The sequence below is a fragment of the Plecotus auritus genome, assembly GCF_963455305.1.
Source record: "Plecotus auritus genome assembly, chromosome: 2".
Classification (NCBI taxonomy): Eukaryota; Metazoa; Chordata; class Mammalia; order Chiroptera; family Vespertilionidae; genus Plecotus; species Plecotus auritus.
In genome coordinates this window covers 190,468,531-190,540,619 of record NC_137771.1, presented here as the reverse complement: position 1 = coordinate 190,540,619, position 72,089 = coordinate 190,468,531, and the positions used below count along the sequence as shown (strand labels likewise).

The window sequence follows — 72,089 nt, the reverse complement described above, 5'->3', positions numbered from 1 at the left end:
AATGTGTGCGTGTGTGTGTGTGTGTGTGTGTGTGTGTTAATTGCATACCTATCATTTTGTATTGAAATATGTGTTATAGTGAGGATCAGAATTTGCCTGTCAGGTGCATGACTTTGGATAGATGATCAAGATACTAAAAGGTCACCATTATGGGCTATTTTTTGACAGCATTGAGCACATCTTTTATCTTAGCTCCTAAATGCAATACTATAGTTTTATATTAAATTTAGAGGCCTGATGCACGAAATTCATACAAGAGTAGACCTTCCTTCTCCTGGCTGCCAGCACCAGCTTCCTCCAGCTGCCAGCATCCGGGACCCGGGATTCCCTTGCAGAGGGAAGCTCTGCTCACCTGCTGCAGTCTGCCAGTTGGTGGCCTGGGCCTTCCTCTTTCAAGGGATCATGGAGCACCCCGATTGATCGCTCCACTGGCCGGTGGCCTAGGCCTCCCTCTGCAGGGCGATCATGGGGTGATGGCAGGGCCCCCAACCAATCACTCGCACTTGCCTTGGCTGGCCTGGCACCAGTGGGTGTCAGAGTGTGGTCCCGGATGGTTGTCTGGATGGTCGTTCTGCTGTATGGCCATTCAGTTGATTTGCATATTATGCTTTTATTATACAGGATTTTAATGTTGGGATAATTGCAAATTCACATATAATTGTGTACCCTTTGGCCAGTTTCCCCCGGTGATAACATTGCTCAATATCACAATATCACAACTAGGATCTTGATACTGATACAGTCAACATACAGATCAATTTCATTACCAGGAGGATCCCTCATGTTGCCTTTTATGTCCATATTCAACTCCTTCCTGCCTCCCTTCCAGGTCCTGAGCTATAATCTGTTCTTCTTTTTATAATTTTGTTATTTCAAGAATGTTACATAAGCGAAATCATAAAATATGTAACCTTTGCGATAGGCTTTTTCACTAAGCATAATTCTCTGGAAATTTATTCAAGTTGTTGCACGTTTCAATAGCTTGTTTCTTTTTATCAATGGCTAAAAGTCCATGGTACAGTTATAGTCCAGTTTGTTTAACCAGTTACTTGTTGAAGAATACCTGGGTTTTTTCTAGTTTGGGGTTATTATGAATAAAACTGCTATGAACATTCATGTAGAGATTTGCATTAAACGGAGCCCAGGATTTTGTTTTATTCAGGTACAATGAGGTCACAGGTCAGGAGACATTGACTTTGAAAAGACAGAATATTGCTAACAGTTCCCAAGGCCAGGAAGGCACACTGTGATTGCATGCAGGGTCACACAAGAGAACACTAAGGTCAATTGCAGGCAGAGAGAGAGAGCAGGGCAACTGCAGGAAGGCCTTTATCATATTTTTCAAGGGAAGGAATGGGCAACAGTGTAAGCAGGCCAACCAGGTTAGGATTGCCTACTTTGAAAAATTTCAGTGGGCTCAGGGGGCAGAGGTCCACCTGATGTCTGGTTCTGGGTTAATTAGGGTGGAAAATAGTGTCTCAGAAACCTAAGGCAGGCTGGCAGGAGGGGGATTTGGTTTTCAGATTGAGTCATTGGCATTTGAAAGGCTGGCTCCTGGGCGAGTGCTTTGCTAATTCTAGGAATCCAGGAACCATTAACCAACCATGGGAGGGGCAGTCTATCCCTAGTCTGCAAGCCCCAGATGTGAGAACAGCAGATATAGAAACTAGAAAACAGTGTTAATATACAATTTCTGTGTGAACTTAATTTTTCATTTCTCTGGGTTAAATGCCCAGGGCTACAATTGCTGGATCTTAGGATACTTGCATGTTTTGGTTTATATGAAACTGACAAACTATTTTCCAGAGATATCAAATAATTTTACATTCCCAACAGAAATGTAGGGGTGATACAATCACTCCAGACCTGTAGATTTAAAGAAGTGTAGTGTTATTTGTGTCAATAACATTTCAGGCTTTTATGTGTCACAATAATGTGTTTTTATTGAGTGAGTGCAATCTGCTGCACACTGAGCTGGGAACTTAAGAAAGATCAAAGGTGACTGGAAGATGATTGCTCCAGGAGCCTTCATCCCCTAGTGGAAGCAAACCTTTGACTTTGAAAAGACAGAATATTGCTCACAGTTCCCAAGGCCAGGAAGGCACACTGTGATTGCATGGAAGGCTAAAAATAGGTGCTGCATGGGAGTTCAACCAATGCACAGTGTAGGTGAAGTGCAAGGAGACATTGATACTGGGGGTGTCAATGGGAGGCCTGACATAAGTAGGCATTTCTGAGCAGTTCTTGAAGAGTGAATATAATTGAAACATAAAAAAACACCCCCCCAAAACAACAACAACAACAACAACAACAACAACAAAACAAGTAGGAAAGGCATCCAGCATTATAAATATTCTGTGTTCTGGGAGCACCAGAGGTGCTCTGATGGGATTAGAGCACTAGGGTGTGGAGGGATGAATCCAGCAGTTAAAGTGAGAAACAGACTTGAATAAAGATCATGAGCAAACACAGATGACCTATGAACAAGCTGGACCTTGGATAGCTAATGGGGAGCCATTGAAGTTGGAGAGGATGGATACCTGCATTTTAAGATATTGACAAAGTTATATTGAAAAGTTGTGAGGTCAAAGTGAAGAGATTTGAGGAGCAGCTATGTATTAGGACAGGTGAGATGAGAGATGCTGAGAGCATGAGCTCATTGTGTCATTTTCATTTTTTAAAAGTCAACAAATAACACATGTTTCTTACAAGCAAGTCAGACAATAATGAGAAAAAAAGGGAAAAAGATCACCCATAATCTCCTTACACAGAAATAACCAAAGGAACATTTGGTTGTATTTTTTAAAGATTTGTTTGTAATCTATATTTGTATCTATATGCATATATATGTAATTTTGAGCAGATATAACTCATTCTATGCATAATGTTTATATTTTGTCTACTATATATTATGCCACCTTTTTAAACTTTACAAATGTACTTATTCAGGATTGCTTGAAATTATTTCCATTGTATAAAAATACCACAACTTAATTAACCCATCCCCACTGATGGATATGTAGATGGTTTGGTTTAATTTTGTTTGCTTTTTGCTTTTTCTACCAGTATTCTTTTTATTCAAACATTTTGCAGATTTGAAATCAAATATAAGATTCAGGATCTGTGGTTTTCCTCTTTTGCCCTTACCCATGGAAGGAGTGGGACCTCCAGATAAGGCATCCTGACCCCTTTCTACTGGCATCACTTGTATTGGCCTTGCTCGATCCCTCAATTTCTGAAAATAGCATGGCTTAGGTTGAATTAGAAACCAATAAGCTTGTGATTTTCTAGCTGGTACAGGTCTATTCAAGGTCATTTGTGCTATGGTGAGTTCCCAAAACTGGACTGTGCATTCTTTTTAAAAATAAAAGTGCAAAATATCAATCATACAAGATTATGATTCAGTAGGTCTGGAGTGGAGTCAGGAAACTCTATACTGTATTCCTTACTCTTGCCCAGGACATTTTGTTATACAGCGAAGGTGCAAAACATGATTCTGGACCTCTCTTTCCACCCTTTTACTGGCACAACTCCCTCCACTGGCTACGAGTTTGCTAACATAGTGTGAGAATACATGCTAAGTGATGGCTTGATGTGCTCCTTCATGGGAGGTTTGGTGTCTTCATCTGAAAGGGAACCAGACTCTTAATGACCACTGACAGGTTGAAGGCTGAGAAAGTTTAGAAAATGGGAATTTTGATAAAAACCTGGGACTGGGCTTCAGTGGATATCTTGCTAGGTGTTGATCTTCTGTTTTCCAAAATTACATACTGATTTCTCTAACGGGGTGATGAAACCTTTGACATCCCTACCAGGAAGCAGATAAAAATGGACATCTGGGTATGCATAAGTATCTCTTTTCTGAGTCCAGGTTTGACATGGGTGGGGTTTTGATACTGTCATTTTGAAATACGACATAATAGAAACATCTCCAAGTAAGGGTAAAAGGTCACAGACAGAAAGGCTCAGGTTGCTGAGGACAGGTTTTGCTTACTGGTATCTTTTTTGGGGGGCAAGGCTCTCAGATACTGTACAAAAAATGCCCCACTGATCACACGAGCAAGTCTGCAGAAGTGGGGTCTCTGCATCATGCAGAGAGGCTGTTCTACCACTGAACACGGGACAGAGTCCCAGAGTGTGTGCCTTCTCCCCCTGGCTGGCTTTGTTGGTCATCCCTGACAGCTCAGAGTAGAGATGAGTGCTCCTCACTTATGACTATTGCCCATGCTCCCATTAGGGTGAAGGTTTTCTGTAGACATTTCTGTAACCAGTCTTTGCCCTATATCCCCATCTCTACTTTCCTTCTTGGGTCTCTATAAAATGACCTATGTTTGTTTTCTAATTCTAGCTTTAGTTGTCTAGAAAAATATCTTCTCCTCTATGGCTTAGAACCAGCTCCAATCTTTTGTCAGTTCCATGACAGGGATTGACATTTTCTTCTACGTGCAAAGGAGCGAACAAAGCTTGCAGCTCCAGCTACATGCTTCTTCATAAGCCTCAAGCAAATTGCTGGGCACAGGTTAATTTACCCAGTCTTCAAAGAAAAATGTTAGCATTTTCCCAACACGTATTTACACCTGGAAAGCATCACATTAAAATAAAATGGCTAGTCACACTTTAAAGAATGGAGAAGGATCTACAGCATCAATATTCATCTTGCAAAACCTGTGTGTCAATAATATGGCGTAAGAAATGAAGTTATTGCAAAAAAGGATGTTGTTGCAAGAGGGGATCGATATGTCCTGTTTGGGAAATCAACACTGTGACTTCACCTCATCATTTATAATGTATTAGCTAAAAGGTCTAGTGTCTCAGTCAGGAAACACGCCTTAAATTCTCTGCATGAACATTAGCAACATTCATTTATTACCTACTGTATTCTGCTTGAGTCACTCTCATTGAATTCCACAATATCTCTGGAAGGAAAGTCCTACCACCCTCCATTTACAGATGGCATCTTCTCAAAAAGAACCTCCAGTCAAGGTCAACACTAATCAGATGTTTCTTGGGATCTCTGTATTTGCCCACCCAGCAGCATGGAGTCCCTGTGGTTGACTCCTTCACACAGCCCCAGGTTTCTTAACTCTTGTGGTCAGTGTGGCTGCAGCAATATTGCTCTCTCTTAGCCTTTTCTTTCTCTCTACTTTGTGTGAGATTAGCTGGCAATATCTGAAGCAGGTCAATCAGTTCCCAAAGACCTGATTATAATGACAGTTATTGGTGGTTGTTGGAGAAGTGAATGAGAGAAAGGAAGAAAGAAGGAAAGAAAGAAAGAAAGAAAGAAAGAAAGAAAGAAAGAAAGAAAGAAAGAAAGAAAGAAAGGAAGGAAGGAAGGAAGGAAGGAAGGAAGGAAGGAAGGAAGGAAGGAAGGAAGAAAGAAAAGGTAATGAGGGACAAATTGAGAGATGTGTGTTTGCAGAGTAAAACTGAATTAATCCACACCAGGATGGTCATGTGTTCAGCACCCAACCTGTTGTATTTTAGGAGGTCAAATACTCTTTTCAACTAAATCAAACATATAGAGAGACATCTTCATAGCATTTTGAAGGTATGTAAAAACAAAGTATACAAAAAATAAATAAATTTACTTTTATTCCTTCCATCCAGAGAGACCAGCACTTAATGTTTTTGCAGAGAGAGGGTATGGGGAAGGAGACCAGGTAGAAAGATAGAAATATTTTATAAAATAGAGATCATAGTATATATATATATATTATCTTGTGTTGTTGTTTTAGTTATGAGTGTTTTCTTATGGCATTATCCTTTGAAAACATGTTTTTAAAAACCCAATAACATTCCACTATATGAGCAAGATTAATTGAATGATTACCCTTTTGGGAACATTTACATTATTTCAGAACTTCTTTTCTCATACATGGTAATTCAGTGGACATCCTTGAATATGTATTCTCAATCACCCTTTCTTTTTGTTTTGTTAACCCTCACCCTAGGATATTTTTCCATTGATTTTTTAGAGAGAGTGAGTGGAAGGCAGGGAGAAAGACAGAGAGAGAGAACATTGATGTAAGAGAGACACACACATCTGCATGCACCCCGACCAAGGCCAGGAATGAGCCTGCAGAGGTACATGCCCTTGGCCAGAATCAAACCTGTGACCCTTCAGTCTGCAGGCTGATGCTCTATCCACTAAGCCAAGCCAGCTAAGGCTTCTCATTCACCTTTTGAACTATTTCCTTATGATAGAATCTAAGGCTTATAATTATGCCTTTTTTTCATTGACTCTTGTATGTTATCAAATTGCTTTGGATTAATAAGTACTTCTAGCAATAGTATCAGCAGTGTTAAAAAATGACTTACATACTACTTTTTAAAAATGTACAAGTGTAAAAACCATTATATAATAGTTTTAAATTTTATTTCTTTAATTACTGAGGCTGAACATTGTCCAAATGTTTATTAGCAGTTATGTCTTTTTTTTTAATATCTGTTCATGTCTCCAATCATTTTCCTAATTAATTTTTCTCCTGCTGATTCTTTGGATGTCAGTTTTTTGGGGCCAATTTATAATTTGTATTTAATTTTATTTAATATGTTTAAGGTATATTAAAAAGTTAAAAGTAAAATAAATGGAACCAAGAAAGCTCTAGGTGAATTTTGAACTGCTATTATATGGTGGAACTTTTTTTTACGTATAAAAGTAATAAAAGAAATAATCAAGAGAAAGATCAAATTGAACTGCAACCAAATGTAAGCCATTTGCTTTTCAAAACAATTTTGGAATATAATATGTGACAAGCAGTTATAGATTTGAACATAAATATAATTATCCTTTTAAAAAACAAATATATAATGTCAAATTATTTTCCAAGTTAGTTATACCAGTTTATATACCCACTTTCCATGAAATAATTAAAATAGTAAATCAATTACATATTAAAGAGTGTTCATAACAGTATGGTTTGCAATAGTCAAAAACTGAAAGAAAAACAACAACCTGTTTCATGTATTACTTAAACAGGGGAATGGAGAAATTGACATTTTCAAATGCTGGGACATGATAGATCAGTGACAATGAATGAATTCACATCATGTGTGAATCCCATAAAAAAAAAATATAAAGCCCTAGCAGGTTTGGCTCAGTGGATAGAGCGTTGGCCTGTGAGCCAAAGAGTCCCAGGTTCAATTCCAGTCAAGGACACATACCTGGGGTTGTGGGCTTGATCCCCAGTAGGGTGCATGCAGGAGGCAGCCAATCAATGATTCTCTCTCACCGTTGACGTTTCTATCTCTCTCTCCATCTCCCTTCCTCTCTGAAATCAATAAAAATATATATAAAACAAAAGGAAGCAAAATACACAGAATACATTCAGTATAATGCCATTTATATAAAGTTCATGCAGAACTAAATAGTGAACTGCTGAGACAGGTATATATGAATAAAACTATAAAGAAAAGCCAAAAGAAGAGTAAATACAAAACGCTATTGTTTACATTACTGTTTCTCAACCCTGGCTGCACATTAGAAGTAACTGGGGAGCTTTTAAAAAAAGTATCATGCCCAGGATCCAGCCCAGAACAATTAAATTAGAATCACTTTATCCAATGGCTTAGCTAAGACAGTAAACAAATACTTAGTGCATCATTGAGGAAATTAGGGCCATCCTTTCTCAGTACCTCAAGGTCTTTGCTTTTGCAATTATTCTATCTCTCTCTCCTGCAGCACTAATTTCCTCCTCACTCTTGGGTTACTCTCTTTGGCATATGCACATGCCTTAATATTAGCCATCTTAAAAGAAACAATAAAACAAAGAAATAAAAAACAGTCCCTTGATATTATGTCTTCCTCTGTTCATCTACTAACCTATTTTTCTCTCTGCTTTTATAGCTATTGTCTTGGAAACAATTGTCTATTTCTCCTCCTTCTACTTCCTTATTTCTATCTTCCCTCAGCACACTTTTCCCAGGCTTCCATCCCCAGAACTGCTCCAAAAAAGCTTTCATCAATATCATCAGCAATGGCCTTCATCCTACCAGATCACCACAGTTGATTCTTTGACTTTATCATGTTCAACCTCTCAGTGGCATTTGACAGAGTTGGTCACACACTCCTGCTTTTCTTCCTGCTTCCGCGTCATATCTTGTGCTGGGTTCCTCCTCCTTGGCCTGAGCTCTACACATTGGCTATGCCCACAGCTTAGTCCTGGGCTCTGTTCTTTAACTATCCTGTCCTTTATCCTGAAATACTGAGATGTAATTCTGGGCTCAATCGACAGCTTAATTTCCTTAGATGAGCTCATCCTGTCCAAGGCCTTTATATATCACCTATATGTTTTTGGCCCTTAATCTTTTATCTTCAACTCTAATGTCTCTCCTACACTTGGACTAAAACATCCAACTGCCTATTCCACATATATACCCATGCAAACTAGTACAGATGGACTCAGACTAATGATGGCTGGATTTAGGATTTTTTTGATTTTACAATGGTGTGAAAGTGACATTCATCCCATAGAAAACATACTTCAAATTTTGAATTCTGATCTTTTCCAGGGCTAGTGATATGTGGTATGATGCTCTCTCATGATGCTGGGCAGCAGCATTGAGGCACAACTCCCAGTCAGCCATGTGAACCCAAGGGCAAACAACTGGAACTCTACACTTTAGGATTAAATGAATTTTTCACTTACAATGTTTTGAACTTCTGATACTTTATCAGGCTGTAACCCTATCATAAATCAAGGTGCATCTGTATTTGATTTTAAACCCAAACTAATTTCTACCATTCACCCAATTGCTTAAGATAAATAGCAGTAACATTTTAGCAGCAAGTTTTCTAGAAGAGCCTTCAAATTATTAAATGAACCAATCATTTCCACTATATCTAATATTAAACTATCTAAATGTAAGACATGTCTGAGCTATGCAATAGCTTCCTAACTTCTCTCTGCTTCCACTCTTTTTTTAAAAAAATTTTTATTGATTTCATAGAGGAATGGAGAGGGAGAGAGAAATAGAAACATCAATGATGAGAGAGAATATTGGTCAGCTGCCTCCTGCACACCCCACACTGGAGATTGAGCCGGGCATGTGCCCCAACTGGGAATCAAACCACTGAGCCATGCCAGATGGGCTGCTTCCACTCTTTATCCACTTAAAGTCTTCCTAAAGGCAGTTGTATATTTTAGTCCTTTCAAAATGCAAATCTGATTGTGTCTCTTGTTTTAAAAAAAACACAAACCAAACCTCCCCAGTAGTGTCCCATGGCTGAGCTCACCATGGCCTAGGAGGACCTATAAGATCTGGTCCTTATCCACATCATTTATTACTACTCTACCTTGGTTGTGAGACTTCAATCCCACTTCTTCTATCCCTTGGAAATGCCTGGTCCCTTCAGTGTCAGTGTCTGAGTGACCCTCTTCCCTCTTCCTAAAATGCTTTCCTGTTAGATTCTACCTTAGGTGGCTTCTTCCTGTGAGTAATTCAACTCTCAGCTCCTATGCTGCCTCCTCCGCCAAGGGCTTTCCCTCATCATTCCAGCTCATAGCATGATTTTTTCCAACCCCCCTCACATTCACTCTCTATCACATTACCCTGCTTTCTATCTTGAATGAAGTATCACCATATAAGGTTATTTAATTTGTTTGTGTATGCGTCTAGTCTCTTCCCTGCCTCATTGAAAATCAGCTCCAAAAAATGAGGACCAGATATTAAACTCTGCTGTATTAATCTCATTGTATTCATCAGTGCCTGGCAATTGGTAGGGTCACAGTAAATAGGAAGGATAAATAAATAATAAAACAAACCAAACTTTCTACTCTTTAATGTATGAGTGTCTTTGTTTTATCCTTATGTTTGTTTGTTTGTTTCAGTTTTATTTGCAGATCTTGGTCACTACATAAAATGATAAAGTCACACCTCATTTTCTGAATATTAAAAATTTATTTGCTCCAATATTATTTCTTCATAGAAAAAAACCGTAACTGAGGAAATGTTCTGAAAACAATTTCTCTCATCCCTCCACATTGCCCTGCTTCTGGTTTTTACTGCAAACTGCCACGTGTGTTATTTCCCGTCACGCTGGATTCCCAGATGTTTGTCATTCACTGTCACCTTTGCTACACTGACATGTTCCTACCACCCCAGGTTCTATTCTTTTTCTTCATCATCCTCATGACTTTTGTATGCTCTGTATGAACACGCTTTCTCTTAGCATCTCTATAAAATATGAAAATAAGGGCACATCATCAGAAGAAATTTTCATTCTCTGACTTCCCATCTGACTTTCCAGCCTTTGTCAGCATGGACCCATCTTTGGAAAGAGAGCTTAGGAGGTTCGTTAGTATTGACAATTTGAACCAGATGGCCTGGAGGCACTATATTTCACTTGATGTCATTCTGGACTCAATCAAGATCTTAATTAACAGCACTGCCCTTACTTATTATACAATTGTCATCATGTGGCATGTAGCTGGTAATGTTAAACGTGCAGTTCTTTGGGTGAACAATTCATGCAAGTGTCACTTTAGCAAAATATAAAATGTTATTTTAAAACATAAATGTACCTAATTTTAATGTTCCTGAATTGAATTAAGTGGCAATTTCGTGCTGTTTTTAAGAGAAAGGATTTACACCTACACTATAAATTATAAAACAAGCTTCAATGTTCTTAGCACGCACTTCATGCTGTTTCTGCTAAGAATTTCAAGAAAGGCCACTTAGAATATCTAGCAGTTAAGTGAGTTACAGTACATTCTAAAGGATTTTATGATCCCACAGAGAAATAAAAGTAAAACATACAATATACATTTAAATGATAACAAATGCTATTTCAAAAATTAAAATTAGGATTTCTCTGATGGTTCGTTCTTCATATCAACATTGGATTTCTGCCTCCACTCCATATTGAGTAGTTCAAAAGGCAACATCTAATGGTACAAACTGTCTCTTTTTCTGGGTGGCTGAGTACAAAATGTCAAAAGACCAAATGTTACCCTTTACTCAAGTATTTGTGATACTTGAAAAAAATTAGACTATCATTAAGCAAAAATATGATTACATTACCATGAAAATAAAAATTGTAAAAGAAGAGATATATTACCCTTGCTCTTTTGTAGTAAAGTACGCATGATATGGAGTAAAGGCCTCATGGTTTATGATAGAATCATGGCAAAAGAGCCATTCTTCTGAATCCATCCTCCCCTCTCCTGGTCAGTAGGCCTTTGTCCAAATGTTGAAGTCCTCAGATTTTCTGGCCTTGAGCAATGAGACCTAAGACCCAATAGCCACTGCAGTTGACACCTTCCTGAATTTACTGATTGGAAATCCTTTCGCCCTCTCTTCTTCTCTCCCTTCCCTACCCCCATTTTTTGAACAGCACTTCAGCTCTCTTTCTTTTAGCATTTACCATAATATGTCCATAGTCTCCCTTACCTGATGGGACTCTTCAGGGCAGAGACTTGGGATTAAATTTGCCACCATAGTATTTGCTTTTAGTAGGTGCTCCCTAGAACCTGAATGGGATTGGATTGACAACCTGGGCAGGTATTCAGTTTGTCTCCAGCTGATTCTGAGCAAGGACCATAGCACCTTTCCTCCCTCTCCCCCAAGCTAGTTCTTCGGACTCTATCTAGACACTTCCTATGTTCTTGGGCTTAAACTGGTCCATATTAGCAGGTTTATGAAAATAGTACTTGTGCTTCTAGGTAGCGTAGGCTGGGAGTTTGTATCTTCTAAAACCTCTCATCTCCTGCTATGTCTCTTTAATGTACTATTCCTTCCTATCTTGGTTTTTACTGCCATGCTATTTGTGGAATAAACCAGGATGTTTGTCTTGTCAAGTTTCTCATGATCTGGATATTCTGTGCCTCCATGGTATTGTGTGATATGTTTCTGTGTCCCATATTGCCTGTAAACTGGGTAGTTAGCTCTAGAAGCTTGACCAGACTTAGATTTGAGATTTGGGTGAGAATACTTATTTTGTGATATTGTATACTTCTAGCATGGACACATAATATATGGTTCTCATTCTTTTTTTGTATGTGATATAAATAGCCATTGATATTTATTAACTAGAGACAATATTTTACTTACTCTATCTTTATTTATTAGTAGAAATAGTAATCTAAAGGCAAACTTTCCTTATCTACTATTTGGTATAGGGAAGGCAGAAAAAATATTTTAAATTTCCTTTTTATTTCCTGGTTATCAAAATAGTGATTTATACTTAAAATATTTGCCAAAGTAGACCATATCCTGGGTGAGAAAAATTTTAAAAATAATATCATATAGCCGAAACCGGTTTGGCTCAGTGGATAGAGCGTTGGCCTGCGGACTGAAAGGTCCCGGGTTCGATTCCGGTCAAGGGCATGTACCTTGGTTGCGGGCACATCCCCAGTGGGAGGTGTGCAGGAGGCAGCTGATCGATGTTTCTCTCTCATCGATGTTTCTAGCTCTCTATCCCTCTCCCTTCCTCTCTGTACAATATCAATAAAATATATTTAAAAAAAATAATATCATATAAAACATATTCCCTGATCATACAAATTACAATGAATAAAAGGTAGATAACTGGAAAATCCACAAATATTTAAAAACTAAGTAATGCATTTCTACATAATCTTTGAGTAAAACAAACAAACAAACAGAAAACACCTCAGAAAGTTAGAAAGTACTTAGATCTAAATGAAAATGAAACCACAACATATCAACATTGGTAGGATGTTACTAAAATAGTACTTAGAGGACAAATTTTATCAATACCCATATTAGACAAGAAAAACAAAATCTCAAATAAATGGTCTCAGCTTCCACCTTATTAATCCTAAAAAAGTAGTAGAGCAAATGAAATCTAAAGTAAGAAGATAATATATCTATATCTATATCTATATCTATATCTATCTATATCTATATCTATATCTATATCTATATCTATATCTATCTATATCTATCTATATCTATCTATATATATATATATATATAAATCAGGGTAGAAATCAATGAAATAGAAAATAGAAAAATAATAGAGAAAAGTCAGTGAACTCAAAAGCTGATTTTCCCTTATCAGGTTTCAGACTATTCATTCAGTTGAAAAAAATAGCATCCACTGAGCATCCACTGCGTTTGGCACCATTCTGAGCACTGGCGATATCTCAGTAAACAAGGTAGAGCTGGATCAGATTAACTCACTTTTACCTAAAAGACTTCAAGGACAAAATATACACCAGAACAACAACTTAGTGATTAATCAACACGAAGATGGTAAGTACATTTTCTTGCCTTGCTAAATTTACAAGGAAAGCTAAGGATAACCCGGCATTATTATAGAGACCTCCAGGTTCTAACTTTTTCTGTGCTGCTGTAACTGACAGACGCTCTGTGAGTGAAATATTCTATCTTTAGAAATGTTCATACAGTTGATATGGCCTTAGCCAAACCCTGAAGACCTATGAGTCCTTCTGTACCTTTGAGGCCCCTTGGCATATTTTTGCTCTGTGCTGCTTTGATCTCTCAGTTTAACTCTCAGAGCTGGTGTTATTCTTTCACTTTCAAGTCCTTGGGGGCATGATTGCATAGCTCCCTCTCTCTATTCACAAGCCTCAGAAGGAGTTTGAGCTCTTTGTCTATTCCTTTGTGAGAGTAAGAAGATGTCCCTGAAATGTACGATTTAACACCATTCCTTCTAATATTACCCTGTGTATCCAGCTACGTGGCAGCGATGGTATTGCAGTACTCTCAATCCCATTAAGAGCTGTTAGTGATGATTAGTAGAGTAGATATTGCTTCTGTAGTAGCTGTTTTCAACCTATAGAAGTACATGGGATTTTGGCAATACTTTTGCAGTCATGAAATGAGATATGAATACTCTTAAATCTTTTATGATTACTATCATAGCTATATTGAGACTCAGAATTTAAATGTGCTTTGGGCAAAAGAGCCAATTAAGTAGTGGAGAGAAAATAAAATTACTTTTTATTCTGGATAACCAAATACAGTAGAAGCTTGCTGATTTTATTTTTAAAGAAATCCCTGTTAAAACAAACTTTTAGATATGGAAGGGCCATCTGGTTTAGCTTCTTGTCTCTTGACATGCCTGTGCCCAAACAACTATTTTTAAAGATTCTAGAGATGACAAACTCAGAGCATCCCTTGTATATTGTTTTCAAGTTCAATTTCCTACCTTGCTTCTCTTTTCAAGAAACTCACAGCCTTGCAGAGAAGACAAATAGGTACTCTAATAATTAAATACAGTGAGGCACATGTTAATACAGAGATGTACCCATTGCCACAGGAACACAGGGTCAGACAAGGTTCACAAGGGAATCTTGGGAAAACGTGGAGAGCTTTGTGGACCTGCAGCGCTTCATGCACAGAACTGGGTAAATCTTCCAATTTTAGCGCATGTTCTGTAACAGCTGCTCCTTCTATGCTGTCAGCTTGATCCTGAGGTGGGAAGAGATTCTAATGTTCTCTCATCAGCTTCTCTTTCCAACATTCCTTCAGTGTATAGATGCACACATACCCATGTATCTTACAAAGAATAATCACAATGAAGTTCTAAGTCTATGCTGTGAGGAAAGAAAAGAGACTTATTTTTATCAATAGGCAAAATTCAGCATGACTCAAGTTTGACAGCTCCACAGATTATCAATGTAACCAGGCTGTTTGGCAAGAGTTGAGTATATGAACTCTGCCCTCTGAAAGTCTCTCTTTTTCTTTTCTTTTTGTCAAGCTCAGAGGTACAAATGTTTGATTCCCAAAGTACTGCGACAATGATTTCTATCTTAAAAGGTCTGGGTCTATTGCCTTGATTTGTTCACTGATGAGTTGGGTGTGAACAGGGCCGTAGATTATTTCTGAAATCATCTTAAAGGCCAAGAGACCTTTTCTCCAATTGGATCTTTATGCTGTATTTGAGTGTCCTAAGTGGGCGTTTCCTTGTAGTCTACATGGGATTATCTAGCTATCCATAGGATAGTGCTCCTTTATACCCAAATAATTAGACCAACAGGGAGGTTAACAGAAAATGTACTTAAGTGGTTGAGTATACTACTCCTTTATAATTCTTTTTTATCTAGATTTTTCAGTGAGAAGTAATGAATCATCTCTTTCTAGGCTTCATAGATTTCTGGTTCTTGTTTTCCCAGATATCAGTTTTTGTGCCAGACACTGCTGCCTGGCGACCCTGAATCTATCCTTCCTTTTTAAGAGAGCCCTGGTTTTCGTTCATAACGTCAGTGTCTTAAGCCAAAGTCCACATCAGTTTCCCAGGTTCTCTCATTTAACTCTGTCCTGGTAAGTGGAAGTAACCAGGTGACACCGCTGAGACAGCTATTATGTTCTTGATGAAAGAGAATAGATTCAGCCAGCATAAGTTTTTTACACTTCAACTTTATCACTCATCTTTTTCTGAAGTGAAGGATTAATGATCAGTAGAGAGGTCGCAACTTCAGGCATAGAAGTAAGGACACATTCCAAGGAGAATGGATCAAAAGTGTTTTGAAGCCTCATTCCTTAACGACTTCTTGAGTAATCAAGCCAGTGCTGGACTTCTTAACTCTGGACTTCTTGGCCTATGTAAACAACAAATCACTGTTTGGTTTAGTCAGTGTGGATGAGTTTCTGTTACCGAAGGACTGCTAACCGACTGACTACTTTTCCCTTTGTTTGGACAGGCCATTTAATAGAAAGAGAACCTTTGGAGTTAGACAGACCTGGATTCACATTTCAATTCTGCCTCTTATTAGCTATGTGATCTTGCAAAAGTTATTTTACTAATTAGTTTTCTTATATTGAAACAGATAGTAATACCTTGCTCTTAAAATTATAACAATATTAAGAGAGATAGTTTATATGAATTCATTTTAAGGCAATGTAGTCAGTAAATATCTTTTCTGGTATTAGCTCATTAAAACATCATTATTATCATCATCCACAAATATTTGTTAATTCTGGACTACAAAAGAGTCTTTGCTTGGAACACATTTAGGATAACTTCCTAGAATTCTACCTCATTGCACAATGAAAAACACAAAAGCTAAACTGTGAATAAATGAGCCGTTGCTTTCTCATAAACAAAGGCATAAAAAGGGATTATAGATCTTAAGAAAATTCTATTCTCTGAAGTAGAGCTAGTTCAGTGGTCGGCAAACTCATTAGTCAACAGAGCGGCAAACTGCGGCTGGCGAGCTGCAGTTTGCCGACCACTGAGCTAGTTGATTTATATTCTATCCTTAATCTCTATTTTCTTGAAATTGATGTCAGAAAAAAATATCCATGGGTAAAGAAATGGATATCAGCTATAACAAAACACCAAATAATAGATCTCTTTAAATTAAGATAAAATAATTCCTTTTAGAATAGGATAAAATTTTCTTCACAATTGGAGACAGGGAGTTAGGAAGAGAAGAGAAGGGAAGTTAGATTCTGGTACTTCTGGGCTCTAAACTCAGTTCCATCACTTACTAGCTGTGTGACCTTGGCCAGTTTCTAGGTTGTAAGCCTCAGTTTCTCTTCAATGTATTAACATTTTTTAAAGAGCATGCATATCAAGTGTCTGATATAGTCATTTAGTATTAAATAGGTATGTAATTTTAAAACAGAGCTATTATTATTTTAAGTAAACACAGTAGGAGGAACACACATTTATATCATCATGTGCTATGAGCTATTCTGAAGCAACTGAGCTGCTGGTCATAAAACCTCCCATTGCAGTGGATTGTGGAACCAGTAGCTTTCAGAGTCAATTCATGATGTGTATAATTCTAATAATCCAGAAAACTCAGGCCCGCTTTTGAGAGCACAATCAGCTGCTGATTGATATTCTCTAAACATCAGAATTGTTCCTAAATCCTTGGCCATTAATATTCCTTGGAATATTCATCCCATCTCGCAGATTAACAAGAGATGAGAAAATGGCCTTTAGTAATCTTAAATATAATTTAAGTTTCCTAGATATTTCTTTTCTTTTAAAAATAGGAAGGCAGGAAGGAAGGAAGGAAGGAAGGAAGGAAGGAAGGAAGAAAGGAAGGAAGGAAGGAAAGAAGGAAGGAAGGAAGGAAGGAAGGAAAGAAGGAAGGAAGGAAGGAAGGAAGGAAGAAAGGAAGGAAGGAAGGAAAGAAAACACATCAGCATGATATTTGAGGGGAAAAGTATCTATAGTGGAACTGTTCTAACACATCCTTCTGCCTGCTGAGTGGCTAAGAAGGTCCTTTCTGTCATGGAAAATAGTTCTGATTAGCACCCACTTTGCTGGTTTCCTGGAGGCAAACGCCTGAAGGCAACTACCTATCCACTGGTACAGGTGGAGAGAGCAACAGCACCAAATATCAGTGGACTACTGATTGTTCCATCCACTGCTACAAATGGCAAATAACCAAACAGAATGTTTGTTCATAATTGTTGTCAATTACTTGTGAACAAGAATTTTTCAAAAATCCTCACCCAAGGACATTTTCATTGACTTTTAGAGAGAGAGAGAGAGAGGGAGAGAGAGAGAGAGAGAGGAACATCCACGTGAGAGAGAAACATTTATCAGTTACCTTCTGCATGTGCCCTGACCAGTGATGAAACCTGCAACCTTTCTGTGTACGGGATGACTGAGCAAGGATTTTATAGAATAGCTTATTGAAACCAAAGTGTGTTATTAATGCCAAATTATGACATCATACCATCAAAATGAAAAAAAAATCATTAATGAATGTGCTCACACATCCAAAGTATGTGTCTATGAAGAATGCTATTGATAATCTTAATTTCCTGTGGGAAAACCATCTGTCAGTGTGATATGAGAGGATGTGGTTTTATTTGGCAATGTATTAATGATCTAAATAAGACTCAGAACAGTGTCTTGCAGATGTTTTAGAGTATTTATTGATGAATCAGATTCCAAGACACTTAGAGACCCCTTAAATAAACTGCAGTGGCAAAATTTATTTTGGATATTCAGTAAAAATAATATAACTATGTCATACCTTCTCATTATTTTTCTCAGAGTTCTTTATTCTCCTGAATTTCAATAGAAATTATTGCAATTCTACAGAGTGTTTTATTTTTGAAATGATTACCTTTGCTACCATGTACAGAGTTTGTTTAGTCTTTGTTTAAATAAAGCATCCCTGACAACACATAGTTTGTCCTTATAACTATAATGGAAATGTGAGCTGAGTGTTGTTAAATGGAGAGGGAAAAGCTAGAAGGGACAAGTTAGCAGGTCTTCAAGATTAATTGGAATTTACTAATCAGAGAATGGGGAATGGGGCAGAAATAATGACATGTGCAGAGTCACAAGCGATGATATAGAAGGGCATGTTCGGAGGATGGTGAGAAGTCCAATGTGACTGAAATGCAGAAGACAGACAGGGAAGGGGAGAAGCATAGGAAAGGAAAGTGGGTGGGAAGGTAGGCCTAAAAAGATAAATTGGAGATAGATTATGTTATCTCAACTAATGATAACATCAATGAGAACTACCACTATTTATTTAGCCCTCACTCTACTAGGTATGATAAGCACATATATAATTTAATATTTTCAAGAGCTCCATGAGGACATTATTAACATCTCAATTTCATGAGTGAGAAAACTGATCCAGAGAAAAATTACTTTCCCAGAATCACACAGCTAGTAAGTAATGAAGTCATAATTCAGCCCATCAAAGCTGATTTCCTGAACTGCTTAGCATATTGCTTCTCAAAATGCTATGGGCATTTTTCTGGTCTGTACCAAGCTATTTGCACACTATTCTGTAGGCATGGAGAAGTCAATGGAGGGCTTGAGTAGGGAAGTGACATTGTATACAGGGCAGCAGCAGGGGGTGGACTGAGGCAGAAGTCTGTCCCATGATATCTGTCTGACCATCATCTATCTATCATCTATCTATCTATCTATCTATCTATCTATCTATCTATCTATCTATCATCTATCTATCTATCTATCTATCTATCTATCTATCTATCATCTATCATCTATCTATCTATCTATAATCTATCTATCTATCTATCAATCTATCTATCTATCTATCTATCTATCTATCTATTTATCTATCTATCATCTATCTATCTATCATCTATCTGAATAATCTATTGTTTGGGGGTGAATAAGGTAGAGTAGATAGAAATGAACCTTTGGTTTCTAAGTTGGGAGACTAGTTGAATTGTAGGACATTTAACCAAGAAAGGGGATATTGTAAGAGAAGCAATATAAGAAGAGTCAATGAAATTCATTTTGGACATGTTGAGTTGGAAACGCCTATGAAACACTAGAGATAGTTAACATTTGGGTATCTTTCTTTAAGTTCACTATCTTTTGGGTTCATACTACACAGATTAATAAAAATGCTGTTATAATATTTTTCCAAAGTCTAAACCCGGTGTCTGAAGTGAGATGAATGATAATGTCCTTAGACATTACCATTGTGCACCTCTGAAATACATTAAGGGCAAGAATCATTGAGAGATTTAAGATTAATGACACAGAAAATGAAAAGGAATATGGTGCTTGTCCTCCTTTGGCTCCAGGACTGGTATAAGAGATGATAGAGTGGGAACCACGCTCAGAGTTCAACAGCCATGTCTTTCCCACTCTGTTAGCATGCAAGCTCCCTGGGACACAGTGCAGGGTAGGTCAATGACTGACTCTAGAATCATCAGAGGAGCTTTTAAAACTGTGGCTGCCTAAGCCTGGACTTAATAAACGAGCCAGTCTGTGTTTCAGAATCAGGAATCTGTATTCTTTAAAAGTTCTACAAGTAATAAATATTTATATGTATCTTTACAAGAAACATTTGTTCAATGCCTGTAATGTACTGGATACCATGCTAAGTGCTTACGACACACAAGTATGGTAATACATTGTCTCTCTGCTTTGAAGGAACTAGGCAAACAATCTATATTTCCCACCAGCTTTTATTCTCATCCATAATGCTGTATAGTAGAGCAGTCTTTTATTCTACATCTCTCATGTGAAAATCCTGCCAATGAAGGGCTCGAGGGGTTTTAATTCCTAAATTAATGCCTTGATATACATGCCATTTTTGCACCACCTACATTATTACAATTATGGCTCCTTGTTGGGTCCTGTCCTCAATCTGAAGTCCAAGACACCCCTAAAAGAAAATTAGAAATTATAACAAGATATAATAACACCAGATTGGAAAAGCTACATCAAATAGAGTTATAAAAGACAAATATTGATGCCAATCAAAGTTATAATCATGCTAAGTGGCTAAATCTTGGTGCGTGATTGAGAAGCAGCAATTATATTAGGTGAAATCATGAAACCAAGATCTAGTGAGGCAGAGTGGACCAGACACACAAGTAAAGGAGACAAGCCTTGTAACCACCCAATGGAGCCTGGGGGTAGGGACTATGGACAGGGAAGAATAAAAAGGTCTCAATGCCTTTTCCTTTTGTGGCTTAATGTTAATATTCAGTTTTGATATAATACAAGAAAATGGTGAGGAAAGCTAGAATGCCAAATAAGAGAAAGAGAGAGGGTCCCCTAAAAAATATTTTGCAAACTTGGCTATTTTGAGTAAGAATGACCAAATGATCAAAAGCCCAAGTTGCCTTTCAATGCAAGACCAATTTTGGCTAAATTATTTGTTTTAATTAATTCTCTGAAGAGACACATTGTTTTAAAACTGTCATGAAGACAAGTAATTAAACTTTTTATTATGGATATAGGGATAAAATCCATAGCAGGGTGCCTTAGGAAAATAAACTTCATCTCTATATAATTATTATAATACTTGTAATGTGTTAGCTACTTTCATTAATTTAAAATATTGATTAAGTAGCTGATATCAGCCAGATCCTGTTCTAGGTGTTCATGGATACCACAATTAATATGACATGTCTGTTCGTATAGTTTTATATTCTTGTGGGGCAAGGCAGACAGTAAATATAATAAATAAGTAATTTTTAGTCTTTTTAAGGCTAACTGAGATGACAAAAAGTAAAGCAGGCTAAGGAGAATGCAGAGTGCTGAGGGCAAGGAAGTCCTTAAAATAGAATAGTTACTGGAGAAGATGAGGAAGCCAGTCATTCTGATTCCTGAAAAGAACTTCCCCAAAGGAAAGGGCAGCCAATACAAAGGGCCTGAGGCCCAGCTATGCCTTTTGTGCTTCAGGATGATTAAAGAGATCAGTGGCTGGAGGAGAAAGAGAGGGCAGTAGAAATGGAGATTGGGGAAGGGAGGTGGGTTAGAGGAGGAAAGAGGGCAGACCATGGGGATGTGTATTGCCAAGGAATTTGGAATGAGTTGGGAAGGCATTAGGACGATTCAAGCAGACGAATAGTGTGACTTCTCTTTATAACAGTTTGGCTGTGAAAATGGACTGTGGGAGGTGTGCTGATGTTAGGCCAGATGAAAGTCCCTGAGTATTTGCTAACCACCTGTCCCAATGCTGTGAATTTCACATAAGATTCTATCATAAGACTTTGAAAAATGTGATTACATTTGACTGATGAGGAACCTGAGGTCCAGAGACAGAACAGCCCCAGGTTCCATAGTTGTTAATGTCTGTATAACTCTGAACACCATGAGTATAGGTGTTTTCCACATTATGAATTCATGGATTCATTATTTAATAAATATGGGCCTGACTTTATGGGGATACAGCAGTGAGCAAGGCAGACACGCTCCATGCAGAGCCTACTGGAGGAGGTCGACACTTAGTACTCTCAAACTAATAAACCTATAATTATAAATGCTGACTAATGCTCCAGGGGGAAATACAAGTTGTTATGAAAAAGACAATGTAAGTGAAGGAGTCAGTAAAGGAAAGGTCTTGCAACAAAAGTGACAAGCTAAAACCTGAAGGAGACAAAGGAGTTACTTAGGGAAAGAGGTGAAGGAAGATTGTTTCAGGCAGATGCATTAAAGTAGCTAAGAAGTTGGGGAAAGGCCAGTGATGTGCGGGAGCGGTGAGTGGTGAGATGAGGCAGAAACAGAGGCCAGATCATGCAGGGTTTGGTTTGTAATACTGTGAAGTTTGAATTTGATCCTAAATATAATGAGAAGCTATGAGTGTGTTTCAAGTAGGACATGGCATGCCTTGATATGTATTTTTCAAGATGATTTGTGATTTGTTGAAGGAGGGTTCTTTATCCTTTAACATTATCCTTTTTCTAGGGCTGTTTTATTGAAGCCTGGCAGACCCTAATGCTAGGAAAACACAATCTAAGAGAGGAAGAGACAGAGATGCTTTTAGGAACAAGAAAAAAGCAAACTTGATTGACAATGGTTTTCAAATTTATGTTTACCCACCCTCCCCACTCCCATCCCACAGGCCTATCTAGATAGTTGGGAACCCAATGGAACCAAATGAGGATCATCCCATATCAGGAAATGAAAAAAGATGGGAGACTCGGTACTGGAAGGATAGAGTTTAAGGGAAGAAAAGACATTCATAGTGGTGGGGTTGGTTTTTTTTTTTTTTTTTTTTTTTTTTTTGTAATAAATGGAAAAGATATGTCTCAACCCCCGCCCCCCTCTTGAACAGATATAAAAAATAGGACTCAAAACTACTGAGGAGCCATGGAGGAGATGAATTGAAAGAGTAGAGGAACCGCCGAAACTGGTTTGGCTCAGTGGATAGAGCATCGGCCTGCGGACTGAAGGGTCCCGGGTTCGATTCCGGTCAAGGGCATGTACCTTGGTTGCAGGCACATCCCTAGTAGGGGGTGTGCAGGAAGCAGCTGATCGATGTTTCTAGCTCTCTATCCCTCTCCCTTCCTCTCTGTAAAAAATCAATAAAATATATTTTTTAAAAAAGGCTTTGGTTCCATGGCCTGTTTATTTAAAAAAAAAAAAAAAAGGGGTAGAGGAACCATTCTGGCCTTCACCCATGAAGACCCGACATGGACTGGAGATTGTAGAAGACAATTAACTAAGTTAAATTGAAATCAGTTCTGGGAAATAACAACCAGCCCCAAAACACAGCACCTGCTGATAGTTACCAAGCATCCAAAGCCATTTGCCTGTATTCACACATTAATCCCCACACACTCTGAGGGAGGAGCTGTGATTGTTCTCACTTTATCTAGGAGTTGATGGAGGCACAAGGAGATTAGGGACCTGCCTCAAGGTCATTAAATTAGAAAGTGGTCTTTATGTAAATGTCATGTTTTCTTCTTTGTACCTCATCCACTGCAGTTTTCCCCCCCTCACTTGAGTTTTAGGATCCATGTCTAATAATGGGCTGATTTTTCAAAGTGCCCCAGCCTCATTCACAGCAGAATCTGGATATAGTCAAAGAGTGTAAAATTGCAGAAATTGTATCCTTCAGAGCCCTCTCTCTGATTTGCCTCCACTCCACTTAAATCAGCTGTTGAGAACACTCTGGTAGAATTACTCAGAGCTAATGAGAAATTGCTGATGTAATTGATCCTTCCTGTCAAGTGACCAGTAATAGTTCTAATGATGGGCCCATGATCCAACTCATATAAATGATTATTTTAGTTTTGATTAATGTTTCATTCTATTTTTCAAAATTTTCAGGAAATGTATTTTAGTTTTTATATTTCCAAGGAACTGTACTACTCAAGATCGACTGATGAAACCATCTAATATAGCTGCCATGAAGATAGTCATTACTGCTACTGGAAAATGTAGGACATGGATCCAGAACAAAGATTAAGCTCTTCTCTCCCTATTAAAGCATGCATGCTCTTCTGCATTAGTTAAATGCTTCCCTGAGTCACTGCAAAATTAAAATGCTTAATCAGTGATATAGAAATATTTAGAACTTGCAAAAAGGAAACAAACATATTACAAGAGGCATCAGCACTTAGCAAAACGTGTATCTTTAAGTTCTACAATTATAATTTTTATAATTACAATTTATTTGTAATAATTTTTAATATATTTAAATTCATGGTCAACTGAATATTTCTTATTAGGATTCTGTATACTTACCCAGATATTGTAGTATTTACTATGGATCTCAAATCAATATAATTCTACCAACAAACACAGCCTCTATTATATGCAAAACAAATTATGCTTAGCATGCAGAAAACAGAGACACAAATACAATACACCTTAAAGATGGGGTCAGGGGGCAGGTAGACTCACAAGTAATTAGAATTCAAAACAAATGAACTAATTCTTATAGAACTGGTTGAAGGAAAGATTTGAGGGGTTGCAAAGAAGCATGGGTTACTTCTTTGAAGAGGTGCTATTGAGTAGAATCTTGAATAATGATCTGAATTTTAAGTGTACAGTATTGGGCAAATATCAATTACTCAAGAAATATTACATATATAAACAAGGTTAATATCTAGTGTTACAGCCACTTTGGAGAACAGTTTAATGGTTTCTTACAAAATTAAATATATTCTTGCCATATAATATAACAGTTATTCTCCTTGGTTTTTACCTAAAGGAGTTAATACGTTATGTCCATGCAAAAACCTGCACATGGATGTTTATATAAAATTTATTTGTAGTTGCTAAAACTTGGAAACAACCAAGATATCCTATGGTAGGTGAAGGGGTAAATAAACAATGATACATTCAGGAAAAGAAAAAAAAGTCTTATGCAGCACTGAAAAAAAAAATGAGCTATCAAACATGAAAAAACATGGAGAATATTTAAATGCATATTACTAAATGAAAGAAGAAAATATGACAAAGCTACACATGATTCCAACTATATGACACTGGAAAAGAGGCAAAACTATGGACACAGTAAAAAGATCGGTGGTTGCCAAAGGTGAGGGAAGAGATGAAGACTAGCAGGTGGAGCACAGAGGGTTTTTGGGGCAGTGAAGATACTCTGTATGATACTGTAATGATGGACACATTAAACGTTAGTCCAAACCCACAGATTGTACAACACTAAAAGTGACCTTAATGCAAACTATGGACTTTAGGTGATGATGATTTGTCAATGTAGGTACATCAGTTGTAACAAATACAGCACTCTAATGGGAAATATTGATAATGGGGGAGGCTGTACCTGTGCGGGGGCAAGGGCATATATGGGAAATCTTCATATCTGCCTCTCAATTTTCCTCTAACCCTAAAACTGTTCTAAAATTTTTTTGTTGTTGATGTTGCTTTTTTATTTTGTTTTAAATAAGTAAAAAGTAGTGGGTAAGGGAAAAAAGGGGGTGTGGGTGGGGAGGAGAAAGTTTAAAAAGGGAGAAATGGGAATAGTATTCCAGACAGAAAGATCGTTCTCTGCATTCCTTTTGTAAGAACATAGACATTTGTAAAGGGCTTAATTGAAATACAAGGTTTTGGCTGTCAGAAAGAGAGGAAGCAATCGGCTATGATTTGACACATAGAAGAAGTGCAGGTATTAGGAAGGATTTTCAAGCATAATTTAGAAGATGTGATTTTCTTTCTCTGTCTCAGGGGATGGCTTTACCATCCATTCAGTTGGACAAGTCAGATTCCTAGAAATTGTGTTTGACATCTCTCTCCTAACCCTGCTGGGTTCTGTTGACATTATGTCCTAATGCTGCTAAACAGCTCACTTCTTCCCACCCCCACCTCCACCAGTTCCAATGAAGTCTTTGTTTCACACTGGCTTCTAAAAATCCCTTCTAAATGGTTTCTTCACATCCACCATGCTGTTTTCAATTCTGTTCTCCACGTTGCAAAGTGATCTTTTAAAAGAGCCAATCTCCTCTTTGCTGAAACTTTTAAGTGGTTTAGATACAAACATCTTTCATGATTTGTTCCCTGCCTACATATCTGCTCTTATTTCACACCATTCTCAGCTATCATGATAAATTTACTTTCAGCTATCATGATAAATTTACTTTCATGGGACTAATTACCTATACATTTGTATATTTTTTTGTGTAATTAATTTCTCTCTGTTTTTTAACCAGGGAATTTCATATATTATATGAATTCTACCCCTCACTTTGCATTCCAATTCATGATTCTAAAAAGTTATTTAACCCTTATCCACTTTAGTTTTCTCATCTGTTAAAAAAGATGTAATGAGAAAAATAAATAAGAATATCTCATTGAATGGTTGTACATATTAAATGGACTAATATTCACAATCATTTTTAGAGCAGTGCCTGGCACATACCACATGCTCAATAGAGGAGAACTGCTAGTTAGAAAATAAAGATTCCATCACAGAATCTGTTTTGCATGAAGCAGTGCTTTGCATGAAGCCTGATACAATTGTACAGTTCCTCAATAAGTATTTGTTGAGTAAAGAAATAAATAATAATATAAGTACAAATGTAAACACTCAATTACACAATGGAATATCATTTTATACTTATGAAATTAAAGGATGCCTGAGATGTTAACCAGGCGATCAGCTGATTCTGTCTTGGGATCTCAGAAGATGATGACCTAGATGTAAATTCTTAGCTTTATAGGCCAAGAAACACCGATTTTTGTCAGTATTCTGATTAAGCTCACTTGATGGCATTGGTTTTCTATTACTAGACTCACAGAGTTAATCAAACAATGCACGACAATTTGTATTTTGATTATCACATCCTTTACTTTCTAGGAAAGTCTATATGAAGGCCAAATTATTATAGAAAATACATTTGTTAGGCATGGAATCAGAGCAAAAGGAGTAGTTGGGTGATATTTGTGATTAATGACACTGGGCTATGAAACTGTGATCCAGCCATCCTCTCTTTTGGGATACAATGACCAATAGATACACCACTTCCCCTGGGTTGTTGGGACCAAGTCTTCCTCTTGGTGATAGTGTATTTTTTGCTGGACAATGTACAGGCCACTTGATGTGCTTATATTTTTCTTCTTTTTCAGATCATTGCCTAGTTGGAAATTGCTATGGCTATATTCAAGTCCTAAGAAATACTTAATCTTTCTTTATTAGACAGGCATTTCCTAAAAATATTCACAATCATAGTTTTACAGATTTATTTTAAGGTGTTTTGTTATAATTAATTAATCAATTAATTAATTAATTTTTGCCTTTTATCCAAGAGTTAATCTCATTCTTTGTGTTGAGGTTTAACCATTCTCATTCTGGAGCCATCTACTGATGTGTATCATATGCCACCATAATATTAAGTAACTGATATTTCAAAATCAACTTTTTATTTTAAATTTGAACTACTTTTTATATAGGAAGGATAATTTAGTTTTTTAAATGTTTACTTATTATGATAAGCAAAATATAACATTCCAAAATTCAATTGAGGGAAGTTTGTAGAATAACATTAAAGAAAGGCACAAAGTGGAGGCTTGGTGGCAGCATTTGGGACACACACATTTAATCTGGATGAATCAAATTATCTTTAAAACCTTTAATTTTCTTTATTATTGGGTTATAAAAAGAAATGTCATTTAATAATCTTTAGTAAGTATTTATCTGAGCAATAGTTTCAAAACTACTGTTATTTATTTTGACTAATCAGGGAGGAAAAGCTAGTTTGAATTTAATGAAAAGTCTAAAATAATTTTTATTCTTTTCAAATTTTACAATAAATAAAATAGGCTAACTCCAGGCTCTACTAATGAGCCATTGAAAAATATTTATAGTTAGTATATTGGTTACTTTAAAGTACAATTAATATCCAAACAAGATCTGTTAAAAATACTTAAGGGAACAAACAAGATTCCTACTATTGATTTTTCAAACCAAATTTCCAAAATTGTACAAAATTATATTTTGTCTTAGAACCATTTCTAATTATCACAAGTTTTAGATATATAAGGCACAATTTAGGATTTTAATCTATATTACAAACTTTATAGGTGGAAAGCTTAAGCAGTTATTTTTTAAAAATTTTACTTCTGTTTCTTTTTTTATTAAATCTATTGGGGTGACATTGGTTAATAAAATTATATAGCTTGTACAATTCTACAATACATCATTTGTATATATGTTCACCACCCTAAGTCAAGTCTCCTTCCATCACCATTTATCCATTTATCCTCCCTATATCTACCTTCTCTCTTTTCCCTCCCTTAACCCCTTTCCTCTGGTAATCACCATACTGTGGTCTGTGTCTTTGAGTTTTTTGTTTTTTTTTTTTACTCCATCTTTTTTACCCAACCTCCCCCCCCCCCCGCTTATTTTTTTAAATAGCAGCTCCTTTTTGTGTTTAATAATCTTTTGCATTTTTAATGCCTGCACATCCCTAATTAAGATTACAATTATTGGCTCAAAGTTGAATGCATGATTACGTGGGAGTATTTCAGGTAATAAGTTAGATATTTTAACTCAGTAATTGCCAGTGATTAATTCTATTTTTCTAGATTGTTTTTTTGTTTGAATTTGAAAAGTTCACTTATTATTTCCTTGAACTGTAATTGCCTCTAAATTATGCACAAGGCTCTCAGTTCTGAGTTAATTATATCCTAGTGAACCCTTTTAAATCAAACTCAGAAATTTTAAGGTGCACACATCGTAAGAACTCATTAAATCCTTTAACATGTGTCTGAGTAAAGAACTGCATGCATGATTGATGACAGTGGTTTTTTGAAGTTCTTTCAATTCTGCGGTGCCAATCATTGAAGGCATCGAAATTCATCTCTATTGAAGATTTTATAGAGATTTAAAAATTATAATTATGCTTGAGAATTGCTGCTCAATGTCTTTAATCCCAATTTCTTTAGGAAACACAACTTCCTGGTCTGAATTATAAAAAAAAAAATGTAGGCAAACAAAAGGTCAGGTCACAACTATTTTACTTAACGTACTAGAAGCCCGATGCATGAAGATTTGTGCCCAAATGGGCCTTCCTTTCCCTGGCTGCTTCCACTGCCTTCGCTCCAGCCCAGAGCTGCCTTTCTGCCTTCCCACGCTGCTCAGAGGCCCTGAGCGGCCGGGGTAGTGTAGAACGCCTGCATCATCACCATGGCCATGACGCAAGCATCCCGCCCTGCCCCCGGCTGCTGGGCGGTGGCATATGCAAATTAATCCATCTTTGTTGAGTTAATTTGCATACTCACTCCTGATTGGCTGGTGGTTGTCACAAAGGTACGGTCAATTAGCATGTTACTCTTTTATTAGGTAGATAGGAATATATATCCAAAAAGGAAAAACTAAGTGGCACAGACTTTTGTAGTTTCTAATTTTGATAAAGCCAATTAATGCATATATTTCTTTTAGGGATCATGCTTTTGATGTATCCAAGAACTCTTTGCCTAACCAAAGCCCACAAACATATTCTACTATGTTTTCTTATTGGAATTTCATAGTGGTTTTTGTTGTTTTTACTTTTACACTTAGGTCTATAAGCCATTTTTATTTTCTTTATTTTTTAAATATATTTTATTGTTTTTTTACAGAGAGGAAGGGAGAGGGATAGAGAGTTAGAAACATCAATGAGAGAGAAATATTGATCAGCTGCCTCCTGCACACCACCTACTGGGGATGTGCCCACAACCAAGCTACATGCCCTTGACCCTTCAATCCTCAGGCCAACACTCTATCCACTGAGCCAAACCAGTTAGGGCTATGAGCCATTTTTAGTTAACTTTTATATAAGGTATGAAATATGAGTCAAAGTTAATTTTTTGCATAAGGATGTTCAGTTGGTCCATCATCATTTGTTGATTAATGCTACATTTGAATTATCCACCTTTCCCCAAATAAATTTTCCTCTCCTATACCAAGTTCTCATATGGTCTGTTTCTGGGCACTTCTCTCGATTCCATCAGCCTATTTGTCTATCATTATGCCAACGAAACACTGTTTCAATTAACATAGTTTTATAATGTCTTGTTACTGTAGGGCAAGCCCCTTGCCTCATATTTGTTTTCTTTAGAACTTTTTTGATTTTTCTAAAGCCTTAATTTTCTCTACAAATTTTAGAATCATATTATCATGTTGCATAAAAATGTCCTATAGAAATTTTTGTTAGACTATAACTGAATTAATAGATAATGTGAGAAAATTGATACCATTGTGACAGAGTTTTGCCATACACGAATTTTGTATATTTTTCCATTTATTCAGATCTGAGTGACCCCAACACCAGGGCATTTTCCAATGCATCACCCTGAACCCAACAACTCATGCTGTGGTAGTGACACTAAATTCTAAAGGACTGTTTACATTTTAGATACTGGAATATAACATATCCTCTAAATACTGGTGAGAGGGTGGAACTAAGACTCTTCCAGCTCCTTTTTGCCCTATCATTTGACTTGGAATTTTCACAGGCTTTCATTGGTATGACAGTTAAAGTCAAACAACATACTTTTATAAAACCTTATTCACAAGGAGAAATATATGACACTAAGGGCTTTTTCCCATAAGAGAGACTCTGTGACCAGGATGAGAGCCTTATAGTTACTCTGTACCAAAACAGGAAAAATAGATTTCCTTAGACTTTCTGGTCTCACCAAGAAGAAAAGAAAAAAAAGAAAGAAAGAAAAATGTATTTCCACTAAGAGCAACATTCTTCTCTGCATACGAATTCTGTCTCACACTTATTTCACTGACAATGCATGTGACTCCTGGTGGGAACATTTATATCTGGAATTAGTTTGACCAAATTATAAATGCCTCCAACGCAACAGCTTGTACTAATAAATAGATCTTCCTCTTATTTAAAAACCTACTGCTACAAGGTTTTTGAAGAGAATTTAGCAGAAACCCCTAGACAACCCTCCAACTTCAATTGAACCAATTAATTGTATTGCAATGAAATATCTGAAGGAAGTCTTTTGACTGCCTCTCTGATACTTCATATCCTGTGACTTTCATTTTTAGCAATAAGTGATTGAAAGCAATAGATATGACTTTTAAAAAATAGTATGTGGGACTCCAACCTACATTAAAAAATTTTTAGCAGTATCCTTCTGCCTAACAACCCACTTGCCGCGACCTGCACGGTTGGGTTCAGGATCTGAAGGAGGGGCTGATGCACAAATGAAAATGTTATACAAGAAATATGAATTTAGAAGGCATTGGGGGCCGGTCTGCTTTTTATTTGCTTGAATACACATTTTCCCTTTAGCAATGCATACAGGCACATCAAAGGTAAAGTTTGGTAAACAGTAAAAGGATTATCAGGTTAGGGAATTGCCTGAGCCACCACTATCTCAACACAACAATCAGTGGTTAGCATCAGCCCTGCTAACGCCCAAGGTGCATCGGCCTTCTGAGTTCCTTGGTGCACTCTCATGACAGTATCAGCAAGTGGTGGCTTCCTGCACCCACCGACACTTTGATGTCTTACCTCATTTTGTCATAACAATGATATGTTATTCTTCATTTGGAATATCTGAGAAAGATAGATTTTTATTAACACACTTAGCCATAGCCTCATATTTAATTGGGTGGACAGGCACTAAAACCTAGCATAAGATGTAGATTTTCCTTATCACATTATGATAGTGCCCCACAAAGTACATAAGACCATTTTTTAAAGGATATATATATATTTTTTTAAATAAAAAAATGTATTGTCAAGTGAAATATTATGCTCCTGATCCCGATGGGGGTCCAATAATATAATGTGTACTCATCTCCCTTAGATTTTTGCCTTTGAAAATGGAATGACTGTTACTGCTTTTATTATTATTATGTATTGTTATTCAGCAACATTTCCATTTTGTTTTCAGCTTTTCAGAACTTAGATTACAAATGTTATGGAAAATTTAAAATAAAAACTTTGAGGTGTCACCCAGTCAGCATGGTTCAGTGGTTGAACATGGACCTATGAACAGGAGGCCATGGTTTGATCCTCGGTCAGGGCACATGCCTGAGTTGTAGGCTCAATCCCCAGTGAGGACTGATGTTTCTCTCATCATTTATGTTTCTACCTCTCTCTCCCTCTCCCTTCCTCTCTGAAATCAATAAAAAACAAACAAACAAACAAAAAACTTTGAAGTGTAGCAGGACACTAAATGTACAAACCTCTAACAACCTACAATACTCACTGTGTTTATACCTATGATTACTACTTTTGTTCTGTTTCCACAGAAGAGCTGTGTGTCCATCAGTGTTAGATTAATTTTTCTACTATGAGTCTGAATCACAACTCTCCCCATGAAAACTAGCCCCATCACATTTTCTCTCCTATTTTTAATTACTTCTCTTTACCAATATTTTCACAAACTGCCTTTAACATATTCAAATTTCTCCTGGACTAATGCCAAAAAAGGCGATTGATTTTAGGGTACAAAATACAAACAGACACTCTGTAATTTACATAAATCCCTTTATTTGGGGTTTTTCAAATCTTTTTAAAAATTAGCATCATATTGCTTTATAGCCGATTTATTTTTTTAAATTCTCTCTATTAAACCAATTTTTAAAATGTGTGGTTTGTACAAAATTGTCAGATTTTGGAATTAAATTAATATTGACCCCCAAAGTGAATTTAAAACTGTTTCCTCCTTTTCTACATTCCGAAAAGTAAGAAAACTTTGTAACATTGCTGTTTTAAATGTTTGGAAGAATTTTTCAGTGAGGCTATTTGGGCCTGAAGTTTTATTGATCTAATTAACTATGAATTAAAACTATATAGTAAAAGCCTAATATGCTAAGTATCCGAGTGTTCACTTGACTCTTTGACCAGTTGCTATGATGCCCACTGACCACCAGGGGGCAGACGCTCCAATTGGTAGGTTAGCTTGCTGATGGGGTCCTGCTGACCAGGACTGGGCAAGACAGGCTGGACATGCCCTGGAGCCCTCCATGATCCCTCCCCAGCCCCAATCATGCACCAGTGGGGTCCCTTGGCCTGGCCTGTGCCCTCTCGCAACCTGGGACCCGTTGGGGGATGTTGGAGAGCTGGTTTCAGCGTGATCTCCACAGGCCAAGCTGAGGGACCCTACCGGTGCATGAATCTGCACTGTGCCTCTAGTTTCTTTATAAATATAAGACTATATGGGTTATCAACTTCTTCTTGAGGAAGTTTTGGTAACTACTGTTTTTTAAGGAATTTTCCTAGTTTATCTTAGTTATCAAATTTACTAGCATAATGTTGTTCATAGTATTCCCTTACTATCCTTTTACTTCCTGTAGACTATGTGTGTATATCCCCTCTTTTATTCCTGATATTGATTTCCCCACCCCTTTTCTCTCACACTGGCTTTCTCTGTGTTGGTAAGTCTGGCTAAACATTTTTAAATGTGTTGATTTTTTTCAGAGAAACTGGCTTTCAGTTTCATTGATTTTATTTATTACTAGAGGCCCGGTGCACGAAATTCGTGCACGAGGGCGGGGTGTCCCTCAGCCCAGCCTGCACCCTCTCCAATCTGGGACCCCTCAAGGGATGTCCGACTGCCCATTTAGGTCCGATCCCAACGGGCAGTCAGACATCCCTCTCACAATCCAAGACTGCTGGCTCCCAACTGCTCTCCTGCCTGCCTTCCTGATTGCCCCTAACCGCTTCTGCCTGCCAGCCTGATCACCCCGTAACCACTCCTCTGCCAGACTGATTGATGCCTAACTGCTCCCCTGCCAGCCTGTTTTCCCCTAACTGCCCTCCCCTGCAGGCCTGGGTCCTTCCCAACTGCCTTTCCCTGCAGGCCTGGTCACCCCCAACTTCCCTCCTCTGCCGGCTTGGTCACCCTTAACTGCCCTCCCCAGCAGGCTTGATCGCCCCCAAAAGCCCTCCCTTGCAGTCCTGGTCCCTTCCAACTGCCCTCCCCTGCTGGCTGGCCATCTTGTGGTGGCCATCTTGTGTCCACATGGGGGCAGGATCTTTGACCACATAGGGGCAGCCATCTTGTGTGTTGGAGTCATGGTCAATCTGCATATTACTCTTTAATTAGATAGGATAGAGGCCTGGTGCATGGGTGGGGGCCAGCTGGTTTGCCCTGAAGGGTGTCCCGGATCAGGGTGGGGGTTCCCTTGGGGTGTGGGGCGGCCTGGGCGAGGGACCTGTGGTGGTTTGCAGGCCGGCCATGTCCCCTGGCGACCCAAGTGGAGGCCCTGGTATCTGGGATTTATTTATCTTCTACAATTGAAACTTTGTAGCCTGGAGTGGAGCCAAGCCTCCTGCTTGCTCTGTGGCGGCAGCCATTTCTGTTGGGATTTATGTATCTTCTATAATTGAAACTTTGTAGCCTTAAGCGAGGCCTGGGCCAGCCAGGGCTGCAGAAGCTTGGCTTCCTCCATCGCCGCAGGCAACCCTAGCCTCCTGCTCTTTCCAGCTCTGTGGCTGCCGCCATTTCTGTTTGGGTTTATGTATCTTCTATCATTGAAACTTTGTAGCCTTGAGTGGAGGCCTAGGCTGGCAAGGGCAGGGGGAAAGCTTGGCTTTCTCCATTGCCGGAGAAACCCAAGCCTCCCTCCTGCCCTCTGTGGCTGTAGCCATTTTGGTTGGGTTTATTTGCATATTTGCTCCTGATTGGCTTGTGGGAGTGGCTGGTGGGCATGGCTTGTGGGTGTAGCGGAGTGATGGTTAATTTGCATATTACTCTTTTATTAGATAGGATTTTTATATCTTCAAATCTATTTATTCCTGCTCTTATATTTATTATTTAATTCTTTCTTATTGTGTTGGTTATCATTTGCTCCTCTATTTCTAGTTCAAAACTAATTTTATAATATTGGCATTTTAAAATAGAGGTTTTCTGTTTTTAAATAACACATTTTCATAAGTTAGGTTTTCCTTTTTTTAAAAAAAAATCTTTATTGATTTCAGAGAGGAAAGTAGAGGGAGAGAGAGAGAGATAGAAACATCAATGATGAGGGAGAATCACCTATTGGCTGCCTCCTGCATGCTCCCCACTGGGGACCCAGCCCACAACTCAGGCATTTGCCCCTGACTGGACTCGAACCCAGGACCCCTCAGTCCACAGACAAACGCTCTGTCCACCGAGCCAAACCAGCTGGAGCTAGGTTTTCCTTTTTACTCATATCAAACTATTTCTGATTTTATTTGTGGCTTTTTCTTTGACATGTAATATTAAGTTGTTTAAATTCTGAATATTTGAACATTTCCATATATATTTCAGTTACTAATTGTTAGGTTAAAGCTGTTGTGGTCAGGGAACATACTGTGTATTATTTTAATTATTTTAACATTGTTAGAGTTTCTTTTATGATATAAAATATGGCCTATCTTTCTGAATGTTACAAGTAAACTTGAAAAAATTGTGAATTCTGCTATTGCATGTGAATAGTCCAACATTAAGATCAAATTGGTTGTTAAGAGTTATGTAGGTCTTTTATATCTTTACTGATTTTCTCTCTACCTGTTCTATTATTTCTGAGAAAGAACTATGAAGACTCCAACTATAATTGTGGATTTGTCTATTTCTCTTTTCAAAAAGTTCCATTGATTTAGTTTTATGTATTTATATGCCCTATTTTTGGGGTATATCTACATGTAAGATTGTCATATCTTTTTGATGAATTGTTAATGAACTATTTAATATTTTGTAGTGTCCCCCTTTATCCCTTGCAATATTTCTAATTCTGAAGACTAGTTTTTCTTATATTAATATAGCCAATCTACCATCAGTTTATTAATATTTTCATGAAATAACTTCCATGCTTTTACTTTTAACTTATACATATATATTTGTATTAAAGATAATTTATTATTGATAGCATATGCTTGAAAATTACTTTTGTATTCAATTTGATAATATCTGCTTTCTAATTGTGGATTTTAGAATTTTTATTTAGTGTACTTATTAGTGTGATTGGATTTAAAGCTACCATTTTCATAGTTGTATTCTGTTGCCTCATTTGTTCTTTGGTTTTTATTTTTTTCTGTCTTCTTTTGGCTTAAATATTTTTATTCAATTTTACTTTTACTTATAAAAGGCTTATAAATTACATATATTTTTCTGTGATTGCTTTAGTGTTTATAAAACAGGGTGGGAGGCGACCTGGCAGTCAGGGGAAGGTGACGCCCCCATCACATCTCTGCTGCTGCCACTGCCAGTAACACAAGCCTCTGCCGGCCCTGGTTACCTGAGCCTTGGGCGGCCCTGGGCAGCCACCATCTGAGGCTTGCCTGTGCCTCAGGCATCAGCTGGGCAGCTGCCATCTGAGGCTTGCCTGTACCTTGGGCATCAGCTGGGCAGCCGCCATCTGAGGCTTGCCTGTGCCTCGGCATCAGCTAGGCAGCCGCCTTCCAAGGGTGCCTGCACCTCGGGCTGGCCCTGGGAGGCTGGGGGGCTGAGGGAACTGGGGGGCTCCAGAGACAGGTACACAGAGTGGCCGGATCTGCCTGGGGGCAAACCCAGCAGGGCTGAGGAGACTGGGCACCGCCATCTTGTGGCTGTGGGTGCCGCCATATTTGAGGGTGTGGCAGTCAATTAACATATTCCCTCCTTATTGGCTGTGGGCGCCATCTTTGTGACAGCGTGACAGTCTATTTGCATATTTCCTCTTTATTAGATAGGATATTTTTATTTTATCATTCTCTACATTTAAATATACCATTTCATGTAAGTATATGAAACTTAGAACAATATATTTCTATTTCCTTCTTCTATCTTATGTGTTATTGTTGTTACTAGAAACCCAGTGCACAAAATTCATGCACATGAGGGGGGTCCCCTCAGCCCAGCCTGCACCCTCTCCAGCAGTCGGACATCCCTCTCACAATCCTGGACTGCTGGCTCCTAATCTCTCACCTGCTTGCCTGCCTGGTCGCCCCTAACTGCCCCCCCCTCCACCAGTCTGATTGCCCCTCACTGCCTCTGCGTGCCAGCCTGATTGTCCCTAACTGCCACTGTGTGCTGACCTGATCACCCCTAACTGCCTCCTGCTGCCGGCCAGGTCGCCCCCAATTGCCCCCTCCCTGCCAGCCTGGTCGCTCCTAACTGCCCCCCCTGCTGGCCTGGTCGCCCCCAACTAACACCCTCTGCCAGCCTGTTAGCCCCCTAACTGCCCCCCCCTGCTGGCCTAGTTGCCTCCAACTGCCCCTCCCACTGCCCTAGTCGCCCCTCAATGCCTCCCCCTGCCAACCAAATCTCCCCAAACTGCCCCCCTGCTGGCCTAGTTCACCCCTAACTGCCCCCCCCCCCTGCTGGCCTAGTTGCCCCCAACTGCCCCCCCTGCTGGCCTGGTTGCCCCCAACTGCCCTCCCTTCTGGCCTGGTTGCCCCACACAGCCTGCTTGTTCAGTTGTTTGGTCATCCCTCACTAACCCCCTGCTGGCCTGGTTGTAGGCAGCCATCTTGTGAGGGCATGAGGGTTAATTTGCATATTACCTCTTTATTATATAGGATACTTTTGCTTCTACATATACTAAAAATCCCACAATACAGTTTCTATTTTTGTTTTAGGCAATTTGACTATCTTTTCAAATAAATAAAATAAGGAAATATTTTATATTTATACTCATTTTTACTATTTTTAGTATTCCTTTTTGTATAAATCTAGTTTTTTTTAATCTAGCACCAAATCTTCTGCCAGAAAACTTCCTTTAACACTTCCTTTAGCACAGGTCTGCCGGCAAAGAGTTCTCTCTGCAATTTTTGGTATGAAAATAAAAATCTTGTGTTGCCTTCATTTTTGAAAGTTAGTTTCATTAGGTATACAATTCTGAGTTGACAATTTCTATTTCTTAAAAAATGTCACTCCACTGCTTTCTAGAGAGCTATATTCTTATCTTTTTCTTTGCATGTAATATTTCTCTTTTCTCTGATGGCTTCAAGATGTTATCTTTCTCTTTGATTTTAAGCAGTTTGACTCTGTATGTGTGTGTGTGTGTGTGTGTGTGTGTATCTGAACTTCTTAGATCTGTGGTTTGTTTTTTCCCCATTTAATTGTGAAAAATTTACAACCATTACCTCTTTAAATATATCTTATACCTCACGCTGTCTCTTTTCTCCTTTAGGAACCCCAGTTTCATGCACATTAAGCTAATTGATATTGTCCCACAGCTCTTGGATGTTCTGTTCTCTCTCTTCTGCTTCCTTCCTTCCTTCCTCCCTCCCTCCCTCCCTCCCTCCCTCCCTCACTCCCTCCCTCCCTTCCTTCCTTCCTTCCTTCCTTCCTTTCTTTTTACATTTGTTTATATTAATGCTTTATTTTGGAAAAGTTTTATTTACCTATTCTCTAATTTAATGCTTAAACTTTTAGTAGTATCAGGTCTGCTGGTAAGCTCAGTGAAGAATATCTTTATCTTTGATAGTTTTTCCCCTTCTTTTACTAGCATGTACTTGACTTTTTAAAAATTGTGTTTTCCTTTCTGCTATAATTCTCCTCTATCTCACCAGATACTTTAATACATTAATCATGGCTATTTTAAAGACCTATCTGATTGTTCCAATGTGTGGCCATTTCTCTGGTTTTGCTGATTACTTTAACTATTGACAATGGGTCTTTTCTTTTATCTTTTATTTTCCTGCTTCATCTTGGGCCTTGCAGTTTTCAACTAAAAGATTGACATTTTGTGAAAGAGAACTATAGGGTCTGAGGTAAATGCCATTTATGCTGGGAAAAGATATGCATCTTTTTTTGTGACTCTCTTAGTGTGGGGAATCGACTTAATGCAGTCAGTAGGTGAGCTGGGCTTGGGTATTTTCTAGGTAGAGCTGCTATTGGTACAGCACAGGCTTCAGGTCTCCCAGTGTTTGTTTTCCATTAGCTAGCTCTTAGTGTGGTAGCTGGGAGCTGGAGGATCTTGCCCAGTATTTGAGTCCCCTCAGAGATTTGCCACAGAAAGCGTTTCTCACCCAGTTCTTGTCCAGTGGTACTTTACTTGTGCTTATTATTCAATGCTAGATATTTTTGGGGGTGGGGAATTTTTGTTTTGTGGATGGTCAGCTTTCAGCAGGATTTTTGTTCCTGGGCCTCAGGGGTGGGGCTTTCTCTCCATTTCTGGGCCTCTTTACTCTGGCAGCCAGACTCTGGGTGGTCTTAGGCAGGTTTTCTGCCTTTCCTACAATAACAGCACATCTCTTTTTGTCAAGAGATGCTAGTAGGTTCAAGTAGGAGTTTTACTTCTACCACTGGCTCAGCAAGAATGGATCTCTGGCTGTGTCCTCAGGTCAGAGGCTTGCCTCCCCCTTCCCAGAGCAGACAGTTTTACTTCTGTTCCTACACCAGAAGCAGTGCATCCTGACCCACGCGCTGGGAGTGAGAGTTTATTTCCCCTCCCTAGCAGATTAAGGCTTTTGTGTTGCAGGAGAGAACAATTCTAAGCAGCAGCACAGGTTTAACCTGGTCACCAGCAGCTGCCATTACCTCCTTTATTCCTGTGCCACTGAGGGACTGTGCTACCTTGTCACTGGTGCTGCCTCAAACTTTCTGTAAGTAGGTGATGGAGGCCTGTGGATTATAGAATGTGTGTATGAACTCCCCTTGTGTCTGGCTCTACCAGTTATTCTAAACTGAAACACTGGGCCACACTGGGAATTAAAAAAGAAATTTGTTAAAATTTAGCAGATTTTTTTTTAACCCAATTTTTTTTTTTTTCTGCATGTCCCATGCTCTGCCAAAACTGAATAAATGTGTGTATCCTGGCTCTTTTTGAATGAGGCTTGTCCTTGGTTAGATGGTTACTTGATTGCCCTGTGACCTCAGCTTTATGATAGGCTCAATAAAAATTATCATCTTGTAGATTATATGACTTTTTTAAGGTTAGAGAAAGAGCACTGTCTTTTGCATCTTTTAACAACTTCAAAAAAAAGTAAGCTTCAGCTAATGTCAGTCTAATGGGAGGTGCTTAATACACTTCTAAAGCTATGTTTTCACTATTTCTCTAGCTCCCTCCTCAAGCTTATGTGACTCTTCTATTTTGATGTCTTTCTGCAAGCATGGAACCACTATTCAAATGGCTAGTGGTAAAAGTAGAGGAAGCCATGGTGCCCTTGCACGGGCTATGGAAAAACACTGAGTTTATAATTATTTAAATCCATTTCATTAAAAATTTAAAGATATAACATTTTCTTTCTCTTATGAACAATATGGTAGATAGCCAGAATACCAATCAAATGATAAATTAGTAAGTGTGAAAAGATAACAGATGGAAGAAGGCAGGAAAGATAGATGCTGACAGTTACACTTAGATGAGGTAGAAGAATTTTGGAAATGAAGTTTCATCAGGTTAGGCAACACTCTCTTTCTCTGTCATCACCTTGGCAAGTGTTCTAGATGGGGTGGTTTGGTGAATATTCTCCAACCACAAAATAGAACAGCTTTGAAGAATAAGACACCTGATATCCATCTCTACAAATGTGGTGATAAATATAAGTGACATTTAGCCCTCTTAATAACATAAATAACACTTACAAATGGGGAGCCAGATTTTCTGCTGGAAAAGATAACTTTTGGGTTTTACATGGACTTGTTAACTCTTTGCAACTAGACAACCAGGGGCAGTTGGCTTTGCCAGATGATATGATAGAAATGAGAATCCTATGTCTGAACAATCTTTTTTAATTAGGTGTCTGATTGTGGGTCTCCCTGCTAGATCATTTGGCATGTCTCCCACAATATTCTTTTCATCTGTAATAAGAGACTCTGAGGTAGTGGGGATTTGATTGTTATCCTATGAGAAATATGCACCTTTAATATTTTTCCTAATAAATGAGGAAGTTAAGAAATTTTATAAACTCTGAACAATCTACAGTGTCATCACCGGACCTTTTTGTTGATATAGGGGAGTAACCTATGTAAGCAGAAAAACATTGATAATTGTCCAGCTTATTATTTCATTTGGAGGGGGGAAGGCATAAAGTCCTGTTCAGTTGTATTATTATCTTCTTTAGACCAATCAATCAAGCAATCAAACAAAAAACCAAATATGGAACTGTTTTCATGCTTTATTTTATTTCTTCATTTTATTTTTCATGCTTTATTTTAAAGGAAGAGACCATACAATTCCTATTAAGAGACTTGGTCAAAAGAGCCACTTTCAATTTTGTTCCTGTCCTCCATAAATTTTCAAATCAATTCTCTGTATGATCTACATCTGCAAGATGCAAGAAAAAAAAAACCCTCAAAGAAAGATTTGAGTGTGTTCATTAAAACTTACATAAACCAGGATGTGACTCAATCTATTTTGAAAGGCTATTTAACCTTAAAAGTTAAAACAAAAAGAAACTTCTAGCTAACCTTCAATTAACCATAGCTGCCTAGCACTTTGCTATTAATAAAGATTTTACACATTCTTGCATTATTTTTATGACATTCAATTTTATTTGGTTTCTTCACTATATTTCTCAGAGGTGAAATAGCTCTATTTTTTTGGATGAAAATCAAATCAAAGTGTGGAAGGCTTCCTGTGTGACCTTCATAAAGTCGTCTCCCTGTGATTCTTCTTTAATTTTTAAAATGGCAATAATGATGTCTACTCTACTGTGCTGTGGAAGAAAGGAATGAAATCCTGCAGAGAAGCAGGGTAGTGTCGAAAAGACTAAAGGTTGAGAGCCAGGTAAATATGGGTTCACCGGGTAACATTGGGCATTAACATCTCTAAGTCTCCATTTCCTCAACAGTAAAATAAAGATGTAAATCCTAATTGCAATATTGTGATTTAGATGAATTAATGTCTGTAAAGGATGTGGTATATAAAAGGCAAAAAAAAAAAAGATAGTTGCTATGAATGTTTATGTCCCCTCAAATTCATGTTAAATCCTAATTCCCAGTGTAGTGGACCCCAGGCCTTTGGAAGGGATTGGGTCATGAGGGTAGAGCTCTCTTAAATGGAATTAGTGCCCTTATAAAAAAGACCCTAGAGAGTTCCCTCATCCTCTCCAACATGTGAGTTTGAGAAGGCTAAAAAGGGCTAATTCCAATTTAACCCTGATATTTGGAGGCTAGTGATCTAAATCCATGCCAGCAAGCTCAGTGTACATTCTTGATAACCTATAATTAAGTCACTGCCTCCTTCCCAGATACTGGTCTTGCAGAACCGGTTACAGAGGCCATGGGGCTGTGGACAGTGCACTGCCCCAGAGGGAGGGTTATTAATGCTGGCACCAGTCCAGACCATCAGATACCGTCTAGAGACCCCCAACACCTGGGGGCCTTCTTGTAAGGCCCGTGAAAAGGACCAGAAGCATAATCCATATTTGTGGGACAAAGACCACAGGGAGATATAAAGAAAAGCCCCATGCATTTTCCTGCACTCAGATTTGGAAGGCTGTTCCCTGAGTCCGCTGGTGTATTAAACAGTGTCCCTCCTCTTCTATGAAGCGTCCTTGGTTTTCTTTGGTCTTTTGCAACAAGGTTACAGAGAAAAGACTGGGTCTAGGAAGCAGGCTCTCACTAGACATTGAACTTGCCAGCACCATGATCTTGGGCTGTCCAGCTTCCAGAATGGTGAGAAATAAGTGTTTGTTCATTTGTTTTTCAAGTTGCTTGATGGAGCCCATGAAGATTTGTTGTTGATAAGTGACCCATTGTCTGGTATTTTGTTATAGCATCCAGCCTAAACAGACAAAGACAAGTAGATTTTTTCAATTGAGAGAAGACCCTGAATATGACTACAAAGAAATAGGAGAACCAGCATTAGGCCTTGTGTTTTAATATTACTTTTTGTCTTTGCCGGAAAAGTTTCTTTCTCTTTATTCAATATCCATCCCTATAATTATGTACTCTAAACCTAGTTACTCACTTGAAAAATTCTTAATCAGTTTTTTTAGAAAACCATGATCAAGGTCCAAGCCAGGCTTCTACAGAATCTTGCCCCACACTTAATTGTTTCTCTCAGAAAAATAAAAGATTAATTTGGGTGTTGGAAAAGAATGACATAGTTATATTCTAAAGCAGTGGTTCTGAAACCACTTTGCATCTGATTCACCTGGGTAACTCAGTAATTCCCAGATTCAGTGTCCCTACCCCTGATTCAGTAAATATGAAGTGTAGCAATACAGCAAATACTGTATTTCCTCAAGTAATTAAAGATTTTTTGTAATTGTGGTAAAATACACATAACATAAAATTTACCATCTTAGTTATTTTCAAGTATAAAAGTGGGTGACATTCTCTCTACTCATTTTTTGTGTGCAACCATTACTACCTTTCATCTCCAGAACTCTTGCAAAACTGAAACTCTATACACATTAAATAAACAGTAATGTTCCATTCTTCTCCCAGCCCTTGGCAACCACCATTCTATTTTCTGTCTTTATGAATTTGACTACTCTAGTTGTCTTATACAAGTGGAATCATACAGTAGTTGTCCTTTTGTGAGTGGCATATTCCACTTAGCATAACATTCTTAAGATTTATTCATGTAGCATGTGTCAAAATTTCCTTTCTGTTAAAGGCTGAATAATAGTCCATTGTTTGTATATACCACATTCTGTTTATCTATTCATCCATCAATGGATAGTGCCCCAACTGACTTGATTTTTTAAATATGGAGTGCATCACAAATTTGTCTGTGTGCCATGGTAATCTCTGATTGTACCAATTTTAGTGTATTGCTGCCAAAATGAGCACTCCAAGTGATTTTGAAAACCACGGATAAGGCAGTTTTTCCAGCTACACATTGGTGAGATCAATTTAATTGAGTGACCAATATTTTATAAAGATATAGAATAAAAAATAAAAAGATATAGACTATAATAAAATAGAACATATAAAATTATAATAAGAAAGTGTATTATTTCAAAAATTTTGTTTCTGTATATGTGTGTGTTTATTGTGGGTAAGGGTGGTGTGTATCCCATGTCAGGATATAAAATGCATTTCTTTTAGTTGCTCTCATTCAAAAGACTGTGAAAGCCACCTGTTCAAAGAACCAGAATTTAGAGCATGATTGAATGATAACTAAATTAATGTAATGCTCTCAGCTTGAAATGTGATATAGAATAATGGTAGTCATGATATTACTTATTTAAAGTAAGAGAATGGGAAAAGAAAAATAAAAGATTGAGAACCTCTTTTTGTGAGATTGGACTCCAGACTTTATCATGGAGATCTGAATGTTGCTCATCAATGAATCATTTTCATAACACTGTATCAGGAGTCATGTATAAATTTAGCATCTCTCTAATACACTATGCTCTTATAGACTCCAGAAGTAGATGAAGAATTGCTAGCAGCAGTGATGAAGAGGTGTGAGTGCCACCAGCGATTCAGGATTCTGTTCCAGCTCAGGAAACTACTATCAAAATCACATTAATTTCTCCCCTTTGGCGTTGTTCTCAAGCATATGTGGTTTTTAAATTGTTTTGATGACTTCCATCACTTTATCGAAAATATACAGGATGTATTTATCTAAGGTAAATATGATTTTACTTGGTATGTTTTCTGAAATAACAACACACAATATGCATCAGAAAACAGGGCAATCATATAATAATATTACTGTTTGTGAGTTGTATTTAGTTCTGCCAGAATTTATGAAAGATACATGTTTAACTGATGTAAATGTTTATATTATATCATATGGAACATAGTGATTCATCTGCCTTTTAGAGATGTGTGGAACTCCTGTTCATCCTCAGGAGAGCTATTTTATTTTTTTAAATATATTTTTATTGATTTCAGAGAAGAAGGGAGAAGGAGAGAGAGATAGAAACATCAAAGATGAGAGAGAATCATTGATCTGCTTCCTGCATGCCGCACATTGTGGATCGAGCCCACAGCCTGGGAATTTGCCCTGATGGGGAATCGAACCGTGGCCACCTGGTTCATAGGTCGACACTCAAGCACTAAGCCATGCTGACCCAGCAGGAGAGCTATTTTATATTGCCTTAGATGTTTAGTATATGGTTCCACCAAAAACCTGCGAGTTGCCTGATGCTGACACTGGCATTAATGCAGGGAGACATGGTATTCCCCAGTAACCTAAGTTCATGCTTTTAGTTCATAGGGAAGATGGTGGGATAGATGGTTAGATAAGTAGCTAGATGATAGATAGATAGATGATAGATAGATAGATAGATAGATGATAAGTGGTAATGTATAAAAATGATATAGTCTAAATGTGAAGTTAACTTTAAAAATTATAGTAAGTGGAGACACAATTAGGCTTTAAATACATAATGAGAATTTTATTCAGAGCTATAATACTTACTAGTTTATAAGAACATTTTTATTGCATTTGTTCATTAATCCTCAGCACTGTGTGAAAAAGACCAAACTGTTCACATTTTACAATGGAAGGAAAACGGATGCCAACATGAAGAGCCTTGCTGACTCACAGGCTCTGGATGCACCAGTCAGGAATCAGTTCCTGTAGCACAGCTTCAAGTGCAGGCAACATCCCACTAAACTGCTGCGTCAGACATGCAGAATTCTTTACTACTGCTGGGTTTGTCCTTAGAATCCCCCAATCTCAGGGGGAAACTGTTTGGCTAAATAGTGAAACCCTAACTAAGAAATTACTGATAATTACCACCAACTTCTAAACCAAAAATACAGAGCCAAACAATCTGATTCTTTGCCTGTTTTGCAAATATGCAGAGGTTTCTAAACCTGGGTGATATTCTGAATCAGCTTCAGGGCTTTGGAGAAGTATAGATTTCTGGGCAACACCCAGACTTATGCATTATTTTGGTGGAAAGCCAAATAAATAAAATAATAGACATCTGTTTTCTCCAAAGAGTTCATACAGAAGGCCAATAGACCAAGGAAAAGGTGCTCAATGTCACTAATCATCAGAGAAATGCAAATTAAAACCACAAGGAAATATCACCTTACACCTGTCAGAATGGCTACCATCAATAAATCAACAAACAGCTAGTGTTGGTGATAATGTGGAGAAAAGGGAACCCGAGTGCACTGTTGGTGGGATTGCAAATTGATGCAGTCACTGTGGAGAACAGTATGGAGGTTCCTCAAAAAAATTAAAAATAGAACTACCTTATGACCCAGCAATTCCATTTCTGGTATTTATCTGAAGACATTTGGAACACTAATTTGAAAAGATATAGGCATCCCTATGTTCACTGCAGCATTATTTACAACAGCCAAGATATGGAAGAAACCTAAGTGTCCATTGATAGATGATTGGATAAAGCAGATGTAATCTCTAGTATATACAGTGGAATAGTATTTGGCCATAAAAGAAATGAAATCTTACCATTGTGACAACATGGATGGACCTAGAAGGTGTTATGATAAGTGGAATAAATCATTCAGAGAAAGACAAACACTATATAATTTCACTTATATGTAGAATCTAAAATACAAAATAAATGAACAAACAAAACAGAAAGAGACTCATAGACACGAAGAATAGATTGATAGTTGTCAGAGGGGAGAGGAGTTGGTAGGCTGGGTGAGAAAAGTGAAAGGATTGAGAAGTTCAAATTGGTAGTTACAAAATAGACATGGGGATGTAAAGTACAGCATAGGGAATCTATAATAATAAAAGAGAAAGATGGAAATTGACCGTACTTTTGTGACACCCACCAGCCAATCAGGATTGAGTATGCAAATTAACCCAACAAAAATGGTGAGTTAATTTGCATATATAGGCGCCCAGTGGCCAGGGGCAGGACGTTTGTGCCTGTGTATGCCATGGTGACAACGCAGGTGTTTCACACCTCCCCAGCCACTCTGGGCCTCTGGGCAGCATGGGAAGAAGGAAAGGCAGCTCCGGGCCAGAGCAAAGGCTGTGCTGGCAGCCAGGGTAAGGAAGGCCCATTCTGCACGAATCTTCATGCATCGGGCATCTAGTGTAATCAATAATATTGTAACAACTATGCATGACTTATTGTTCTGAAGGATTAGAAAGTACTACTAATAATATAGTTTTATTCAAACTGTTCAGAATGTGAATGTAATTTCTCCAAAATGTATATTAAAGCAAATGCAAGTGATGAAAAAATTCAAAAGATTTTTATGTTTTCAAAATACTTTTTTTTCAATAAAATATTTCAGATCTCAATTAAAATTAAAGTCAAAATATAAATCATACTTAATGTGTACTAGAAAGTTAGGTCAAAACAATTTTAACACCTAAATTTTTACATTTAATAAATTACAAAATTTAATCTTTTAAGATACCTTTATGAAAATAAAACTATTTGCAATTCTATATACCAATGTAATGAATCAGATCTCAATTCATATATGCATATATATGCACATTTAGAATAACATTAATTGTCTAATATTGTGAAAGGTTTTCAGCCACTATTTGTACCTGTTGCAAATACCATGGTTATTTGTCAGTAATTTCAGAAACATGAGTTGGAACACAAAGAGAGGATGGAAAATGGATATTTGGCACCACTTGGAATTTATTCTTCATTATGCAAGAATCTCCTGCATTCTCCTCTTCTGGGAGGAGGAATGGATTTGCCTTTCCTTCCTCCTGAGTGCTGCCCTCACTCAACCCTTCTTGGTCCTCTGAAGCCCTGGGTTCCTGTGTCTGCCACACAGCAATCATTCCTGGCATTCAGGCCCAACAGCTTTTTGTTTTGAGGCCAAGGGGAAGAGAAGTGGAGGAGCACCTGGGTTGAACCCGAGCATTTTTAGGTGTGGACTGGATCTTTAGGGTTACAGGTTGGTACAGTTCTGCTGTACTTGGCAGTTGCAGGGCTCCCTAAAGTGCGGGCTCAGAGCAGAGCCTCTCTCACCTGGACCTACACCCAGTAATGGAGAATAAAGAGAACAGTAACACAATGATTTTGACTTCATATACTTGTCAACTCCATATACTTGTGGCAGGCAGTCTGAAGTAACCACTCCTCCATTTCAGTGGAAGCTGCCTGTAATAGAACTGTAGGCTTGTTCCATCTGTCTGTCTTCTCTCACTACACTACGTCCTATGGCAAATATGTAGATATTCACTTTGAATATATGAGAGGAAGAAATCACATTCAATAATGCTTTTTTTCAGATAATTCACACTGCAGTTTGGAAACAAATACATTGTATTATTGTATATCATAGTAGTTCAACTCAGTTACTTTCATGACCCTTGATTTAAAAAGTTTATTAATTAGGCAGTGTGTTTTAATTAGCAATAACAACAAAGACTATAATAACAACAAAGACTGTCTCTTTCAAAGGTTCCCTGGCCCTTTAAATAAAAACCAAACCACTTTATTATTTTAAAGGGTTCTAAACAGAGAAAACTTGAAAAAAAAAAACTTCCTTTATTTAAGATACATTCAGATAACAATAATCTGAAAAGAAAGATTAAAGCCAGTTAATTATTCTCCCAGGTGCTTTACACAGTAAGTTCACTGGTTTGGGTTCAAAACCCTGGCTGGAGCTCATTTCTCTCAAGTCTTTCTCTCTTTTTTGAGAACTTCAAACTCCTAATTAAACAGTTTCCATTTTTGTAATAGTTACAGATGAGTCAGTGCTTAAGAGAATTGACTGATCTTAATTGGGAATCACATCTCCGAGAGGTCTTTCATTTTCACCTTCTTAAACGCTGCCGACTCACTGGGTGGCTCGGTCACCAATACATATAATGATTTAAAATGTCTAATAATGTTCCTAATTTGAGAAAGTTCAGAATGACTCAGAACCCAAATGTGTACTGAACATCAGCCATCACGTTCTAGCCTCCTGCTGACACACTGAGGGCAGAGGTTGAGACAGAAATGAAACCTGAAGTTAATATTGCTGTCATGCTGGTAGACAGAGATCAGGCAGAGCGAGTCCGCTCAGCTTGAACAGGAGGCGGGTCATAACTATTTGTTTGGCTGCTCCAGAGGCCAGCAGACTTATCCTATGTGGGGCCAAATCTTTGCGGGATCCCTTATGGTCCCCAAAGTTCAGGCCTTTTATTCTAGGAGATTGAAGAAATTATTTCACGGTATTGTGTGTGTCAATGACTTGAGCTGTCACAAAGCTAAGAGCCTGTGACATTATTGCCATAGCAATAGTCTGCAGCAAACCCACTGAATTTCTTCCAAATGTTGATTCCTAAGAATGCAAGCCAAGGAGGAACTACACAACCATTTGATACATTCCAAGAGGCAGCATGAGAGTGAAAAGTAGCAGAATGTACCACCAAAATATGCCACTTGGGCATAAGGATTATTTTGAGCTGAGGGCAATTGAGAAGAAGCAGATATAGGAAAAGCTCTTTGCCCTCTTCCTACTTGCCTAAAAGCAGAACATACATTTGTAAAGGTGCCCCCCTCCCCTCTCTTCCAGGAAGAAGGGAAGTAATCACTGGAGACAACCTAGAACCATATCAGCCCTAGAACAACACCAGAGTAATCTGCATAGCATGCCTGGCTAACACCAGCCCACATCTATCATTAGTTTCCCAATATATTTGCCTTCCGGCAATTCACCATTCCTAGAAATTCAAAGTCCTTTTCCTTGGTCTCCACACTTCTCTAAATAATTGTTCTTTTGTTAAGATGCTATTTAAACTCAAATTCTAACCACCTTTTGCTAAGTGCTCCCGTGTGTGTACAATGGGCATGTTCAGAAACTTCTGTGCTTTTTACTCTTATTAATCTGTCTTTTGTTAGTCTACTTGATAGGACATGAGAATATTGGAGGGGTGATGGAAATCTTTGAAATTCTATTTATCTTAGGCTATCTTCAGGGCCTTCTAATGTATAATCAGGGTGAAGAAAATCACTAGTAGGATCCTTGTATTTTAGATCTAGAAAGAAAGAAGTAGGTGTTTTCCTATCTTCTTTGAGAAATGTGGGAGTGTTGTTTTAGGAAATAAAATCTATATATGTATTTATTAGGCTACTAATTGTTTTTCTCAATAATTAGCCTTATTTTTGGAAGGAATTTCTCTAGTGGTTGTCTATAGGTGTTTGCATTTGGACACTCTCACAGCCTATCTATCTGTGGGTATGTGCCTAAGAGGGAATTGGGGAGAAGCAGTTACCAGGCTAGCCTGGGACCAGAAATCCCTACTTATTGAAGCTGAGATTTTACTACTTTAATTTTCAATCAGGAAAATCAGGACTTGAAGAGATTGAAGGCTTTTGCAAAGGCACATATCTATATATCTCTATATATAAAAGGCTAATATGCAAAGTGTCCCCCTGAGAGTTTGACCAGGAGAACAGGAGTTCAATCACTCACTATGATGTGTGCTGACCACCAGGGGGTGGTGTGGAATGAAGGAAGGCCCTGACCAGCAGCCAGAAGACCCCAATCGGCCTTGATTGCTGGCCAGGCCTATGGACCTTACCTGTGCATGAATTTCACGCACCAGGCCTCTAGTATGTATCATAAAAGAGTCACTACACCTGTTAAAAACTCAGCTTTTAACCTTTACCTTCTGGGGAAATGATCTGTATTTTGTGCAATCTATTTTTATTTCTTTAGAATCACTGTTACATCATTTTAACTTGAGGGGGAAAGTAAGTGCTCCAGTCTAAATTACGTAGTTTTTACAGAGCTGGTTAAATTTCTGTAAGGGTAAGGGGTATTTGAATGGTGAAGCCCTACATGCACTTTGTAGGGTAGTTTTTAACAAAAGAGGAAAAGGTTGGGTTTGAATCTAGTACAAAAGTTCAGGGTATTAAGACTTGAGATTTCATAACCTGGGGTCAGAACTGAGCTATTCTAAGTCTTCAAATCTGAGAGACAGAATTTTAAAAGAACTATGTTTATTTTTTCTATTTTTTACTTTTTAAGGTCCCTGATAGAAAAATGAAGCCATCTTTCATGGTCTCCTTCACTATTGGTAAGCCCTGTTTAAAGAATGAGTATATTTGTTTTACTGAACTATAAATTGGTATATTTAATTAATTCTTAATTATCAGTGGTTACAGGGAAAGGGGAAAATTAAGGCAATAAAATGATAATCACTTTAGCCATGGAAAAAAAATCAAACTATTCTCTACTTTCCTGGTTCCTTAAGCCAGACCTATTTATGTGCACAGCTTGCTAGTTCCTGACTTTACAATCACTCAAACATTTTTTATTTTTTTACTTATGATTTCTTTTCTTCCGACTTGTGTCTTTCTGACCCTGACATTTGACTTTATCATTTACTCTTAGATTTCAACTTCTGATCTCACGATGTTAAATGATCTTTCTGCCTCTTTTGTCACCCTGGACCTTGACACTGTTGCACAGTTTTTACTTACTATATTTATTTCTAAAGATTTAGTGTCTCTTATTTTCTTAGCGAGGGTTTCAGACTCCACTTCTGATTACAACAGATCATAACAAAGTGGTAGCCTGACTTGGCCAGTTTTAGCTACTCTTAAAAGATGTAAGTGAGGAGATAGTCATTACTGACTAGATTAATAAAAGGGATCTGAGTTTTATCACTTTTCTTTATTATTATGTATTCCTTTATTATTTCACTCATAACAGTCAAAATATAGTGGGTGAGAATACATGATTTAGAAAACAACTATATGGATAATAGCTACATTGAGTAATGGACTATATTCTATCTCATATTTATAGAGATAAATCCTAGGCTAACATCAGTGCTAAAATTAAAGTCACAATTTTAGAATTAAAAGGGATTTTAGTGATTCCATGACATAGGCTAGTATTTGGTACAGGAGAGTTCTTTGAGGTCTCCCTCCCACTAAGGGGCTACTACAGGAAGTCAGGGTAGGTGAAAGATAGATGAGTAAATGAAGGGTGAGCTAGGAAAGGGACTTCACCCCATTTCAATCTTAGCATCTCAGCCATTACCTGTTTTGCCTATATAAGTTCCAAAAAGGATTTTTGTTTGAACAAATGCTACTGCAAATTAAAAATGTTGATGACTATGGATCTGGTTCAGTCTATCATAACTCCACTTGAGGAAACAGAAGCCCAAAGAAGTTAAGTGGGTAAGATCACAAGAAAGCCTAAGTCTTTCGGCTCCTAGGCCAGTACTCTTTCCACTGACCCACAAATGGCATTGTATCACAAGCAATGAAATAATGGCAGTTACGATCCTCCTACTGCACTGAGTAACTTAATAAATAACAATATGTGGATTTCATATTAACAAATTGTTAAACAAATTTTCTAATTTCACATTCATATATATAAGAAGCCTATAGTATTTTTGGCAATTCTCAGAAATGAATGAACATTTCACTGTTTTGTATTCCATAAGAATTTAGATGCAAGGTGAAGAGAATACTAAGATAAATAAAATGTGTTCCCAGACCTTAAGAAGCTCATTTTTTAATGATAGAGTCTATTTTGGAAAAGCCCAGAATCATAGACACTCAAGACTGAAAGCTGCTTAATATAATTTGTTCAATTTAACCAACAAATATTGTTGCATGAATAAATGAATGATGTTGCCACACAATATTTCCATTTAATTATCTAGGAATTGATGACTCTTTTTATACTTGTCTACAATGCATTAGACATCCTATCTAAAAAAGAGGGAATATGCAAATTGACCATCACTCTGTCACAAAGATGGTGGTGCCCATAGCCACAAGATGGCGGCGCCCAGTCCTCTCAGCTCCGCTGGAGTCCCCCAGTCCTGGGGGGGGTGGCCACTGAGAGTGGGCAGCGTGAGTGGCCTGGTGGAATGCTTGCTTCATCGCTGTGGAGGGCCTCTGGCTTGGGAGGGCAGGTGGGGGCCATGAGGCTGGCAGGGGAGGGCAGTTGGGGGCCATGAGGCCAGCAGAGGAGGGCATTTGGGGTGATCAGGCCAGCGGGGGGAGGCAGTTGTGGGCAAGCAGACCAGCAGGGCGGGGGTAGTTGGAGGCAAGCAGGCTGGCAGGCAGAGTGGTTAGGGGCGACCGGGCAGGCAGGCAGGTGAGCGGTTAGGAGCCAGTGGTCCCTGATTGCGAGAGGGATGTCCGACTGCCAGTTCAGGCCCGATCCCACAGGGACATCCCCCGGCAGTCAGACATCCCCTGAGGGGTCCCAGATTGGAGAGGGTGCAGGCTGGGCTAAGTGACACACCCCATGCATGAATTTCATGCACCAGACCACTAGTAACATTATAAAAATAAAATTATGAGGGTATTAGGAAGTAATTTTATACATTTCATTATTAGAAATTATCATTTTTTTCTCTAATTTCTTAAAATATTTATGAAAAACAGCATTTAATAATCTCTAAATTGCATCTCATATTTCCAAATATATGAAAACCTAATATTGAGTCAGTTGCTATTGATAATTAATTTATGTAATTAATTCATAAGTACAATGAATTGTCATAGTAAAAATTTGGTATGTATTTATATATATTTTCATGAGCATTTCTATTATATTAATTCCTTTACTAATTTAACAAAGAACTGACTGAGATTTTGCTATTTCCCAGACACTGTGCTAGGAATAAGGTCTCTTCTCAGTCCCCTTAAGGAACTTACAGCCTAGTAACAGACAGGTTCTTCTGTCTTATGTTTTATTCTCAGATAAAATAATGATTGTGCTTGAAGAAAAAGATGGTATCAACAAATTATAAATGTATAAATATATAATGAAAGAAAACACTCTCATTATAAAGCAAACACATCTATTTCAGAATAAAATACAACTTGAATTCCTTTTGAATTTGCAGAGAAAATAAGCTCTTTTGCTGTACAAACATATGGGGATAAACCCTATAAACTAATATAAGAGCTATAAAGATCCATTAAAATAACGATTTTTTTAAAATGAAATCATATTTTGGATAGATTTACCAGCCACCCAGCTAAAGGTAGGAGTAACAGAATCTCTATAACTCATAAAATCAACATATTTCCCTTCTAGTGAAAGTGGCAAAGGAAGCATTATTGACTCATTTGCAACTTTATACATAATAATTTCTGTTTTGATATCTGCTCTTTCTCACCTCCCTAATGTCACATCATCTAGTTTGCCTCAAGGTAATCATGCAAAGGAGGCCACTTTTGGGGAGTTATCAAGCCTCCAGTGAAGGGAATCAAACTCATCAAAGGAAAGGAAGTGATGCATTGAATTGTTTCATAATAACATTCATTTCTCAGTGACCTTCCACCACGCAATCTGATTAAGAAAAAAATCAGCACAATGTGCAACTCTCTTAGTGAGTGTAAGCAGAAAAAAGAAATGAGGTGTTATCAGAGAGGTTTTCCACATGTTGTCACCTGGCTAGAGATTTAGGTCACAGCAGTTGAAATCATACCGAGCCTTGGTGCCCTGCGCCTATTAAACACCAGTTAGTGTGTAGATGTGTCCTCAGCTGGCAGGCGAGAAGGTCTAAAGTTCAGATTGTTTCAAGAAGTCATAATGAAGCCACAAGAGCCATGTTCTTTATGAGAGAAATGTCAGCTCTTGGAAAGTCTCTTAAACTGTAAAGGACACTTCATTACCTAGAAGAACTGACTTAATATACTTTGCAAATGACTTCATAACATTCAATTTTTGAGAATCATTTCCATTCTTTTATTCGCAGTACATAGGGAAATTAGCTAAAATATTTATCTTTGCTTCTCTCTAAGTTTTATAGCACTACTCAAAAACTAATTAGACTCTGGCAATTAAATCCTGCATATATGCTTCTCTTTTTTCCCCTCTCAAGGTTTACTTGTTATGCAACTTTCTCTATAGCACAGAGTGGCCTACTTAAAGGATTTTAGTTTAGATTTTTTTTTTTTGTCAAGCATATTTACTTTTTCTATGTATATCTGACAGGTGCTTAGGAAAATAAAAAATGGAGGAAGCCAATCACTAAAATCAGTAAGCATTTAATAAAATATGATTCAAAGTAGGAGGAAAATTTATCATTTCAGGTCACTAGGCAGGTAGGAGTCCTCTTACAGATGTCTCATAACACTTTGATCTACCCGAAAATGCAAGGACTGCTATGGGGCAAGTTCAAGTATAATATTCATGTATAATATGAATCTGTAAATTTAGGGAAAATATGTTTACCCCCCTCCAAGGAGTTTTAAACTGTGTATGTCTTCATGACTTGCTCCCTTTATCATTTTCCCCTTTGGAATTACTTGTTTTGGTTGTGGCTGCCTCTTTTGTGTTGTGGATGGCTCTTGGGCTACTTCCCAAAGTGGGCTACCTTCCTGGTCTAGCAAGACTCAATGGTGCGTAAGTTAGTTTAACTCTGCTCTTAGCCCAGAGATATAATGGTTTCTTTCCTTTAACAATTTTTACCTCCAGGGGATTCCCTATGGCCACCTGAGTGGCAAGATCATGAGGGTAATGATTAGGATGTGAGTCTGTTATAAATCTTCCAAGGAGTCTTTTTGTTTGTTTTATCTGGGTTTTAGACTAAAGGCTAAATATTTTCTCTGTAGCTTGCAAGTGATTTGGTCTATCTCACCAGACCTGGGAGATTCCACTGCAATGTTTGTGACCGCAGCCACATGAAGAGTGATATTTTGCAGTGGTGAGTATTCTATTCAAATTTTCCTCAAGATTGTGGTGGTAGGAAGATACTTGCTAAATATTGAAGACCTGGAATACCAAACATCTCTATTTCTTCAGAAAAATAGAAGAAATAAAATGAACCTAATTTCTCCTACTTCAAAATAAATGGAAACAATGAAAAAAACATTTTATCATAAACAATACCAGGCAAATGCTTGATTACTCTTAGAGTTAGTGTATATCAGTGAGAGAAGTCTACTTGGTTATAAACATACACATAAAAATGTAGGAATTAGAGCTAAGATTCCTAGTGAAATGTATTAGGAAAAACAGAGAAGATATTGACCCTATTATCTGTACATTGACAACCAAGGCATAGACATAGCTGTATATAAGAATAAAAAAGGGCTGAGAAGTCAGAGCTAGAAATAGCCTCATGCTCAGATATTGTAAATTTTTATTTGTCCATTTAATCATTAATAAAACTAGAGGCCCAATGCACGAAATTCAGGCCCTTGCAGCCCCAGCTTCGTCCAGAAGGTTGTCCGGAAGGACATCCAGAAGGTTGTCTGGTCTAATTAGCATATTACCCTTTTATTATTATAAATATTTCAGTGCCTCTATTCCAAGGTACTAAATTGATCCTATGAATGATGTAAAAATACATCATACATGATTCAAGCAGTTACTCATGTATAAATGGAATAAAATATTTACAAATAACAAGACTACTATCTGGGTAATACAGATCAAGGACTGTGGAAAGAAGAAGGAATTTGAACTAGGCCCCTAAAAGCTGGATCAAATCGCTAATGGGCATGAACCTTAATGCACAGTTGGTGGGATTGTAAATTGTTGCAGCCACTATAGAAAACAGTATGGAGGTTCCTCAAAAAAATTAAAAATAGAGCTACCATATGACCCAGCAATTCCACTTCTGGGTATTTATTTGAAGAATTCAAAATACTGGTTTGAAAAGATATATGTACCCATATGTTCACTGCAGCATTATTTTTATTTATTTATTTATTTACTAGAGGCCCGATGCATGAAGATTCGTGCAAGAATGGGACTTCCTTCCCCTGGCTGCCGGCACCACCTTTGCTCCAGACCGGAGCCGCCTTTCTGCCTTTGCTCCAGCCTGGAGCTGCCTTTCCACCTTCCCATGCTGCCCAGAGGCCCAGAGCAGCTGGGGTGGTGTGGAACACCTGTGTTGTTTCCCTGTCCCCAGTCACTCGGTGCCTGCATATGCAAATTAACCCACCATCTTTGTTGGGTTAATTTGCATACTCACTCCTGATTGGCTGGTGGACGTCATGAAGGTACAGTCAATTTGCATCTTTCTCTTTTATTAGTGTAGATTTATTTATTTATTTATTTTAAAAATCTTTTTTTTGTTGAAAGTATTACAAATGTCCCCCTTTACCTCCATTGATCCCTTCTGCCCCCCCCCCCCCAACCCAAGCCTTCACCACCCTATTGTCTGTGTCCAGGGTTATGCATATATGTATACAAGTTCTTTGGTTGATCTCCTCCCACCAACCTACCCATCCCCACCTTCCCTCTGATGTTCAACAGTCTGTTCCATGCTTCTATGTCTCTGTATCTATTTTATTCATCAGTTTATTTTATTCATTAGATTCTACATATGAATGAGATCATGTGATACTTGTCTTTCTTTGTCTGGCTTATTTTGCTTAGCATAATACTCTCCAGGCCCCTCCATGCTGTCTTAAAGGATAAGAGATTCTTCTTTTTTACTGCTGCATAGTATTCCATGTGTAAATGTACCACAATTCCCCCCCCCACACACACACACACACACTCATTGCAGCATTACTTACAGTAGCTAGGATATGGGAGCAGCCTAGGTGTCCATAGATAGATGAATGGATAAAGAAGAAATGGTACATATATACAATGACTCAGGCATAAAAAGAATGAAATCTTGCCATTTGCTACAACATGGATGGACCTAGAGAGTGTTATACTAAGTGAAATAAGTAAGATAGAGAAAGACAAATACCACATTTCACTATATGTGGAATCTAAAAAACAAAACAAACCAGAAATAGACCTATATATACAGAAAACAAGCGGATGGTTGCTAAAGAGGAGGTGGGTGCGGAGATGAGTGATCTAACCACAGACGTGCACAAATTAAATAAAACATTATATAAATTACTTTCATTCTGCATGAAGGATAAACATAGCAAGCTAAGGGATAAAAAAGGGCAAAGAGAACTTGAATTTAACACATACTGGCAGTCCCACATAGAGAAGTTTTCACCAGACCGAAGCATAAATATAAGCTAATACATAGTGGTAGTTATTAAGTTAATATTATCATTTGATGATGATAACAGCTTTTTTTTTTTAAAGCTGCAAAGAAAAAAAGGGAAAAGGGAATTTAGTTAAAGAGAACACATATTTGTAAATGAATAGCATTAGAGAATTAAGCAGTTTTTAAAATTTAGGAATTTGGTTCTGTTTTGTTCTGTGTGGTAGGTAGGATTCTAACATGATCACCAAGATTCCTGCTCTCTGGGTGCATGCTCTATATTATCTTCTCCCTTGAGTTTAGATGGAGCTTGCAAATGCGATGATTGCCAGTACAATTCATTTTCCTACAATTGTAGAATTCATGATAGGTTGCTTCTTCAAAATCATCAGCTTTTGAAATTTAGGAATTTGGTTCTGTTTATAAACTCCATCAACACTCAAGGGAGAAGATAATGTAGAACATGTACCCAGAGAGCAGGAATCTTACAAATATGATGGCTGTCATTCTATGATTAGGTTACACTACATGAAAAAGACATTTTTGCAGATTTAATTAAGGTCCCTAATTAGTTAACTTTGAATTGATCAAAAGGGAGCTTATGTTAGGTGAGTCTGACATAATCAGGTGAGACCTTTTAAAGCAGGTCTTATAGTCAGACTAGGGGCCCAGTGCATGAATTCGTGCACCTTGGAAGGAACTGTGGGCCGCAAGGCAACGGTAGGCACAGGGGTGGATCTCGGCCCATCCTCCGCACCCAGCCCCTCTCACCATGGCCCCCGGTCCCCTGTCTGCCAGCAGCCCTGCTCCCACTGCCACCACTCCCACATGCTGATAGTGCTGGCCCCACTTACACCCATTGATAGTACGGAGTGACTGGGGCCAGCACCAGCAGTGGGTACGAGTGGGGCTGGTGCCATCAGCAGGTGTTAACAGTGGCTGCTGCCCCAATTGCCCTTCAGGAGCAGGGGGAGGAGGGGTGATCGAAGGCAACAGTCACTGCTCTTATCTGCTGATGGTGCCAAGCGATTGGGACTGGCGCTGAGTGCTGGCAGCGGGTGTGAGCGGTGGCTCCAGTGCTGGCTGCAGTTGTGAGTAGGGCTGGCACTGGCAGCAGGTGCGAGAGGTGGCTGCCAGCCCCAATCGCCCCTCAGGAGCAGAAGAAGGTGGAGAAGTCTTGAAGGGTGATCATGGCTGGCATACACCGCTCACACCCACTGACGGCACTGAGCAATCAGCGAGCAGAGGCTCTGGCATCAACAGCAGGTGTGAGCACTGGATGGGACTGCAGCATGTGGGAACAAAAAATTTTCAGTAACCACCAGAAGCTCACCCTGATGACAGCAACCGGTACCTCACCTTGGTCTGGTTGCCCCGCTCACCTGCTCCACCATCCCGCCATGGCTGATGCACACCATGTTTCATGCTCTGCCACCTGATACCGATGCCCTCCATGTTCCGTGCATGCCCCCTGGTGGTCAGCGCACGTCCTAGTGACCGGTTGTTCAGTTGTTTGTTTGCTCAGTTGTTCCACCATTCAGTCTATTTGCATATTAGGGTTTTATGTATATAGATACTCAGAGCATTGCAAAAGCATGCCTGCTGACTTTGAAGAAGCAAGTCATCATGAGTTCTACAATTGTAGGGAAGAAAATGAATCCTACTGGCAACCAGGTTGCTTGGAGGAAGACCGTGAATCTAGCTGAGCTGCACCTGTGGCCAATACCTCAATTGTACATTGTGCGGGGTACACAGCTAAGCCCTACCCAGACACCTGATCCACAGAAACTGTGAGATAATAAATGGATGTAGGCTACCAAATTTGTATTAAGTTGTTACATAGCAATAAAACACCAATACATTCAAACATAGATTGTATCATGGTCTTCAAAGTGAAGCACATGTGTTCCTGGGGTTGACAAAGGCTTTTGAGGGCTTCACAGGTGCAGATGGGTTCCAGTGGAATCATTTCCCAGATCCCCAACACCTATGTGTCTTTCCAAAAACTGATCTACCTGAAAATGTGTTGGTTTTCCTCTCTCACCTCCTCTTTTACAATCACCTATTTTGACAAAGAAAGGTCAGCTCTCACCCATCCTGAATCTTACTCTGGTGTCCTAGCCTGGGATGAAAATACTCTGAGGTGCCAAACAGAAAACAAATCACATGTTTTAAATACTTGGGACCAGAAACTTCTTATGATAAAGTCATGGTCAGTCTGTGGCAGCGCTCCCTATCTGTCCTCATCTTATACGCATTTGGGTTAAGGCAAAGCTTGTCATGAGAAACAGAATATTCCTGGGTCAAGGAGATAGGAGTTCCGAAATATTACAGAATGGGCCAGCAGAATTGATGATGGCACATTTTCTTTAACAAGCTAGCTTACCTCCCCTAAATGCTGTCAAACACTGCATTTCTCCTGAAGATCGGTCCTGGAGACATGAAGTACTGAAGGTTGTGGCATTTTTCTTTATCTAGTAACAAACTCATGACAATGCTCAATAACTCTCTCTACATTAAAGTTAGAATAACCAAATTTGTGAAACATATGCTGGTCAATACCAATCTTTTCAGAGTGCATTCTCAGCACCTTTACCAACCTCAGCCTTGAGACCTTGGCTAGTGTTTTCATGGACCTGTGTCTCTGTCTGCATCTCAGGGGCATGTTTTACCTGATTTCAAGGAAAGTGAGAAAAAACTGAAACTTTACCTCTTGCAGATTATTACATATTTGGGGAAAAGAAATACATATAGGAGGCACATTAGTATTTGATATTTCATTGAAAAGTTATTCAGACTCACAGAAGTGTACTGTCATCTACTTTGGCCAAAAAATTATCTGATTATTGGATACTTTAATATTTAATGTTTAGTCCCTTGTGTTCACAGTAAAAATTTATATATCTAGATAGATGGTTATTGCAGGGACATATAATGAGATGATCAATAAAAAACTTTCAAGCATAAAACTACATTAGGAAATAATTCTGAGGGATAAGAATGGAAGTATCAGTTTAAGGGGAAAAATAAGTGTTGTAAAAATTCTGACAAAGAAAATCATGTTCAAGTGCATTTTAAATAGGTTATGGTGGTTATCAAATTGCTCTTATTTAGAGTTCATTGGATACATATAAAGTAATGTAATAATTATATAAGCATCATGATGTTTATTAAAGACATAAATATTTAGAATTACATTTTGTAACTATTTAAACTTATAATAACATTTTTTCAATACCAGCTTAAAAATATATGAGCGGATACACGGTTTTACAATATCTTTTTAGGAGATCTGTGAACAAAATATTTCAAGACCAAAGTTGCGAGGGACAATTTTGGAAAGGTAATTTAGTGCTTAATTTAGTCCACTGAAATAGAGCACATCAATTTTATTAGGTAAGCTATAGGGAGCCAATGTTAGTTTGAGAAACATGCTACTCCTTAATTTTGGATGCCCTGACTGAGTCTTTTGTAGGTGCCATACCCTCTCCAAGGCTCTGTGATTGGAGCTGTGCTTCAGAAAAGTCTGGGTGATATGGAAGAACTTGAGTTTCTCCATGAAAAGATTTCACTACTGAATTGTTCAGGGTCAGTAAGTGTCTGAATCATTTTTTCTTTTCTTCTTTTTAAAAATATATTTTATTGATTTTTTACAGAGAGGAAGAGAGAGGGATAGAGAGTTAGAAACATCAATGAGAGAGAAACATCGATCAGCTGCCTCCTCCACACTCCCTACTGGGTATTTTCCTGCAACCAAGGTACATGCCCTAGACCGGAATCGAACCGGGGACCCTTGAGTCCACTGGCCGACGCTCTACCCACTGAGCCAAACCGGTTAGGGCTGAATCATTTTTTCTTGACTATATGTTTGATTACCCCTGTGGGTAAGCCCAACAGTTCTGAGCAAAACTGAGGGCAATATTAGGGGCTATACCATCCTAGGGCAACTGATCAAGGGAGCCAGAGAATGAAGTGAGCTCCCATGCACTGCAGTCCTGAATTCCTGAACATCCAAGCATATAAGTAGAATAGGCCAGATGTGTTAGATAAACAACTGCATAATTATTTTCCTGTACTGACAACCACAGTCAGTGGAAAAAGCAAGAGGTCAGCAGTATCCAGAACTAAATGTATACATTAACCCTTTATCCAGATATCAAATTCTTATCCTTCATGATGTTATTCTTTGTGGCACAAAGTGCTCCCACACTTTTCCCTAGGCCTTTTATCTAGAAACTAGAAGCCCAGTGCATGAAATCGCATGGCCCCGCCCACCCACGCATGCAGCACTGCCCACCGGTGCCGGTCTTTGGTCGTTACGGTATTAGGGCCACAAGCCTTTTATAATATAGATTTTATTAGGCCAGGCATTTGAATGCCTTTTATTACTTGTTTATTCTACTTGTATGTTTTTTTTCTTATTCTATTATTACAAACTAGAGGCCTGGTGCACAGATTCATGCATAGGTGGGGCCCCTCACCCTGGCCTGTGCCCTCTCACAATTCAGGACCCCTGAGGGGATGTCGAACTGCAGGGTTTTGGTCTGATCCCTGGAGGGATGTAGCAGTGCCAAAGCAGCTTCTGACCACCAGGGGGCAACTCCTGAATTGAGTGTCTGCCCCCTGGTGGTCAGTACACATCATAGCAGCTGGTCTATCGGGTGTTCTGGTCGTTCGGTCATAATGGTCACTTAGGCTTTTATAAATATACTAGTGGCCCGGTGCATGAAATTTGTGCAGGGGGGTTGTCCCTCAGCCCGGCCTGCACCCTCTGTAATCTGGGACTCCTCAGGGGATGTCTGACTGTCAGTTTAGGCCTGATCCCACAAGATTGCAATCCAGGACTGCTGGCTCCTAACTGCTCACCTGCCTGCCTGACTGATCACCCCTAACCACTTTGCCTGCCGGCCTGCTCACCCCCAACTGCCCCTCCTGCTGGCCTGATTGCCCCCAACTGCCCCACTTCCACCCGCTGGCCTGCTCACTCCCAACTGCCCCCCCCCCCCCCGCCAGCCTGATTGCCCCCAACTGCCCTCCACTGCTGGCCTGCTAACCCCCAACTATCCCCCCTGCCAGCCTGATCACCCCCAACTGCTCTCCCCTCCTGGCCTGATCACCCCTAACCACCTCTGCCTCTGCCCCGCCACCATGGCTTTGTCCGAAAGGATGTCTGAAGGTCTCTTGGTCTAATTAGCATATTACCCTTTTATTAGTATAGATAGATATGCTGTCATCATAATGGATGATGATACCCATTGTCAATAACATGAGCATTCACCTCAATTAGACTTTTGGTTTCATTAGATATCTGTGTGCTTAACTCACCCCCTTTTGTTATGATTAAAAACATCCTCTGACTATCCCTTCTATAGATCTTACTAACTTTACATGTAACTTATAATTCACTCTTTTACAAATTCTATATTTTCTAAACCCCTCTCTCCTTTATCCAATAATGAATTTGTCCTCTGACAAATGATGCCTTCTTATCATTTTCCAACTCTGTAAAATGAAGATGACTACAGTAGTAATTAATATATTTATTAGACTATGATCTACTCATCTTACCACTCTAAGAAGAGCTATACGGGCCACAGGGTAGGAGGGATTTGGAAAGGCTTATCACTGAAGGTGAGTGGAAGAACTTGGGTTTCTCCATGAAAAAATGAGGTAAATGAGTACAGTTCCCTTGGGTGAGGAATGTGTTGCTACTTCCCAGGAACCAAAGAATGCATCTAGAGATTTCAAAAATAAACTGAGATTCTCTAAGGACAAAAATGCTATTTTAATATGCAATAGTATCCTCCTTCCCAAATATTCTATTTATGCTTTTATATGACCAAAGGTTAAACCATGACTGATTCTTCAAATCTGGGCAAAAGAGCTTCTGCTTATGTAGGTCAGGGCTCTTTCCTACACCGGAAGCTTTATCAGCTGACAGACTGGTTGTTCTCTGGCAGACCCTCTTTGTTTCTTAATTTAACACGAGTCTAATCAAATTCTGATGTGTATCTATAAAAATACTTCATCACAGGTTTGTAACTTGGTCACAGTCAACTTAATAAAATAGAATACTGTTGGCATAATTGGTCTGTTTCATCATAATTATCTATTCTTCCAGAAATTTTCAATGTCATCTGTTTTTCATCTTTCTAGTTAAAGATGAGTTGATTGTCTTGTTTGGAGCTGGATACCTAGATATCTAGAACACCAAATGAAAGATTCAGGCTATTATCACAATTGATGGATCATCACTTATTATTGCTAATATTATTTTCTGACATTGGGGTCCTAAAAGGGTCACCACACAGCATGTAACTGCATTACATGTGAGTAGGTGTTTAAAAATGAGGTGTGCTTTTTTATTTTACATGGAGGCAGTCAAAAATAACATTTATATAAGGAAAATGCAACTTTTAGCAGAGTGTTTCTTACACAGCCCCAATTTCTATAACCTTTATTTTTCCTTGACAGTACTGAATAATGGATTGTATAATATTTTTAGATGCCTCTGTTACAAAGATAGATTTGAATTATTCTCAGTTATTAGTTCAGTGCAGTCTTATAGCATAATCTTCATTAGAAAAGCTTGATATATCTTTGTCACACCAAATTTCTGTTTTCTCATGTAATATAAATTTGCTTCATATTTAATTTTGTGCATATTGTAGACCAAAGTTCTGCATTTTAATTGCCTATTTGTAATAGCTGATTGACTAAGTAAATTTCCCTCCAAAATTTATACCACTACTTACCTACTTCCCTGCTTCCATAAAAAGTATACATATTTATGTTGCTATTAGATGAATGTAAAAAGGCATATTTTCTACTCACCTGACAAACTTCCTGCAAATGTATTTGAGTAAAGACTACAGTAAGTAATGTTTTATTTTTCTAAATTCTAAAATTTCATTTGTCATCTGGAAAATAAACTTTTGAGTAGAAAAGCTTGGAATGGATTTACTTACAGACTTTCTTAGAGAAAAAAGACCAGGGCATTTTTTAAAATATTGAATACTAAATTAAACCTTAAAACTTGATCAGTAACAATTAATTAATTGATAATTACTTAATTATTTAAGAATAATTTTTTTTCAAACTTCATGAGAAATTTTATAAATGGAAAAATATTGTCAAATTGGGTTATGATGTCCTATAGAACAATAATATATATTAGAATGAAATTTTATTATAATGCATGTAATATTGAAAATTATACTTTTAATTCTTGGATGTATAAATTAAAGCTGGGTTTATCCAACACAAAGAAAATCTCAACATCAAAGATAGTATAATAGGACAGACAATAGTTTTGCATTCCTCTTACCATTTTTTAACTGGGTCCTAGAATTTTCAGGAAGGCTTTGTCAAAATGGGAGAGGAAATGAGATTTAAGAGTAATTGCTGCTTGTCACGGGTAATGAATGTTTGTTTCACCCTTTCTTTTCAAAAAAGAGCATGTTGCTTTCCATTAAAGAAGACTCTAATAGTATATAAATTAACATGTTCCTACTGAGGTCAGAACTACATTTTATGTGTGTATATTAACTAGGTATTCATTCTCCCAAACTGGTCAATTGTAAGGGCACACAGACTTATAAAGTTTGAAGCAGGTATGATTTTTATTTTATCTACTTCTGTACTAATTAAAAATTTAACAAGAAACAAATACTATCTTTATAACAAGTAAAAATATTGTAACATTTCTAAATAAAGTAACTGCTGCCAGAGCCGTTTTGCTCAGTGGATAGAGCATAGAGCATCGGCTTTCGAACTGAAGGGTCTGGGGTTTGATTCTGGTCAAGGGCACATGCTCAGGTTGCAGGTTCCATCCCCAGTAGGGGGCGTGCAGGAGGCTCCCATCAATGATATTCTCTCATCATTGATGTTTCTATTTCTCTTTCCCTTCCTCTCTGAAATTAATAAAAATATATATTTTTAAAAAGTAACTGCTGCTTAATGGAATTTCCTCCCTTCTCTGTGCTGCAATGAAATAACATGCTAATTTGTATTTTCCCTTGAGAGAGAGCAAATGGTTTGTGGACAGAGAGCAAACATTCCTTTTCCAGGAGTATTCACTGTAAACAGATGCAGACATTATTTATTACAGATCAACCATGGGTAATGTTTTGTTTTATACAAAAGTAGAAGTGATCTTTATTAACTTTTTTTAAAAAAAATAAGCAGTAAGTATCACTGATGAACTCTTCAATTTATACTGATTAGTAAGACTTTTGTTTTTTTTTACACAGTATGCTATTTCACATCCTTTTATTAGGTAGAAAAATATCATCAATGAATATATGTTCTAAAATTAAAAATAGCTAATTCTTTTTCTGTGGATTGGTATCTAGGAGTTATCATTGTCAGCTAAAGACATAACAATGTGATCTTTATATTTCCCTTCTGCAATTATTTAAAAGTATGGCATTTGCAGATGGATTAGCCTGTGGAAAGATTAAACATGAATATTCTTAAATAACTACCTTTGTTATGTATGGATTATTTCAATATCTTAGTCTTTTATGTCATGTAGCCTGCTATGTGAATTAATGTCAACAAATTTTATGGTGTGGCTGATTGATTTTTAAGGGATTATGTTCTAGGTAAAGAGTCTGATTTTCAAAAGTAGGCAGATAATTAAATATTCCTAGTCATTTTTATATTTAATGGAAATATAAAAACTTTATTATTTGAAAGCACAACTTCCTTTTAAGGAAGATGGATTCTTACATAAAATCTAAAGGTCATTACTGACTCTGAGCTGCTAATAGAGCTCCTTCATGTGGAAACTTGGATAAGTTTTAGATATTCAAAGGTGTTCCTGGGGTTGATGAATATTATAGTGAGAAGTGGGAGTCAGGAGCAGTCTGGGAAGGATAGAATAAGCAATGGAGAGAAAACAAGGGCTGAAGCAGAGGGGAGCCAGCAATATCCCAGAAGTTGGTGTGCTCCATGGGTCAGGTATCCAGTGAAAACTGTTCAGTGATAGGCTAAATGAAAGGGCTTCTGTAACAGGAAAATCTAATATGCAATGTTCAATTCTTGGCTTTGTGTATGTAAATCCCACTTTGATCCCCTAACATGTAATAAAGACTGATCTATACTAATAAAAGGGTAATATGCTAATTAGATCAGGTCAACTGGACATCTTCTGGTCATCTGGTCCTCCTTCTGGAGAAAGCCATGGTGGCGGGGGCCTAGGCAGAGGCGGTTAGAGGTGATCAGGCAGGGAGAGGGGTTGGGGCAATCAGGCAGGCAGGCAGAGGGGTTGGGGCAATCAGGCAGGCAGGCAGAAGGGTTAGGGGCGATCAGGCAGGCAGGCAGGTGAGCGGTTAGGAGCCAGTGGTCCCAGATTACGAGAGGAATGTCTGACTGCCGGTTTAGGCCTGATCCTGGGATCGGGCCTAAACCGGCAGTTGGAAATCCCCCAAGGGATCCCGGATTGGAGAGGGTGCAGGCTGGGCTGAGGGACCCCCTCCCTTGTACAAATTCCATGTACTGGGCCTCTAGTGTTCATATAAAAGCTTTCTATGAGAGATGTTAGTTTGTCTGTTGGCTTCCTTTTTAAGTAATGACCATGACCAAATGCCATGTTTCTGTGGATACAGTGAAGAAAAGGTATGACACACAAAAGACAGCCAAGCTTTTCTTAAAGTAATTCTGTAGAAGCAAGAGCTGAGGTCAGAGATACCGATGAAAAAACAGTCTTCTTAGAAATTTGCAGAAATCTTTGGCTAGACACTCATCTTCCCTCAACACATCAATAGGGAAAGGACTTGAGACAATCATCCTTCCTACTAAAATTCCGGGCACCTGCAGCTGCCACTTGTGTTTCATAAATATTTAAAGTTGTGAGGAATCATGACATAAGCAGGTTTGTGAAATTTGAACTCTCTTCTCTGCTGTAGCCTCAAAAAATCACTCATGGAAAGCTTCCAAAACCAATATCTTGGCATTTCAGACTAGCACTTTCCTAAGAGAACTATGCATTCTTTCATCTGTTTGTTAAATAAGTATTATGTACCTACTCTACATCAGAAACTGTTTTAGGCCTTGGAAATGCAAACATGAATAAGATTGTCACTGTCTTTATAAAGATAATAGTCAATTTTGGAGGAAAAGCACATATATAATTATAATAAAATGTAATGGGACAAGAATAGGGTTATTTTACTCTTATTCTTTATTATTTCAAAAATCTCTTTATTCTATTCTTACTTGGTAGGATTCCAAAGAAAATAAAGTATGATTGCTGAGACAATTGACAAAATATTCAGAATAAAGATAAAATTTAACAGAGACTTCAGGTTCGAAGTGATGCTCTGAGAACATACCTTTACCTCTATTCTCAAGACTCAATAAAGTGATATAAAGAAATCCTTAGCAATACTAAAGAACTGGGAAGGATGCCATTAGTAGATCAGAAATTCTGAAAAACAAAATTAGAAAAAAAAGATCTGTTAGGATTGACATTGGGAGGAGCCAAAATAGTTGAAAGACCATTGGAAATGTGAGTGTTGCTTTTCCTAAAAGAACACTGATACTCCAAGATTAGGGTAAGCAAATCCTGAGGCTAAGCACAGGAAAATGTCAGAAAAATCACTAAAAGATTTTTAGTTAACTACTCATTTTTTTCGAGAGTGTCTAGATTAGATTTTTGCCTTTAATTATAGCTAGCAAATATAGATCTCTAAATAAAATGGAGAGTTTTCCAAAGTAGACTCCTACTCTAGGCATTAGGGCTGGAGAAATAAGCAAGACTGGTAACTGTGGGCTTCTAGAATTCATGTCATGAAATTGTCATAGGCATGAAAGGAAGCTTGCTATATATTCTATCTCCCTCCCACTATGGGCTCATTTGGGCAATTTTGAGTCATATTCATTGGAAGAAGAAGAGTGATTTTTCATAAGTGCAGAGGAAACATAAACCATTGAACTGATTAATTCCAGATGTTTGTAAGAGAAAATCACTTGAAGGAAAAGGAGGAAGTAATGTGAGCAAACAAATGATCTAGTCTCTGAAGAAATAGTTAATGCAGGAAACAGAAGAAAAATTTTAAATGAGTCTATTTGATATTCTTGGACTGTATAATGAAGACATCACATCCACAGAGCAAGAATAGTCTGTTGGAAAAAAAAGAGAGAAAGTAAGAATTGGACAGTAGACAAATTCTTGGGAAATTAAGAGCACATTATCATTTAAAGAAGTCAATAGAAAGTTTGAATTGCAAAAGAGACATGATTGACAGCTAAAGCATTAACTTGAAAGTGAATGCATTGAGTACAAAATAAAAAATAAGAAAAGAGACAAAGAGACAAAGAGGACAGATCTAAAACATATAATATTGGTTTAAAAGAAGTTCAGGAATTCTATATATGTAAAAGCCTAAGCAAACAAACGACCGAATGACCGAACGACCAGTCACTATGACATGCACTGACCACCAGGGGGCAGACGCTTAACGCAGGAACTGTCCCCTGGTGGTTAGTGTGGTCCCACAGCCGGAGCACTGCTCAGCCAGAAGCTGGGATCAAGGCTGGCAAGCGCTGCTGCTTTGGTGGCGTTGGCCTCTCCTGCCTCCATGGCAGCGCTACTGAGTGGTGGCAGCGGCAGGCACGGCAGGGCCCAGATGAGTGGGAGCGGTGCCTACTTCGTGCACTGCTATATCCCTGGGGTTTCAGAAACTGGCAGTCCTACATCTCCAGAGGTATCTCGGATTGTGAGAGGGTGCAGGCCAGGCTGAGGGACCCCACCAGTGCACAAATGCATGCACCAGGCCTCTAGCAAAATAAATGAGGAAATTAAAAAAATGATATATTAGGAGAAAAGTTTCCTAAACTGATGAAATGTAAGTCTTTCTTCAGATTAAAAAATCCCTTCAAATATTTTAAGATAATATTGTAAAAAAAAAAGGGAGAAAAATACATAATATTAATAAATCTTGGTAAAATTATTGAATTCCAAATTGCAAAGAAACTCTAAGAGGAAGAAGTGGATCCTTACAAATGAATTCTTAGTTTTAAAGTAGATGTAAAAGAGTTAGGAAGCAATGTCTACAATTTAATAAAATAATTTTATCATAGCCAACACATGACTATAAAATAAAATCAGTATGTTACATAGACACTAGAAACAAGGTATGCTTCAGCAAAATAAAACAAAATAAAATAAATTAAAAGAGCCGAAACCGGTTTGGCTCAGTGGATAGAGTGTCGGCCTGCCGACTGAAGGGTCCCGGGTTCGATTCCGGTCAAGGGCATGTACCTTGGTTGCTGGCACATCCCCAGTGGGAGGTGTGCAGGAGGCAGCTGATCGATGTTTCTCTCTCATCAATGTTTCTAGCTCTCTATCCCTCTCCCTTCCTCTCTGTAAAATATCAATAAAAAAATATATATATTAAAAAATAAATTAAAAGAGAAAGACCTATTAAAAAGTGATGGAGAGAGAAATACCAAGTAAAATTTTTTAAAATTTAAATAGTTGCTGATATTATGGTGTGGAATTTAAAATGATTAAGGCGGAACTCCTGAAATATGTGAGGCAAAATAGACAGTAACATTTAATCAATGAGGAGTTAGAATTATACATGAATTTAACAAAATATAGAAGAATGGGCAGGGAAAATGAGTTTGTTAGAGCTCCTATTATGTAAGATGGTAAGAGGTTATACATATGATTGGTTTTGCAATTAAGAGGAAACATTTAAAGTGTATTTTTATAAATTTAAGGTACTATCTATAATACTATAAAAATAAGATGGAACTGCCTGATCACTTGAAGAAACCAAAAAGGTAAAAGAAATCTTGATCATAATAAGAAAAATTTTTGCAGGAAAAAGTAGCCTAACTGTGATACTAAAACAAGGCAGGAAAAAACTAAAAGCAACCTCACCTATGAATATAGAAGTAAAAGTTTAAATAAAATACTTAGCCAAAACCGGTTTGGCTCAGTGGATAGAGCGTCGGCCTGCGGACTGAAGGGTACCAGGTTCGATTCCGGTCAAGGGTATGTACCTTGGTTGCGGGCACATCCCCAGTAGGAGGTGTGCAGGAGGCAGCTGATCGATGTTTCTCTCTCATCGATGTTTCTAACTCTCTATCCCTCTCTCTTCCTCTCTGTAAAAAAATCAATAAAATATATATATATTAAATAAAATACTTAAAACATATTGGGCTGAATTAAAATTAATAAGACAGTATAATGGGCCATGGTTTTTAATTCAGGAATGCAAGGTCAGATCAACAGTAGGAAATGCATTAATATAATTTCTCCCCTAATAGATTGAGGGTAGAAGCACTTATGTTACTTTCTTTGATCATAAAGACTTTTAGGTTTATTTTCTGCAAAAGAAACCACTAGAAAATTGCTTTAAAATATTTTTCACAATAGCACCAAAATTAAAAGTGTAAGAAATATTTATGATGTATATGAGCAAAATTTTAAAACTATATGAAAATAATTTAAAGAAAGATCTTAATTAACTGAAGGCAAATATGTTGTTCCTTCTCAGAAAGAATCGATAGTGTAAAGCTAACATTTATCCCAAATTACCATATAAACTCAATGTACTTTCAGTCAAAATGACAATGGGACATTTTTGGAACTTTATAAATTGATTCTACAGGTTTTTTATAGAAGTGTAAATATTTATAATAATCCATAAAAATTTAGAATTCATAAAGCTATTTAACATTATGCATAACAGCAATAAAACACAATTCTAATATTTATTGGTAAATTATGAGACATTGTGCAAAACGACTACTAATTGGCTATTGAGAAATATTATGAATACTGTAGGATAATAGAAAATGGTAATGATTTTAACAATATGTGGGAAAATAATATATACTCAATTATGAAAAACATAAAATTTGAAATATGAAGACAAAAATTGTCAGATGACATGAAAAACAGTGTGTTAGAGATGAAGATAACACTTCTTACTCTTAAAATATGTGATATAGTTGATGTATCCTATTTCAATAAAACAAAAATGAAAAGTAGGATCATAATTTATAGATTCAAAACACATTAATCAAGCGTTTATTTTTCTTCTGAAGTCACACAGTTTAGAATGCTCTATTTTCATTAAAAAGAAATAAAGTAAATAAATAATTGCCATGAGCATATTCTTTGTAGCCACTCCATGTCTTTAGCCACGAATCATGCTTGCTTCCCATGTTCTCATGTGGATAAACTGCTACAGAGAAGATCCCTCACACTTCTATATGTATGGAATCATAACTTATGTTCTAATAGAAATGTTGTAGGAATTTGTAACGAAGACCTTTAAGTCTGTTTTGTGAGGCTGACCATTCTTTTCAGTATGGTCTTTATTACAATTTTCTTCCATGTATTGAACCCAGTCTTTGTCTCTGTAATTGCTGCCACTGATTCTGGTTTTGTCCTTTTGAAATACATAGAAAGAAGTATTGCTTTGTGTGGCAGTTTTTCAGATATTCGAAGTCAGTTTGATGTTGTCCTTCATCTTCTCATCTCTGGTCCTAACATCCTCAAACTCTGCAGACCTTTCTCATGTAACATACATCTATCTCTCAACGTTTTCTTCACATTCCCTTAATTTAATGCCAATGAAGTAAAAATTTTCATGACTTTTACTTCATTGGCATTAAATTAAAATTAAAAATGGCATTAAACTGGGGTAATTTTTGTTGGTGAACCTGAATTTAGGTTCACCAACAAAAATTAAATTATGCTTTCTGGATGTAAACTGGCCACTACAGAGATGAGGGGAAATGTTATGCTAGAGGAACTGTAATTAGTGCAGAGGCCAGGTCTCGGTGTATATTATTTCATCTTACAACTCT

At 37.9% G+C, this 72,089-nt stretch overlaps 1 long non-coding RNA gene across 2 annotated transcripts; it reads left to right on the top strand.

Annotated features, from left to right (window-relative positions):
- The first annotated feature begins 13,085 nt into the window (after nucleotides 1–13,085).
- On the top strand, nucleotides 13,086–57,359 carry LOC308242885. 2 transcript variants are annotated; one of them, XR_013960011.1, is made up of 6 exons: nucleotides 13,086–13,218; nucleotides 41,021–41,228; nucleotides 43,818–44,028; nucleotides 50,333–50,381; nucleotides 54,901–54,992; nucleotides 56,011–57,359. It is a non-coding gene; the product is annotated as an uncharacterized lncRNA (long non-coding RNA). The 2 variants fall into 2 exon arrangements; XR_013960012.1 differs by lacking the exons at nucleotides 50,333–50,381; nucleotides 54,901–54,992; nucleotides 56,011–57,359 and adding an exon at nucleotides 44,297–46,799.
- The last annotated feature ends 14,730 nt before the right edge of the window (nucleotides 57,360–72,089 follow it).